This window comes from Cenococcum geophilum (genome assembly GCF_001692895.1).
Source record: "Cenococcum geophilum 1.58 unplaced genomic scaffold K441scaffold_26, whole genome shotgun sequence".
NCBI lineage: Eukaryota > Fungi > Ascomycota > Dothideomycetes > Gloniales > Gloniaceae > Cenococcum > Cenococcum geophilum.
In genome coordinates, this window is record NW_027137584.1 from 479,291 (window position 1) to 549,842 (window position 70,552).

General features: G+C 40.6%; 10 protein-coding genes across 10 annotated transcripts; 5 read left to right on the plus strand and 5 right to left on the minus strand.

Annotated features, from left to right (window-relative positions):
* Positions 1–7,485: 7,485 nt before the first annotated feature.
* K441DRAFT_612701 (TPR-like protein) lies at positions 7,486–10,668 on the minus strand. Its single transcript, XM_067645624.1, has 2 exons — positions 9,956–10,668; positions 7,486–9,884 (listed from the first exon to the last, which is right to left on the minus strand). The coding sequence occupies exons 1-2, from the start codon at positions 10,558–10,560 to the stop codon at positions 7,562–7,564; spliced, it is 2,928 nt and encodes a 975-aa protein (XP_067502962.1). The 5' UTR covers positions 10,561–10,668; the 3' UTR covers positions 7,486–7,561.
* A 675-nt stretch (positions 10,669–11,343) lies between these two features.
* On the plus strand, positions 11,344–13,164 carry K441DRAFT_697052 (uncharacterized protein; the record flags this gene model as incomplete). Its single annotated transcript, XM_067652944.1, has 3 exons — positions 11,344–11,705; positions 11,768–13,082; positions 13,120–13,164. Exons 1-3 carry the CDS (start codon positions 11,524–11,526, stop codon positions 13,162–13,164), a joined length of 1,542 nt encoding a protein of 513 aa, XP_067502963.1. The 5' UTR covers positions 11,344–11,523.
* A 15,501-nt stretch (positions 13,165–28,665) lies between these two features.
* On the minus strand, positions 28,666–30,733 carry K441DRAFT_565125 (uncharacterized protein; the record flags this gene model as incomplete). Its single annotated transcript, XM_067643682.1, has 3 exons — positions 28,666–30,192; positions 30,244–30,529; positions 30,588–30,733. The coding sequence occupies 3 exons, from the start codon at positions 30,731–30,733 to the stop codon at positions 28,666–28,668; spliced, it is 1,959 nt and encodes a 652-aa protein (XP_067502964.1).
* Positions 30,734–30,921: 188 nt separating this feature from the next.
* On the minus strand, positions 30,922–32,490 carry K441DRAFT_612710 (mitochondrial carrier; the record flags this gene model as incomplete). The annotated part of the gene is made up of 3 exons (XM_067645625.1): positions 30,922–32,268; positions 32,337–32,389; positions 32,458–32,490. 3 exons carry the CDS (start codon positions 32,488–32,490, stop codon positions 31,389–31,391), a joined length of 966 nt encoding a protein of 321 aa, XP_067502965.1. The 3' UTR covers positions 30,922–31,388.
* Positions 32,491–32,666: 176 nt separating this feature from the next.
* On the plus strand, positions 32,667–34,538 carry K441DRAFT_661328 (Clavaminate synthase-like protein). The gene is made up of 2 exons (XM_067648859.1): positions 32,667–33,532; positions 33,714–34,538. The coding sequence occupies exons 1-2, from the start codon at positions 32,697–32,699 to the stop codon at positions 34,315–34,317; spliced, it is 1,440 nt and encodes a 479-aa protein (XP_067502966.1). The 5' UTR covers positions 32,667–32,696; the 3' UTR covers positions 34,318–34,538.
* A 1,326-nt stretch (positions 34,539–35,864) lies between these two features.
* On the plus strand, positions 35,865–37,409 carry K441DRAFT_661329 (uncharacterized protein). Its single transcript, XM_067648860.1, has 3 exons — positions 35,865–35,931; positions 35,987–36,535; positions 36,605–37,409. Coding segments are annotated over exons 1-3 (984 nt in total). The 5' UTR covers positions 35,865–35,929; the 3' UTR covers positions 37,038–37,409.
* A 398-nt stretch (positions 37,410–37,807) lies between these two features.
* Positions 37,808–39,870, plus strand: K441DRAFT_565374 (TPR-like protein; the record flags this gene model as incomplete). Its single annotated transcript, XM_067643697.1, has 2 exons — positions 37,808–37,978; positions 38,098–39,870. 2 exons carry the CDS (start codon positions 37,808–37,810, stop codon positions 39,868–39,870), a joined length of 1,944 nt encoding a protein of 647 aa, XP_067502968.1.
* A 4,732-nt stretch (positions 39,871–44,602) lies between these two features.
* K441DRAFT_430397 (uncharacterized protein) lies at positions 44,603–44,923 on the plus strand (the record flags this gene model as incomplete). The annotated part of the gene is made up of 1 exon (XM_067641634.1): positions 44,603–44,923. A coding segment is annotated over one exon (321 nt), but the record flags the coding sequence as incomplete, so codon positions are not given.
* Positions 44,924–55,440: 10,517 nt separating this feature from the next.
* Positions 55,441–56,226, minus strand: K441DRAFT_137868 (uncharacterized protein). The gene is made up of 2 exons (XM_067640107.1): positions 55,777–56,226; positions 55,441–55,643 (listed from the first exon to the last, which is right to left on the minus strand). Exons 1-2 carry the CDS (start codon positions 56,048–56,050, stop codon positions 55,588–55,590), a joined length of 330 nt encoding a protein of 109 aa, XP_067502970.1. The 5' UTR covers positions 56,051–56,226; the 3' UTR covers positions 55,441–55,587.
* On the minus strand, positions 56,227–59,375 carry K441DRAFT_137860 (uncharacterized protein). Its single transcript, XM_067640106.1, has 2 exons — positions 58,953–59,375; positions 56,227–58,777 (listed from the first exon to the last, which is right to left on the minus strand). Exons 1-2 carry the CDS (start codon positions 59,006–59,008, stop codon positions 56,404–56,406), a joined length of 2,430 nt encoding a protein of 809 aa, XP_067502971.1. The 5' UTR covers positions 59,009–59,375; the 3' UTR covers positions 56,227–56,403.
* Between the last annotated feature and the right edge of the window lie 11,177 nt (positions 59,376–70,552).

Consider the following 70,552-nt stretch of genomic DNA (forward strand, 5'->3'; position numbering starts at 1 on the left):
ACTTACGCTTTGTTAATAAGATTAAGCACCCTAGTACTAATAAAGCCTTTAAGAAGTTAAGGCTCGTTATACAAGCCTATAACAACTAGGGAAAGGGCTTAGTCTTTACGTAATCGCCTATAATTTAACGAGTCAGTTAACGGATTATACTTGTACTTATACCTAGACTATAGCAAACTAAGCCCATAGCCCTCTACTTACGGGATATCTCACAAGCCTACGTACAATCTAATACCTACCTAAGTAGGGACATCTTTATACGACTACCCCTTAAGCTTAACTTATAACTAGAAATAATTTTATAGGTTATAAAACCCCTTTACGGAGTGCCAGAAGCTAGAAACCACTAGTTTAAGACGTACCACTAGCATTACGTCCGTAAACTTAAAACGGAATAGTTAACCTACGACCCCTGCCTTCTATATATACTATTAAACGGCCTTAATATTATTGGACTCTAAACGGATAATACCCTCTTTATAGCGGACTAGACTTTTATAAACGCTAAAGAGAATAAATTATAAAAGGCCAAGTTCCTAGCAAAGCCGTGAGAGTAGTTAACTAAGTAGACCCTAGTTAAGTTTAATAGAGGCTTAATTATATAAAAGGGCAACCTAATCTAGCTAACTTAGGAACGCTAAACTTAAAACCTAAGGCTTGTTATAGCAAAGCCTACGGACCTCACCAGTTCCCGTGGAGAGACCCATAAGACCGTAAATACGAAGGACTAATACGTCGCATAGCGTGCAAGAGGCGCCTATATTGCCATAGTCTGTTAACCTAAATCTGCCTATAACTTATCCTTTACGGCCCAGGTAATAGATCTGCAAGAGGAAGATATTAAGCAGCTAAATAAGTGTATTTAGTGGCAAATTAACAATACAATAAGAGGACTTACTTTTATACCACTGGACCTAAATTCCCTTAGCATAATAGTATTTACGGACGCCTCCTTTGCCAATAATAGGGACCTATTATCGCAAATCGGCTTTGTAATTGTACTTACGGACCGTAATTAGGACGTAAATATACTATATTAGTCTTTAATTAAATGTAAATAAGTAATCCGCAGCGTACTAGCTTCTAAACTATATACATTAGCCCATGGCTTTAATATAGCAGCCGCAATCAAATTAACAATCCAGAAGATCCTATAATTGGAGCAGCTACCCCTAGTTTTATGCACCGATTTAAAGTCCCTCTATAACTGCCTAGTCAAACTAGGTACAATATAGGAGAAGAGGCTTATGGTCGACCTAATGTGCTTACGTTAGGCTTATAAACGACGTGAGATTACGAAGGTTAAATGGATTAGCACCAAAGACAACCCAGTAGACGCTATAACTAAGGTAAAGCTGTGCTAAGCTCTTAAAACCCTAATTAACACAAACAAGCTTAACCTAAGGGTTATAGAATGGGTGGAACGAGACTAACGGAGCACTTACGGTTCATTTACGGCCCGTTGGAAGGCCGTACGGTCTACTTTACGGACCGCAAGTAGGACTTACAACCAGCTTAGAGCACCGTTTGGAAGGCAGCCCAGAAGGCACCTTAGGAGGGATTTCCTATGTATTTCTTTTGTATTTTACGGCTCCATTAAAGCGATTACGGAGGTTAGATATAATTAGGTCATTTCTAAGTACCGCCAGTATATGATTATAGCACGTGGTACACTAAACGCGTGGTTACGCGTTTGGTGCACCAACCACTTAGGTGCTGACTAATTAGGGGGAGGCGCGTCAGTATATAGACCACGTAGTCTACCTCAATAGAATCGACAGTCACCACCATCCTAAAGAGCATACGATACTATACGTATTTCGTGCCCCGGGATATGACTCACTTATATTATTAAGTTGATACAAACAGTAGGATATTAAAAAACATTTTAATTTATTTTTCTTTAATAGTTATCTAAATAGGTCCTATTTTAAGATTAATAATACTTCCTCTATAGGCTATTAGATCTCCTAAAACCGTAACTAATAAATAAGGGTACCTTTTCTACCTATAAGGTAATCCTATCTATTTAACTACTACTAGTAAGATATAGTTTCTCGTTACTTTACTATCTATTAATGCTTCGAATTATTAATCTTACTAATTAACTTATAAATTTAGGTATCATCTTTAAATTCTTTTAAGGGTTTAAGGCTTTACTACTAGCTTCCTTTAGTTTTATAGGCCTCCCCTTTTCCTAATTATTGGCTACTTAATTTTATTATACTTAAGTTCGCTTTTTATCCTTAATATACTATAGATATATATTCTTTAGGAATTTCTACTAAGTTACTATTATCTATTTAAGCATTCTTCTGTAAGGAATCTTTTTAGTTAGGGTATTAAGTCTCCTAACCCTTAAACTTCTACTAGATGCTATCTATATATATATTTAGTATTTCTATACTATTGCTTATTTAGTGCCTAATATATCCTTATAAAGTACTTTTAATTATTTTCTTTTAGGTTTTTGTGTATATTGCATATATTATCTATATATGCAATCTATACTAATATATAATATACTAGGTATCTTAGGTTAACTTTTAGCTTATCTTTACCTATAAGTTTAAATCTTTATTTAACTAATCTAAATACTAGTTTCTTGTTCGTAGGTACTATAATTTACCTCTCGCTTTTTTAGTCCTCTAATCTTTCTTCCAGATTTCTTAACGTTAGAATTAACGCTCCTTTAATATAACTTATACGTTTCTCCATAATCGCTTAGTCTTAAATAACTTTTTTGTCTAGCCATATATAAAAATCTTCCTACTCGTTATTATATCGCTGCCTATACCACTTTTAGTATAGCTCTATAAGCGTATACAATCTATCTATAAGGAAATATTTTATTATTACTATATTGTTGCAACCTTTAGTATACCTTTCTTTAAATCTGGTTAGAACCCCTAGGTTCTTTTCTTATTCTAGTTCTTTAAGCCATTTTACTCTTAGCGTGCCTACTTTTAGCCTATTAGTAATTTTTTATATAGGTACTCTAACCCTTAGTCTACTTAGTATTCTTAACCCTTAGTAGCTTCTTTATTCTTACCACGCTGTAATTTAATTCTTAAATTCTTTTTAGTCCTTTTTTAGTTTATATCTAGCTATAGGATCCTTTAAATCTATAAACTTTATAATTCTAATATTAATTGTTTAGCTTTAAGGCTAAATACTTTATTTACCTATTATAGGATTCTTTCCTTTTATTACAGAAGTCTTGCCTTTTTAATCTTCTACTTTAATCCATCCTTATAAACAACTAGCTTATACTCTTATCCTTTCTTTAAAGTCTTAAGCCTTAGGCCTTTTACCTTTATTAAGTGCCAAAATGGTTTACTATCCTACTTCTCTTATATCTTATAAAGCAATAGATATTATATCTAATAGAGTCTTAATCCCTATTACTAATCCGTCCTTTATAGTAGATTTAACTTCTATCTTTATTATAACTTTTCCAAGGTTTATATACTCTTAGTAAGCTGTCTTTATTACCTTATTATTGCTAAATATTTCGCCTATATTAAATTTATCGTCCTTAATATCTAATCTACGTAATAGTTCGTTAGTTCCTATAAACTTTAATAATTTTAGCTTCTATAGCTAATAGCTTGCGCTATACTTAGCGTCCTTATAAATTTAGTATATGTTATTATAACAAAACGTAAAACTTTTAATTAAATACTCTTTAGTTCCTTATAGTATACTATCGTCCCTTTATATATATATATTGTCTACTAGTCTAATTTTCTTTACTATATAGTTATTTTAACTATCTTTATAGTTTCTAGCAAAATAACCTTATTTTCTGTAATTTATATAAGCTCCTTCCTTAAACTATTTTTCTTATTATAGAGTCCGCCTAAATATCTTCTACTACTATGATCCCTAGTTTAGCCTCTGCTCTTTAGGTCTATAATTACTTAATCCTTACCCTCTAGGTTTCTATAGTCGTTTATTTTTATATTCTTTAGTATTACTTAAGTCTATTAGCTTTAGTCCACCATTCTATAGTTTTTAACTTAGTTATTATGTACTTTACGCCTTATATAACTATAAAACTCCTACTAAAGTCCTAGTAGATAGACCATAGAAAGTAAAAGGATAGAAATTAACTATAAAAAGGACAGGGACAGGCGTTAGGATTATTTATAATTTTATTCTAATTTTTTCTACTATTTTCCTATCGTTTTCTCACTACCTAATAGTTGTTAGCAACCTAGTATCTCACTAGGAAGCTGTAAATCCCTAGTTTAGGGATTTATAAACTACTAGGACATAGCTACTAGTACATGTTAAGCTGCCTAGAAAGGATTCATGTATATAGAACTATAGCGCCATAGCCTAGAGGCTGCATGCGCAGTATTGTACATAGTATAATACAACGGATATAAAAAAAATAAAAAAAAAACTATAAAACTCTATCTTAACCCTTTTTAATCTGTTCTTGTTAATAGATCCTATTATTAATCTTAATTACTTAATCTATTAGTTCCCTAAGTGTGTCCGTATCTTCTATTAGGATAATTATATTCTAAACTTTTACCTTAAGTCCCTGTTTATACTGTGCTAAAGCGCCTTATTATTCTATTTAATCTATATAGTTAGCGTTTAGAACTATATTATATACTTAATTACTAAGGTTCGTTATATTAGATTTTAAAGCTTTTATTCCGCTATAGTTATTACTTTTAGGTCTCTAAATATTTATATTAGTTGGCTTATCCCTTGGCCCGTCAATTTTCGTCCAACGGTTATCGATAAGAACTAGCCAATCAATTGTGCTGAATTTAACTCCCGCACTGAGGAATAATTTTATAGTAATTTGATATATACGCCCAATTTTGGGAGTTAAGTCGCTCGATATGAGGTTAATAGCACTTATCCTTCTTACAGAACGGTATTTTGCATTGTAGTAGGTAATTAATTGATGGAATCTATGGGTGCACGCGTTGTTTTGAAACTGGTGTTCGCGCACGGACCACTTGCTCGTTGGACGCTGACGGGTCAAGGGATAAACCCGTTCCAACTTAAAAACATATATTTAACCTCTAGGTTAGTAATTATATCCCTATACGCCTATATCTTAGTAAGTTAGGGTTTAAACTACTTAAGTGCTTTTCCTAATAAGAATAGTCCTATATAGACCACTTGGTCTATAGGTATAGCAAGCTTTACACCCTCTTATATTACCTTAAAGCGCATTTATATAAGAAACCCTTTAAGCTTTAGCTTATCTTCTAAGAATTGCTTAACCGATAGTAACTTAACCTTTACTACTCTAATTCTATTAATTTATTCTTTAAGTATTCGGTTATTATCTATTAATTAATTAACCATCTCCTATAGTTAACCTACTGTAACTAGCTATGAATCTATATCCTATATACTAGTGTCCCCACTTATTCCTAAAGTAGTTACTACCGCTAATAGCGTTATAACTAGTACTTTTAGTGGTATATTGTTTAACTTTATTAATACTATAACTGGGTAGTAAATATATAATAAAGCCTTATAGGAAATACCATAATAGACTTATTAAAGGGTTAGGTATATAGGTAAATAAGAAGTTAATAATATAATAATAACTGGTAGAGTGGTTACCTAATAGATTAACTCTAATTATATTCTAAGATTTACTATAAAAAAAAGAACTATCTAGGTAGGGACTGTAGTCCTTTAAATATATAATACTACGCTTCAGAAATGTACTAAGTACGTTAGTACGTTAGTACATTCTACGTTCCTATATTCCTACGTTCCTACGTTTTAAACTTATAACGTAACTAGCTATATAACTTAGCTACCCCTTATTCTATAGCTTAATCGGTTTTAGCGCCTTCTATACTATCTTAACTAACCCATTTATATCTCCTCTTAGTAGTCGTACTACTACTAATATAAGGTCTATAACACCTCCTCTATAGCTTAGTTAATTAAATCTATATATTTTAATATTATATTTAGATATATAGTTATTTATTTATAAAATTTTAGACTTTTAAGGTCTTAAAGTTACAATTATAAGCTATATATTTAAGCGCCTATATATTTAGCCTTTATAATAACTTTCTAAAGTTATTTGCTTAATTTCTGCCAAAGTACCTAGGTCCTTTAATTAAGTATATACTTATTATAAAGGCCTTAAGCTATTTAATATATATTATAAGGCTTCTTTAGGGTAGTTAAAATATTAAATTTATTATCATTAGCTTATTTAAAGCTTAAACTTTTTATTAAAGCCCTATTTTTAATTTAAAAAGATTTATAGCCTTTATATAGATTTTATAAATAAATATCTTTAATAGGGGTGGAGTTATAAAAGGCCAAAGTTGGTAGATTTTAGTGTGTTTTAGGGTGGCTTGACTAGGTAGCTGGCTCGACTAGGTGGCTAACACATTAGTTACCTTTATATTTTCTTTCTCTCTTCCTTATATAGGCTATAGTCTAGTAGGAAGTGTTTAGGAATTTATATAGTGTTATATTTCCTAAAGTATCTATCTTTTTTATCTTTTCCTATTGTTTTAGAGAAGGATTTAAATTAGTATTTCCTAGTTTTAGCTAGAAAAAAGCCAATTATAGCTTTTTAGGATATCTGTCCTTAGGGGCTTAAGAGAGAAAAAGTAGCTTCCTTTATAAATCCTAATATAATATTTTACTTTATTCCTATTCTATAGCTAATTATTTCTCTACTGTTCTAGAATCTTTTTTCCTATCAGTCTCCTTATAAAAGAAATATATCGTTAAGAAGTAATAAATAAATTATTATTATATACATTAATTAAGGATAGGAACTCTATCGAGTAAATCTAGCTTTAGAGGCTCTTTTTATATATAAGGTAGGTGCAGGCAACAGAAATAGGTACTAAGACATAGTATAGTAAGCAGTAGTCCTAAGGTGATAGGTATTAAAGATAGTAGTAAAATTGTGGTAAGCAAATCCGACTCAGGTCAACATTGTGGTTAGGAAAGTTGGTCAAATCTATTGGTAAATATATCTATTAGGCGAGAACAAGGTGCAGGCGCACAAACTAGAGCACAATTACCCCTGTAACGAGTATACTAGGTCTAATCCTAGTTCTATCGGCCATGAATTATAGCTACTGTGAACTTAGTGCTGATTATACCTAGCAGGAACTAAGCTAGGACAGCATCTCAATGCAAGTGTTTAAGCTAATTTTCAGTTTTGGTTTAATATATTTATATCTGGGTATATGCAGGAGATACAATATTTACAAGCATTTTCCAGTTAAGGCTCAATAATGTGTGTACTAGAGATACGAGCCATTTAATAGCGATATCTATACCAAATGCAGCTATCAGGGCTCTCAATAATATCTCCTATCGCTTACAGATATTGCCGGGACTTGCTAAGGGAAAATAGAAAGTGTTATTTTACTACTGCCCTTTAAAGATATCTTTAAGATATTTTATTAGTCTTTTTAAGTATATATATAAATATTTCTATTAAGAAATATACTGGTAATAGAAAGTCCTGGTGCTCCTTATGAATGAGTGTTCGTTTAAAATATTCATTCACTCCTGGGACCCCTGGCGTCTATCAAACATTACGTCTCCCACGGGATCGAAATAGCGAATGGTGACGTCTAGTAGCAACGCGCTCACTCTGCTTCATTTCCTGCATCATGGAAGAGTAAAACCAATCACACCAAAGGGTAGCACGGTGGCTCGGACCGATAGTCTTCTTAAATCCAGTGGAAGCTGTCTGGTATAAGTGTCCCGCATCCTCGTACTTCTTCTGCATGTGGAACAGATACGCAAGGCAATAGATGCTCATGAGCGTGTCAGGGTGCTCCTTCCCCAGGACCTTCTCCCTGCTAGCAATTACGCGCTGAGTCATCTCTTTAGCAGCGTCGATTCCCTCTTCACCTTTGTATTGAAGTACTAGGGCGTGGTTGTGGATACTCGTAAGTGTAATTGGATGCTCCTCTCCCAAAACCCTCTCCCGAATATCGATTACACGCCTGTTCACCTCCAGGGCCTCTTCATATTTGCCTTGGTGTTGAAGCACTATGGCAAGGCTGTTGAGACTCTCTAGCGTGTCCCGATGTTCACTTCCAAGTATCTTCTCCCGGATCTTAAGGACATGCCGCTCCATCTCTTCAGCTACTTGATATTTGCCCTGATATGCAAGCAACCCGGCAATTTTGCTGATGCTAAAAAGCGTAAATGGATGCTCTTTCCCCAGCACTTTCTCCCTGCTGCTAAGCGTGCGCCGAAATATGTCTTCAGCTGCTTCATATTTACCCTGTCTCTCAAGAACGCTGGCGAGGTTGCTGATGCTCATCAGTGTATCGGGATGCTCCTTCCCTAGTGCTTTCTCCCTTCTGTCAAGAGCTCGCCGATTTATCTCCTCGGCGGTCTCGTATTTGCCCTGACTGTCTAGTAATACAGCGAGATTATTGATAGTCCTGAGCGTATCAATGTGATCCTTTCCCAGCACTTTCTCGCTGCTGTCGACCGCCAAGCGACACATCTCTTCGGCTTCCGGATATTTGGCCTGATCATGCAGTGTTAAGGCGAGGTTATTAAGGCTCGTAAGAGTATCTGGATGTTCTTTTCCAAGTACTTTTTCTCTGCCATTGAGCGCTCGTCGCTCCATCTTTTCAGCGGCAGCATACTTGCCTTGTTGTTCAAATATTGCGGCAAGGTCACTGAGGCTCGTGAGCGTATCTGGATGTTCCATTCCTAGTATTCTCTCCCTTTCTTCAAATGCCTTTAAAATGTTCTTGTGTGCTGCTTCGTAGAGTCCCTGGGCGTGCTCATATCGCCCTAAGTTGTTTAGAAGCTTTGCATACTGCAGTATGCAAGATTCTAACTCAAAGGTGCAGCATAAGACGGCATGTGCGTGGGGGGATAGAATTTCACACGTTGCCCAGTTTTCAAACAATGGAAGCGGAAATCTTTCCGACATTAAGTTCAGTGCCTGCTCCTGCAGTTTGTTCAATGTACCCTGAAGGTAGAGCCAGCTCTGTGTCGCAAGCTGCACAAGACGATGCATCTCAAATACCCTCCCTCCCTTTTTAGTGGATACTAATGAGAATGACTGTAAAATTCCTAGCGCTGTAAGAAATTCCGCTTCAGGTTCCTTTGGGTTACGGAGCAAAAACGAGTGTAGTCCTTGCCGATCCAAGACAGCCATTAGAGAGAGTATATCAGCAGCGCGTGGGCTTTGTCTTCTTATCTGGTCAAATGAGAGCTTCCACGTTTGGATAACTGAATTTGCTGTCTCAAAATCTCTTCTCCAGTCATCAAACTCTTTGCTTAAGACACTTGAATCGTCAGCTTCCAGGAGATCGAGGTATTTGGAGAGCGTAATTTGAGTCTCAGTAACAAAAGCGGCGGCTTGCGTGATTGCGAGAGGTAGAAATCCGAGGCTGTGGAGGGTGCGTTCTAGATCGGACTCGCAATAGCTTTCTGATACTCTTGAACGCATCATAACTTTTGCTTCTTGCATCGTCATGTGTGAAACAGGGATCGGCTCTTCTCCATTTGCTAATTTTCTTCCTACCCGAGCGTCTCTTGTTGTGATTATAATTGAGCCATAGGAGTTATGAGGGATATGTCGGGCCATACCTGCCGGCCGGCCCGGCATCTTTGACGAAGGAAAGAACATGTCTGCATCATCCGCATTGTCTAAAACTAAAAGCCACCGGCGGTTGGTTTTATTCTTAAGATGCTCGTATACAAGCTGAAGTGTGTCTGCCTCTGGATTGTTCCAGCCAGTAATGAGAAGCTGCCTGGCGATATCTCTATAGGCTTGCCGAAATCTGGAAACCGTGCTAGCATGCACCCAAAATACCTGTGCCTCGGGATAATGTTCTTTGAATCGGTAACAGTACTCGATTGCTATCTGGGATTTCCTTTAGCTGTTCTGTTAGCGGCTATTGCCATGGTGTTTAAATGAATCAGCGAGGAGGCTGGAAGATCTCACCCCACGCCTCCAATTCCTGCAATTGCGATGCGACTTTGTTTCTTAAGGGCTTGCTCAATATCGGCGATCACATCTGCTCGACCGACAAACTTCGGATCTTTTTCGAACGGCACTATAAAGACGGGATTTTCCGAGTGTTGTATCTCATGTTCTTGCACGACTTCTTTCACTTTGGTGAAGTGAGAGATGAGCAGGGTCTTGTAATTTTCAATTTCCCCCCAGGTCTTGGACAATTCTTTCTTGTAGTAAACGCTGGAAATGGCTTTCTTTAATCGCTTTGGTTTTGTTTCTATCTCGTCTGGGATCAGCTTTTTAGTCAGAGCATCTAGACGTTGGATAAGCTCGTCGCAGCTTGCTACGGCCACAGAGAGCGAATTTTGCGAGTTGGTTAGCTCGGATCCGGTTTCTGTCTTCAATTTCAATTCTTCCATCTCATCAATAAGACCTGGCAATCGCGCGCTGATGATCTGGACGATCGCTAGGCCATCACCCATTCTATCATTATACTCCCTAATGCGCTTTAGAACACGCCATGCGACATCACTGAAGGATATGAAACTAGAGGCAACACCAAGTGTAGTGCTTGCAGCAAGAAGCCCGGCCATTCCGTCTGAACTTTTAGGCGTTTAAGGGGATAATAATGTTGTGCTGGACCGGACAAGGACTCCCAGCAAAAGTTTACAAAGGTAGCAAATGAACAGTCATAATTTGATTGTAGTGGCGATTTTGTCAGACGACGCGGATGCCTACTTGTACTAGAATATGTAGCAAGGCTGAGAGGGTTACGAAGGTGGCTGGGCTCTCGTAGTTATATTGCGGCACAGAGCAAATCAATGCGGTTGATTGGGCTTTAATTAGCGCCTAGTGGCTCAGAGTGATCATGNAACCCCTGTTCGACTATTTTAGTACAACATATCTTGCATGGATTACTGTAACTATCACATATCCGGGGGCAGACTGGTAGGGACATGGGTACTAGCTCTCTTTCATCCTGTCATCTCTCAACTCCGCCAGACCTAGTTCCAGGACCTCCAGCGGAAAACTCATCAAGAACCGATTTTCGTGCAGCAGGGCGCAAGACATTGCACACTGACTTTAGATGTGGACCTGCTCCAGTATCTGCTCACTCTGTCACCTGTTTGCTTGCGCGCACTTCTGGAGAAGTCATCCAGCTGCAGCCGCAGCATTGCACCATACTTCGGTTCACCAAAGTGACTTCTGTCGCTCAATCCAACGGCTGCGTTACTAGGTCTATTTGTCCGACGCAAGGCTTACTAGGATCGGATCGGAACTCTCTTTTGCTCTCCTATTGCCACTGGTCATAATTGTCAGCCTGATGGATAGCTGGACTGCATGCATTCAGCCCTCCCGAGATGTACCAGCGCGGGCACCGCCCCGCTCAGAGGTTCAGCCTGGTATACAAAAAGTCGACATAATAGTGGAAAAGCTTACCTTCCTGCTCCTTCTGTACTTGACTGCACAAGTTAAATAGTCTGCCTAGTGAGACTTGCCACTCTACTCCTTGAAATCCATTTCCCATCACATTCCAGGTGACAAAGCGTTTCGCAATGTCGCATCTTGCAACAGAGGACCCCATTGTGCCAACAGAAGCCGCACCACTCATTGGTCCAACAAGCGCCACTTCATCGAGACGAGGATCTGATGCTGGTTCTGCCCTCGAATTGGGGAGTCTGCATTGCTCAACGTCGTCTACATCAACAACGCCTGGCCCGCAGAATCAGCGCACAAAGTGAGTACCCTTGCGCTGTTAATGTAGAACATGAAAGCATCGAAGCTTATTGCATGGTACAGCACTCCGCAGCCAGCGTCGCCGACCTCTACTGTGGCACCGAGTGCCTCGAAGTCGACATCTCCGCCATCCAGTGCCACTCAATCTCGCAAGACCTGGCCAAGACTCATACATGCTTTTAGATGGTGGTGGTGGTGGGAAGTTGGGGCTGCTCTCCTCAGCACGACCTGCATCCTCCTCATCTTTGCGACACTCATGACAATGCATGAGCAGCCTCTGTCTGATTGGAAGCTTGCGATATCCATCAATGCAACTGTGTCTATCCTCACGACTGTTGCAAAATCTGCTTTAATGCTGCTGGTAGCAGAGTCCATCAGCCATTTGAAGTGGCTCCACTACGAATCAACACAATGCTTGAAGGATGTGCAAGCTTTTGACGAGGCAAGCAGAGGGCCGTGGGGTGCGACGATGTTTGTACTCGGTGCACGAGGCAGGTCATTACTAGCGACTATTGCATCTGTCATTGTGGTCGTGTCCCTTGGATTTGAGCCAGCTGCGCAGCAAATGCTGTCCTTTCCGTCTCGTTCCGTCGCACTTAAGAGCTCTGCAGGAGCCTATGTCTATCAGGCCTTAGCGCTTAACACCACAGATCTGGTCGAGATCCATCCCAGTACAGCGGCTGGTTATGATCCTCCAAACTCTTTACAAGTCGCGCTGATCAACAGCTTTGCAGGGATCGTGAGCGATGCACCCCACGATTGCCAAACTTCCTTGTGCCAGTTTGGTGACATTGAGACACTTGGTGTTTGCGAGCAATGCCGAGATGCGACCCACCAAGTACATCATATAAGAAACTACACAGGATCAGGAGGCGATGAGGATGCAGATGGAGAGCCCAGTTATAAAGATTATCATGATTACTTCATCGCCAATGATCCTTACTACCCCGTTGTCCAGATCAACTATACAAATCATGGCGCCATAGATGGCAATAACGGCTTCGCAATCTCTGGAAATTACACCTGGAGCATGGACGACTTAAGTAACAGGAGAGCAGGCTTCACGGCCATCAACATGTCCGATCTGAACAGCGACACTGTGGAATCGACAACGATTTGCGATTTTTCGTGGTGTGTGCGCAAATATTTTGCGGCGGAGATCACGAATGGGCAATTCCATTTTGAGAAAGAATCACGCTCATTCTTGAATATCACGAACAGTACTGGTTCGGGCGTCTATAATATGGATACGACCTTCATTCTGGGCTCGCCTCAGCCAGGATTTGGCAGACAATATAAGGTGGATCAAATGGTGGATTACGTGCTCTGGGAATACCTCACCAAAGCACTTTCCGGCGATTCTAGCTCCAATACATTGGTACAAATGATGTCACGCCAGACATTCAATTCAACAGCGGGACTTATGTCCTTGGCCATTACAAATTGGATGCGGAGCATAGGTAATAACGGTTCCGTGCTATATCAAGGCGAGGCCTTGGAGCCTGTAACCTTCGTTCACGTCAAATGGCCATGGCTCGTATGGCCTGCAATGCTGACCATAGTCGGCTCGATACTTCTACTCGTGTGTATTCTCCGTGATCGTAGGAGAACTGCTTTGTTCAAGTCCAGCGCCCTGGCCCTACTGTTCCATGGCCTCCATGGTTTTGATGAGAATGATCTGAAAATTCCTCGAACGCGCCGGGTGGAAGATAATGAGACACTGGAAGAGATAGCACGAAGGCTAAGGGTGAAGTTCGTACCAGATGAAGATGGCATCCTGAAGTTTGTAAAGCAGTGACTGCGCGAACATTGAGCATCTTACCCTACACTTTGGCACATTGCTGTGCCGATCTAGATCTGTGGTTCGGCCTTGAGTTGCGGCGATGCCACGACTCCATTGGTCAATCCTTGTTCCTTCAGCATCCTCCACGACAATCACCAATGGCCCCGCGGATTTTAGCGATCGGCTTTCTAAATAGGCGACTAATCCTTTATGTAACGAGTCCGCTTACAAGCTGCAGTGGTCTGTCACCAGTTAACGCAAGTGATTGTACCTTACCGGACTTGCTGATAAACAAACCCCGTTTGCTAGTTACCTCAAGCTCAGACCAAAAAATCGATTGTGCGGATATAGGAATATCCGCACCATCCACTAAGCTGATTTAGGACGGCAATCGTTTTCTTGGTCTGAGGGACTTTGGCGAGATTTATAGAAAACCTAAACACCGTTTATATGAGAAGACCTCATTAACTTTAACAAAATTAATCTACCCTCCCACAATACTTATTAACATAAAAATTACACCAAATTATAGAGAAAAGCCTACTNTATAAGTTATGAGATCTTTAGCTCCTTATANACGCACNATNTTAAGAGGAGTTNGTTGCCGCAGAGGCTCCAATTCCACTGCCCTACTAAGGCGCGTAGTAAACACGCTTACGCCTACGCTACCAGCCCTCTTCGCAACTAGTGGGTATTCCATCTGCTATATACCTATTTAATTTATTTACTTTACAGCCCTTTATAGGTTATGGTGTAGGCCCTAATAGAGTTATAAGCTCCGCGTCTGTGTAGAGCTGTAGAGCTTTGCGAGAGCTCTACAGAACGAAGCTTAGGGGGAGACCTGCANGGAGCTCTGCACGGAGCTCTACTAAGGCTCTGCGGAGGCTCTGCACGAAGCTCTGTACGAAGCTCTGTAAAAGCTCTGCTCAAAGCTCTGCTCGAAGCTCTGCTTGAAGCTGCTTGAAGCTCTGCTCNAGGCTCTGCTCGAAGCTCTACTNNAGGCTCTGCTCNAAGCTCTACTCGAGGCTCTGCTCGAAGCCCTATATAGAGCTCCAAAGCTCTACTAACACGCAGCACTAATATACTAGGAAGGTTCTATCCCTTAACCCGCTGAGGTGCAACGCTTGGGCCAGTTTCAGGGCCGTGCAGGAATACTGTGTGCAGTTCTCATCATGAACAATGAAACAAGAGCCTCCTATTGGCCAGGCCTTATCGATAACACTGCGCCCAAAGCAGCGGGTTAAGGGATAATCGCTCGTATGAACGCCCGTATGAACGCCCATACAATCGTCTCTACAAACGTCTCTGCAATTGATCGCCCGTACGAACGTCTACACGTCTACACATCTGCACATCTACAGGTCTGCACGCCCGTACGAACGTCTGCACGTCTGCACGTCTGCACATCTACAGGTCTGCACGCCTGCACGTGGCTCTGCACGAAGCTCTGCATTAAGCTCTGCACGAAGCTCTGCATTAAGCTCTGCACGAAGCTCTGCATTAAGCTCTGCACGAAGCTCTGCTCAAAGCTCTGCTCGGAGCTCTGCTCGAAGCTCTGCTCGAAGCTCTGCTCGAAGCTCTGCTCGAAGCTCTGCTTAAAGCTCTGCTCAAAGCTCTGCTTAAAGCTCGAAGCTCTGCCCGAAGCTCTGCCCGAAGCTCTGCCCGAAGCCCTATATAGAGCCCCAAAGCTCTACTAACACGCAGCACTAATATACTAGTATACTAGGAAGGTTCTACAATCGCCCGTACAAACGCCCGTACGAACGCCTATACAATCGTCTCTACAAACGTCTCTGCAATTGATTGCCCGTACGAGCGTCTGCACATCTGCACATCTACACGTCTGCACGCCTGCACGAAGGTCTACACGAAGGTCTGCACGAAGGTCTGCACGAAGGTCTGCACGAAGGTCTGCACGAAGGTCTGCACGAAGGTCTGCACGAAGGTCTACTAAGGCTCTGCACGAGGCTCTGCGCGAGGCTCTGCCCAAAGCTTACCCCCTAGTAGTAGCAGAGGCTCTCCGGGCTAAGGGAGGATGTTTTAAGGAAGGGCCTAACTATAACACCTATTAGGTGTTATAATAGCTTTAAGTAGTAGATATCTACATATCTATATAGTTTTATTAATATTAGCAGACTATTTAATAAGATAAATATATTCTTAGGTTTTTAATAACGCGTTTTTTAACTTTAATAAAATTGATGTCAGGACTAAGCAATAGTTGTATTATAAAATTTATACCATTTAGAAGCCCTAAGTCTTAAAAATAATATATAAACTTTTAGTAATAATAACGCGTTATATAAATAAATAAATTAGAAATCCGCAATCTCTATTTTATAGATTTTATTTAGGATTTTAACAAAACTCGCCAAACGCCCTTAGACGTGATTTTGCAATTCAGAAGACGGCATAGGTTATTCCGACGCTAGCTAAAAAATCACGTCTAAGCTCGCTGAGGTAAGTTTGCTAGTTTATTTAACGTAGTTCCCTAGTAAGCTGGCCACCCTAGCGAGCTGGCCACCTCATTATACGCGCGACGCGCTTTTAAACTACAACCTTAATGCCTACGCCACAACAACAAGAGGCCCTCTATCAAGAGGGCAGAATTGTTCTAGCTGTTTATGCGCATACGCAAGATAAATCTACAAGTTTTCGAAAGCTTACTAGCTTGTACAACGTGCCCTAGAGTACCGCCTAGGGACGCGCCAAAGGCATTAAATCAAGACGCGATTCTATCGCGAATAATCGCCGTCTTACACCAGCATAAGAAGAGAGCCTTAAGGAATGGATTCTATCAATGGATCGACGCGGTATACCACCGCGTATTGCAACCATACAGCAGATAGTAAGTTTACTAGTAACGCAGCATCCTAAATCGCGACTAGTTGGTAAGAATTGGACCCAGGGCTTCCTTAAGCGCTATAACGACCTATAATCTAAATAGAATCGCAAGTATAACTACCAGCGTGCTCTTTATAAGGATCCTATATTTATTTACGGCTGGTTTAAACGTGTTAAGGATATAAAGATATAATACAGGATCTTAGATAATAATATCTAAATTTTTAATAAAACTGGCTACTAGATAGGCGTTATTGTAATAGCATAAGTTGTTATAGGAACTAACTGGGCTGGACGGCCTAGAATAGTACAGCCAGACAATAGGGAGTGGGTAATAATTATTAAGGCTATTAGTGCTCGAGGGATCGCGATTCCACCGCTTATTATCTTTAAGGCCGTAATATACTAAGCAGCTTAGTATAAGGACAATATTATACCCCACGACTGGTTAATTGGCGTAAGCGAGAATGGCTAGATAATAAATAAGATTGGCCTTATCTGGCTTAAGGAGGTGTTCTATAAGTATATAAAGGATCGCATAATTAGCACGCATTGGCTATTTATACTAGATGGCTACGGCAGCCACGTATTACCAGAATTTGATTAATTCTACCTAGACTATTAGATTGTCGTCCTTTATATACCCGCGCATTCATTGTATTTACTACAGCCGCTAAATGTAGGCTGTTTTTTGGTACTTAAGCAATTGTATAGACGCCTTATAGAACAGCTTATAGGTAGTAGTATTAACTATATTAATAAGCGCGATTTCCTACCGCTATATAGGCAGGCCAGGCAGGCAGCGCTGCATCGCGATAATATATAGGTAGGATTTACAGCTACTAGCCTTATACTATACAGCCCTAATTGCGTGCTAGCACAGCTACACGCCAAATATCAGACACTATTACCCCAACGTTATCCGCTATTAAATGCGTCCTAGGTAGCTAAAACGCTATATAACGTTACTAAGCTATAGAAGCAGACAGCCCTAATAAAACGCTATCTTAAATAGCGCATAAATAGCCCACCAAGCCCTACAGAATAGGCCCTCAGCCAGCTTGTTAAGGGCTGCGAAATGGCAATGTTAAGCGCTATACTGCTTGCTAGCGAAAATGAGAAGCTACGGATAGAAAACCAGCGTTAAAAAAGGAAGAAGGCACAGCGGCGCACGTATATAGCTAAGGGAGGAGTGCTATCAGGCGCTGAGGGGGCCTCTCGGGCATCTGCTGCTGAGGAAGGGACAGCTGCAGCGGCTGCAGCAGCTGCAGCAGCTGAGCGACCGCAGCGCGCACCACGCAAATGCAGCATGNGCACTTCAACAGAGCACACGGCACGTACGTGCCCTAGGCGGCAGCCAACTAGCTAGAAATTGTAACTATTTGTTGTTGTGGCGTAGGCATTGAGGTTGTAGTTCAAAAGCGCGTCGCGCGTATGATGAGGTAGCCAGCTCGCTAGGGTAGTCAGCTCACTAGGGAACTTTACCTCAGCGAGCTTAGACCAAGAAATTGATTGTGCGGATATAGGAATATCCGCACTATCCGCTAAGCTAATTTAGGACGGCAATCGTTTTCTTAGTCTAAGAGACTTTAGCGAGATTTATTACAAAACCTAAACATAGTTTATATAAGAAGACCTTATTAACTTTAACAAAATTAATCTACCCTCCTATAATACCTATCGATATAAAAATTACACCAAATTATAGAGAAAAGCCTACTCTATAAGTTATAAGATCTTTAGTTCCTTATATATACGCGATATTAAGAGGAGTTTGTTACTATAGAGGCTCTAATTCTACTACCCTATTAAGGGGCATAGTAAACACGCTTACGCCTACGCCACTAGCCCTCTTTATAACCAATAGGTATTCCATTTACTATATACCTATTTAATTTATTTACTTTATAGCCCTTTATAGGTTATAGTATAGGCCCTAATAAAGTTATAAGCTTCGCGTCTGTATAGAGCTATAGAGCTTTGCAAGAGCTCTATAAAATGAAGCTTATAGGGAGACCTGCACGAAGCTCTGTATAGAGCTCTACTAAGGCTCTACGGAGGCTCTACACGAAGCTCCGTACAAAGCCCTATAAAAGCTCTACTTAAAGCTCTGCTTAAAGCTCTACTTAAAGCTCTGCTTAAGGCTCTGCTCAAGGCTCTACTTAAAGCTCTACTTAAAGCTCTACTTAAAGCTCTACTTAAGGCTCTGCTTAAAGCCCTATATAGAGCTCCAAAGCTCTACTAACACGCAGCACTAATATACTAGGAAGGTTCTACAAACGCCCATATAAACGCCTATATAATCGTCTCTACAAACATCTCTATAATTAATCGCCTGTACAACCGTCTGCATATCTATATATCTACACGTCTGTATGCCTGCACGAAGGTCTACATAAAGGTCTGTATAAAGGTCTACTAAGGCTTTACACGAGGCTCTGCGCGAGGCTCTACGCGAGACTCTGCCCAAATCTTACCCCCTAGTAATAGCAGAGGCTCTCTAGGCTAAGGGAGGATATTTTTAAGGAAGGACCCAACTATAGCACCTACTAGGTGTTATAATAGCTTTATATAGTAGATGTCTATATATCTATATAGTTTTATTAATATTAGTAGACTATTTAATAAGATATAATACGTGCTTAGGCTTTTAATAACGCATTTTTTAACTTTAACGAAATTAATATTAGGACTAAGCAATAGTGTTACGAACGCCTTAAGTACGATGTTACGACTACTTAGAGAGGAGTTGGAAGAAGCTAGTTGGTTGATATAAGCACGGTCTAGGATGGAACCCGTGGAACTATATAACGAGGAATGGTAAGCAGAGTTACGTGATATAATCTATATAATCTGTATAATCTGCGAGATCTATAACAGAGCGAATAGAGTAGATAGAGTAATAGAGCAACGACTTTCGTAGGAGTACGGTTGTGTATTTAAGGACCCTCGGTCCCTACCTAGATAGTTCCTTCCTTATAGTAATTCTTAGAATATAATTAGAGTTAATCTATTAGGCAACCACTCTACTAGTTGTTATTACGTTGTTAACTTACTTACAATACCTATATACCTAGCCTATTAACGAGTTTACCATAGTTCCCGCTATAAGGCTCTGTTATACAATTACTACCACGGTTATAGTTTCAATAAGTTGAATAATATGCTACTAAAAGCAGCCACTATAACGCTATTAACGGCGGCAACTACTTCGAGATTAGGTAACGACACTAGTATAGTAGACACTAACTTACAATAACCTATAACAGTAGGGCAGTTATAAGAGATAGTTGACCAACTAACGGAAAATAATGCGATACTTAAAAATAAGATTAACGGGATAGGAGTAGTAAAGATTAAGCTACTATTAATTAAAAGATTTTTAGGAGAGAGATTAAAGTTTAAAGGATTCCTTACATAGATATACTTTAAGGTTTCACAAAAGGGAGCTAAGCTACTAATACCTATGGATCAAGTAGCGTATACAGGATTATTCTTATTAGGAAGGGCACTTAAATAGTTTAAGCCTTACCTTATAGAGATATAAGTAAATGGAATAACAACTACAAACTAAGAGGTACGGTTTATATTCTTAAGCTAGGGCGGATTCGCGAAGCGACTTACGTAAATATTTAGAGACCTAGAGGCAATAACTATAGCGGAAAGAAAACTCTAAGATATTACGCAACGAACATTAGCAATTAAGTATACAACGTAGTTCTAAACGCTAGTAATATAAGTTAAGTAGAATAATAAGGCGCTTATAGCATAGTATAAACAGGGACTTAAAGCTAAAGTCTAGAACGTAATTATCCTAATAGAAGATGCGGATACCCTAAGGGAACTAATAGATTAAGCAATAAAGATCGATAATAGGATTTACTAAAGGGAATAGGCTAAAAAGGGCTAGGATAGAGTTCTATAGTCATATAAGACGTAAAGTACGTAACGACCTAAGCCGAATTAGAAACTATAGTATGGCGTAAAGCTAATAGACCTAAGTAGTACTAAAGAAACCCATAAGAGATAGAGTAAAAAACTATAAAAATCTAGAGGTTAAGGATCAAGTAATTATAAGGCTAGGGAGTATAGGCTAAACTAAGGATCTTAGCAGTAGAAGACGTTTAAGCGGACTCTATAATAAAAGCAATGGTTTAAAAACGGAGCTTACATAAATTGCGGAAAATAGGGTTATTTTACTAGAGACTATAGAAGTGGTTAGAGTTACTACGCAGTAAAGGGAACTAGACTAGTAGTATATAACATATACGTATAGAGGGACAATAGTATGCTATAAGGAATAAAAGAGTATTTAATTAGAAGTTTTGCGTTTTGTTATAACAACGCATGCCGAATTTATAAAGACGCTAAGTACGGTGTAAGCTATTAGCTACAAGAGCTAAAGTTAAGAGGACTTAAAGGAACTAAAGAGTTAGATAAAGAATAAGATCGACTTTATAAGCTAGATTAAGATATTACAGTAATATACGGATAAAGATTAGCAATAATAATAATAGAGTTAAAGTACTTATTAATTAACAGCAACGAGGACAGTAAAGAAACTAACTAGGGGTATCTAAACCTTAATAACGTAATAAAAGCAGAGACTGAAACCGCTATAGAGCAAGGTTTAGTAACAGGCGTTATAACACCGTTAGATACGGTATCTATTGCTTTATAAGACGGAAAAAGTAATATCTAGAGACAATTAAGCAAGCAGACAACTGCTAGTGCTAGCTTACCACTTAATAAAGGTAAAAGGCCAGAGGCTTAAGATTCTTAAGACGAGATAAAAGATAACTAAGATTCTTAAGATAAGATGAGGCATGCTTAAGAACCTATAATGGATGAGAACCAATAGGATAGAGTAATAGCTTAGTTCAGCAATATACGAATAAGCTTAGGACGAAGTTTCCTAAAGGCACAAGACTCTTAAGACGAGATAAGTAAGATTTAGGACTCTTAAGACGAGATAAGTAAGATTTAGGACTCTTAAGACGAGATAAGGACACTAGTAAAGCCTAGTTGGACTAAGGCTAGAGCGTAGCTTAAGAAAGAAGTAAGCTTAGGATTAAAGAATCTAAAGGGTTAAGAATTTGGAGTACGAATAAAGACACCCGTAAGAAAGAAGTAAGGGACTTTACTATAGATTAGGTAAATCTACAATACAAACAGTAGTTAGATTGGGAGATAGATATATAGACCTAGAAGACTTACTAGGGGAATAAAGTGTTCAGCCTAAAGATCGAAAAGTCAATATAGTAATTAAGAAGCGAGAAGACTTTAAGGATTCAATTACAAGACGTAAATAACAAGAAACTATAGATAAGTTTAGAGCAAGAATCCTCATATAGTAAGAAAGGAAACTAGACATAAGATCTAGCATACTAGGTCATATAAGGGACAGAGCACCCGTATAAAGAATTACTAATAGGCTAAGAGCAGGTATACTAAGAGCTAAGTGGCTTACTAAACTAGAAAACGAAGAGGATCTAGGGATTCTAACTAGGTTTAAAGAATAACATATAAAGGGCTGTTATAACGTAGCAATAAGAAGATACTTCCTTACGGATAAGCTATATACACTCCAGTAGCTATACCAAAGGTGGTATAGATAAAGGCATAATAATAAGTGAGAAGATTTCTATATATAGTTAGACGAGAAAGTTATTTAAGACTACCTAATTATAAAAAAGGCAATAAATCATATCAAGGGAGCCTTAATTATAATATTAAAGGATCTAAAAAAACGATTAAAGGACTAGAGAAGCAAAAGGCATATCTTAGTACCTACAAATAAAGTTATAACGTTTAGATTAACACAATAGAGGTTCGAACTCAAAGATAAAAATAAGCTAAGAGTTAACCCAAAGTACTTAGCACACCACACGCTATTATAGATTGTATGCGTAGACAATATATATAAGATATACAAAAATCCAAAAGAAAAGAACCGGAAATACCTTATAAGGATATATTAGGCGCCAAATAAGCGATAATATAGGAATGCTAAGTATATGCATAGCTAGCATCTAGTAGAAGTTTAGAAGTTAGGGGACTTAATACTTTAGCTAGGAAGATTCCTTACGGAAGAATGCCTAGATAGATAACAATAGTGGGAATATCTAGAGAATACGTGTCTATAGTATATCGAGGATAAAAAGCGGACTAAGTATTAGCTAAAGAATAAGTTAAATGCATAAGGATTAAACGGCTAATAGTTAGGAAAAGTAGAGGCCTACGGGACCAGAGGGAGCTAATAGTAGAGCCTTAGACCCTTAAAGGAATTTAAGGGCGACACCTAAATTTAAGAGTTAATTAGTAAGATTAATAGTTTAAAGCATTAGTAGATAGTAAAGCAATACAAAACCACATCTTATTAGCAGTAGTTAAAAGGATAGGGCTACCACACAGGCAGAAGAAGCACCCTTATCTATTAGTTACAATTTTAGGAGATCTAATAGCCTATAGAGGAGGCATTATTAATCTTAAAATAGGACCTATTTAAATAACCATTAAAGGAAGACAAATTAAGATGTCTTTTAATATATTACTATTAGGGAATAATAAGGCAGTATTAGGAATACCTTAGTTATAGGAATATAATCTAAAGATCAATTAGGTTATAGGTTAGGTCGATATTAAAGATACTTAACGCCGTAAGATGCGATAATAAGCTAAAATAGTATAGTACTAAGTCGGAGCGACATATAAGGAGACTAGTTAAGGATTAAGTTATATATTAAAGAGATACTATAAGTATAGTAAGAAATTATGGTTACTAGAAAGTGAAAAGCTGTTAGAATATATAGTATAGGACTATAAGATAGAATTAGAACCAGGAATAAGTTTAAGGTTCTTTCTAATCTATAAGCTTACTAAAAAGAAAGGAAGAGCACTAAAGGAGTTTATCTAGGAGAACTTATAAAAGGGATATATTAGACTATCGCAGTCATCGGTAGGTTATCTAGTATTATTTATACTAAAGAAGAACAGGAAATTTAGGCTATGTATTAACTATAGACAGTTAAATAGCATCACTAGAAAGGATAGGTATCCTTTACCCTTAATTAGCGAAATCTAAGACAGGATCGGTAACGCGTAAATCTTTACAAAGATAGATCTAAGATAGGCGTACCACCAGATTAGAATTAAGGAAGGTAACAAATAGAAAGCAGCCTTTAGGTTAAAGGAAGAACTATATAAACCACTAGTAATGCAATTCGGGCTTATAAACGTACTAGCAACGTTTTAGAAGCATATTAATAATATATTAAGAGAGCACTTAGATAAATTTGTTATAGTATACCTTAACAACATTATTATCTACTTAAAGAGTAAGGAAGAGTACGGAGAATACGTTAAATAGGTCTTAAAGAGACTACAAGAGGAACAGATACTAATAGCAATTAAGAAATGCGAGTTCTTTACTAGGAAGATAGATTTTGTTGGATTTATTATTAAACTAGGCTAACTTAGTATAGATCTAAAGAAGATTAAGGCTATAGTAAATTAGCAAGAACTAGAAAACGTAACGCAGTTAAGGTTATTTTTAGGGTTTTACAATTACTGCAGAAGGTTTATAGCTTAATAGTTAAAGGATATCGAGCTATTTATAAGATTAATAAAAAAGGAAGAACTATAGGCATAGGGAAAGGAATAAAAGAAACTATTTAAGAAAATTAAACAGTTATTCACCTAGGAGCCAGTTCTTAAAATCTATTAGCTATAGTTAGAGATAGTAGTTAAAACGGATGTATTAGACTATGCACTAGGAGCGTACTTTCTATAGAAATATAAAGATGGATAGCACCTAGTAGCATATTATAGTTAAAAGATAACACTATTAGAACTAAACTATGACATCTATAACAAGGAGTTATTAGGTATAGTTATAGCACTAAGGGAATAGAGATCATTTTTACAAGGCATAGAGAAACTATTTATAATTAAAACGGATTATAAGAACCTAACGGGGTTCCTAACAATAAAAGAACTCAATTATAGATAGGTCAGATGGGCGGAAATGCTTACGGAATACTATTTTAAGATCTAGTATACTAAGGGTACAGAGAATACACGAGCAGATGCTCTAAGTAAAAAAGCTAAACTATAGAACAATAAAAGACCATTAGGGGCTTTATTGCGGAGGGATATAGATAGATTAATTAGGTACAATTATCTGAAGATCGCAGCAATATATAAAAAAAAGACCTACAAATTACTAGAGAGTAATTAGATATAAAAGATCCAAGAAGTATAAATAGAGGATCCAGACTTAGAGCAGTACAAAAACTAAGAAGTAATATACGTACCAAGATCTATTGCAAAAGAGTTTATTAAGTCATTTTATAGAGGACCAACTTAAGGATATAATGGAGCTATAGGCTTAGTGTTAAGACTTTAGGAAGAGTATATTATTAATAGAATCTAGGGACTAGCTAGGTAAGTTATAAAAGAATATTTAGATTGCTAAAGGAATAAACTAACGAGGTATAAGCTATATAGAGAGCTACAACCTATTAAAATACTAGAGAGACTATAGGAGGTCATATTATAGAACTTTATTATTAAGTTACTAAGGTTAAGAGACCCTATTACCAAACGAGATTACAACGCGATTTTAGTAATAGTAGACAAGCTTACAAAGTAGGGATACTTTATAGCATATTCAAAAGAAATATTAGCGGAAGATATTACTAAAATCTATATTAAAGAAGTGTTTATAAGATATAGAGTACTAAGTAAGATTATATTAGATAAAGATTTAAGATTTATAGCAGCATTCTAGGAAGTATTCTTGGCAAAGCAAGAAGTTTAAGCAGCAACTTTTACCGCATATTATCTATAGACAGACGGTTAAACGGAAAGATTAAATTAGATACTAGAGCAGTATCTAAAACACTATTTAATTATATACAAAACAATTAGGTATTATTGTTACTAGTTATATAGTTTACATACAATGCAATACCTTAAGAAGAAATGGGAACATTACTATTTAAGGCGAATTATGGATATAAGCCAAGGACCTTATTATCGCCACATTAAGTAAAAAAGACGAGTAGCACAGCTAAGTAAAGAATGGAGATATTAATAAATCTTTATATAGACCTTATAGAAACAGCTAAGGTAGTATAGTAAAGAATAAAAAAGTATTACAATGCTAAGAGATCTAAGGGACTAGATCTTAAGGAGGGAGACAAAGTGTAGCTACTACATAAAATTTTTAAGAATTAACGACTAAGCAAGAAGTTGGACCACGTTAGACTAGGACCTTTCAAAATTATATAAAGAATTTCATCGGTTACATTTAAGTTAAACCTACTAGCTAAAATGAAGATCTACCCTATATAGTATATCGCAATGCTAGAACTAGTATACGGAAATGTTAAGCTACTAGTCTATAAGGCAGACATATATAGAGGATAAGAGGAAGATAAATAGTAAGTTTTAAAGATTATTAGTTATAAGGATATAGATAATAAAATATAGTATAAGGTAAAGTAGATAGGCTATAACGAGACTACCTAGGAGCTATTAGATAATTTAAAGAACGCTATAGGAAAGGTATAGGAGTATTAGAAGAGAAAAGGTTAGGCAATATTAATAAAGAAGAATCGCTAAAGAATAAGTTACCTAAGGGGGACCTAGGAAGAGCAACTGCCGAACTACTTAGAGTTATTTCTTTCGCTATTAGAAGAGAATCTATTCTTTTATCGCTAAGTTCCTACAGACCTTATTCTATAAGTTTCTACTCCTTAGAGCAAACCTTCTTATAAACTTTCTTAAGATAAATTAACTAAGCGGACGTAGTAAGGCAAGAGTTAAGAGCCCATTATTAAGTATTAGCGGCCTCCTTCTTAGCGTTACACAAATAACGAAGTTCCGCTAAGGCAACAGATAGTTTATTATTAAGCTTTATAGCAGTAAATTAAACATAAAACCCTATAATAAATTACTTAGAGAACTTAAAGACTATTAAGAGTTATAGAACGCGTATACTTAGCGTTAGAAATTAAGCGAACATCGCAAAACAATTAAATGTTTGCTTTAGTACACTCTAAATAAAAAAAGGGTTATTAAGATAAAGGATTCGCCAACGTAATATAAACTAACCCCTCTTTCGCGTAATAAGAACACGGAGATAATATTACTTTACTAAGTAATAGTATAGAAGAGACTATACGCGTACAATAAAGGGTTAAAGAAGAAAAAGAGACTTTAGGTATTATAAGTAACGATATTAACTAAATTAATTAGACGGATATTACGCCTCTAGTAAACAACTTAGAGATACTAGGTATCTTTAAGGACGAAAATAGAGAGGAGGGAGATAGTGTTATAAACGCCTTAAGTACAATATTACGACTACTTGGAGAGGAGTTGGAAGAAGCTAGTTAGTTAATATAAGCATAGTCTAGGATGGAACCCGTAGAACTATATAACGAGGAATAGTAAGCAGAGTCACGTAATGTAATCTATATAATCTATATAATCTACGAGATCTATAATAGAGTGAATAGAGCAGACAGAGCAAACAAAGCAACGACTTTCATAAGAGTACGGTTGTATATTTAAGGACCCTCGGTCCCTACCTAGATAGTTCCTTCCTCGTAATAATTCTTAGAATACAATTAGAGTTAATCTATTAGGCAACCACTCCACTAGTTGTTATTACGTTGTTGACTTACTTGTAATACCTATATACCTAGCCTATTAATAAGTCCACCGTAGTTCCTGCTATAAGGCTCCGTTACAAATAGCCATATTATAAAATTTATACTATTTAGAAGCCCTAAGTCTTAAAAATAATATATAAACTTTTGGTAATAATAACGCGTTATATAAATAAATAAATTAGATATCCGCAATCTCCGTTTTATGGATTTTACTTAGGATTTTAACAAATCTCGCCAAACCCTCTCAGACGTAATTTTGCAATTCGGAAGACGGCGTAGGTTATTCCGACGCTAGCTAAAAAATCACGTCTGAGCTCGCTGAGGTAACTAGGGAACTACGTTACTTATTTGCTTTGTAATCAAACAACCAATCAAACCTAGAGGCCTAATTTTAGCAGTCGATTAAGCCCTACATCGTTCCGTTTGATATATAAGATATAGGTACTGCTTTTCGTAGTAAATATAGGGGTTCTTGGTGGTTGCGTTTTAGATAATATACCACGATTGTAATATAATATACGCGGCGAAAATAAATATTTGAACGCGTCTTTCTAACTTAACCCTCTAAAATCTCCTCCTTTACCCACTAATTCCTATCGCTATCCTACCTATATTACGTCTTCCTATCTTACTAAAGCTGGCCCTATTAATTTAGCAGAAAATACGCCTGTAATTGCGCCTAGCGAAGCCTATAAAAGTTCTAATACCTTATTAGTGTAGAAGTGTAACGGCTTTATTAAACGTAGAAAATAACTTTGCCTAATAAGGAAATTATATATTATTTTGGACTTAACCGGAGGTCGCGCTATTTAATTTAGTTTACTACCTTTTAAAAGAGCGACGAGCCCTATCTAAAAAATTAATTTTAGCTTCCAATTTTAGTACTACTAAAAGGCGCAATCTCCTACTTTAGGAGCTATTATATATATATAATAATGTATAGGGGAGCTCCACGAAACCGGCCTCTGTACCTCCACGTGGTGAAGCCCGGGAACCTAGCAGCTACTATTGGTGTTCCGTTGGGATCGTGCTAATAGACTGTTAGAGCAAACGCAGAGACGTTACATACGGCAGCGCATCGCGGGCGCTGCAACGTAGTGGCGACGGGAAAAATTTTCTTGCCGGGAGGGTGAGCCCCAGCGGAGACTTAGGAACACAACTACCACGTCTTGAAGTACGTATTCGAGCCATCGAACCACGGCAATCTCTACCTCCGGCGACCCCTTCCTCCTATACGGTATAACTACGTTATACGCGCAATCGAGCCATATACACCTCGCAGGTGGGAGGCCTGCAATGGGCCTCTCATTCCCCATCCTACCCGACGGTCTACACTTACCCGCATGGATTTCGTCCTTTATATCTTTGGCTGGGGATGTGCATAGGGGACCTAGGTTGGGGCCCTAGGATAAGACACCTAGCTCTATACTACATTCGTCCCGCTGTTCCTTTGGGGTGGAAATCACGCTACAAGCAGGAGGACCGCAGGCGACGGAAAAGTCCGCCAATAACCTAGATAGGCCTGAAATTTTTTAGCATGCCCGGTGTATAAGCGCGTCTAAAGTGTCTTGCATTACCGCCTTCCAAATTCATGAAAGCATGTTTCGAAAGAGATCTTCCAAAAATACGAACCTCATCCAAACAATCATTTCTTAGCGTATCTCAGAGTCATACTCTTCATCATCTTCCTCGTCCCCTTCCTCCTCCTCCTCTTCTTCTTCACCACCACCTTCCTCATCATCACCCTCCTCCCCGAACTCAACCTCAAACTCCACACAAACATCCCACCGATCCCCCCTCGCCGCACGACTCACATACTTCACGAACCGCAGCACTCCCCTATCCCTCAACACAACACTCAAACTGTTCCAACCCGCCGGCATCGTGAACAATACCCCATCATCCTCATCCTCCGCGCTGCTCTTATAAACCGCCGGATCCGCCTTCGTCTTCCGCCGCTGCCCCGCCCCCGTATGCGTCGCCGCAGCCTCCGGCGCAGCCCCCGCATCGTGCTCGTCCTCGTCCTCGCCCTCGTCCGCCGCCATGTACATCTCGTAGCCACCGACCGAGTCATCCGAGTGCGGGTCCGGCTTCGGCGCCTGCGCCTCTTCCACTCCCGCATCCTCGCCCCATCCGCTTGACGGCGTGACCCCGAGACAGATCTCCAGCTGCGGCGCGGCGTTCTCGTAGGCCGTCGCGAGGGAGTAGTCCATGCCGCGGCGGAACCTGCGCGCGAGGATGTTGGTCCGCGTCAGCGAGAGGCCCGTGGAGAGGGCGAGCCATTTGCGGAACGCGGGGTGCGGGAACAAGACGTCGACGAGCTCGTCGTAAGGCGTGGTTGCTGTGCCTGCGGCCGGCAGAGCAGGCGCGGAGGTGAGGGTCTGGCGGAAGAGGAAGCGGTGCTTGTGCGGGGGGCGGGCGACGCCCGTTGTTTGAGTTTTGGCGGCCGGGTGGGCGGGGATGGTGGGGGTGGGTTCTTGGTCTTTGGATTCGAGGTAGATTCGGAGGCGGGCGGAGAATTCGGTGGAGAGGAAGGAGGAGAGTTGCAGGGAAGACTCGTCGAAGAAGAGGGCGGAGAGCTCTTCGACCGTGTCCGGGGTGAGGTAGTTGGGGTTTAGGTATTTTAACAAAAAGTCAATGTCGGCGGTGGTTAGTTCGTCTTCTTCGTCGGGTTCTTTGCCCGAGGACTGCGAATGCTCCATCCATTGCGGCTGCGGGAGGTCAAATGCATCTGCTTTCCCGCCCTGTAATTGCGCAAGAGAGCTGCGCTCTGCGAACTTGGCTTCCAGGCCTTCTTCGTAACCCTCCTCACCTTCTTGCGGTATATGGAACCAGCCACTAATAGCCATGCGGACACGGCCTCCATCCTCCACTTCCATCCCATCCACATGTCGTTTGTACACTTCCTCAACATCGTGGAAACTTTCGCCAGGCTGGACGGTGAAGAAAGAGAGCTGGTTCCAGGCCGGTGGGATGGAGACGAAGAAGTCTGGCTTGGGGACCTTGACTTCATTACAGTCATTCTTTGTGAGTATTTCTGTAGGATAAAGGCGCAATGCCCCGCCCCATTCGGGCTTCCACGGGATGTCTGGGTCTAGCAGGTAGAGGATCCAGCTTACTCGACGACTGCCGATTACATCGTCGTGGCAGAGCAAGTGACAGCCTGGTGTATACACATTCTATCCCATATGTTAATTACGATTCTCCTATTAGGATTTGGATGTACGCACTACTGCCATATCCGTCTTTACACCGCTCAATGGTCCCGCACCAGCGATCGTGGAGACGTACTTGCGGAAGGCGGAGGAGTATAGTGCATCGCGGAGGGTAAGCAGGGACGGGAGACGGCGCAATGAGGAGTCGTCGAGGCCATCGAGATTAGCAAGGTCACCGGACTGGTGTATCTTATATATATCGGTCTCTTTTGGCGTGAAGGAGATATTCTCGCGGATCTCGTTGCGCACACTGCGGAGGAGAGTGTCGTCGACGAGGTTCTGGATTACGGCATGTTTATAGCTTGGAAACGGTCAGAAATATCCAATTCAAGCGCACGGAAGAATGACCGCAGGCATACGGTTCTGATTTTGCGTATTGCTGGGAATAATCCTTTAAGACTTTGGGGTCGAAGAGACCTTCGCAGAAATTCCTTTGCGCTTCATCGTCGGAAATGGCGCGCTTCTTGGATTTACCATTGGCAGGAGCATCGTTCTTACGCTTCATATTTCGCCTTACTTGGATATTGAAATCGCAATTGAGGTTGGTAGAGGTGAGCTTGGAAATTCTTCAAAGCTCGAAATTTTTTGTCGAGGTTTGGTGATCTCACTCCCGCGTCACCACCGCGGGCTTCTAAGCCGATTTTAATATATATCAGCCCTCCACCACTCTTATACAAACGTAAATTTAATGGTGTTCAAAGATTAACATGCGTCTATTCCTCGACCCTGATATCTATAATTCTAATACAAGGGTATCCTCTCGGATAATCCCGCCCGTCTAGTATCCTATCAACGCCTCGAAATCCTACGAACTACTAATTGTTAAAAATGACCCAGGGCGTGTTCGGTTGCAATATAGAGTTTTTCCAATCTGACGATCCGTACTTTCGTCCGGCAGAAAAGGACGCGTTTGTCCGAATTCGTACACGTGTTCGTGGCTTATGCGTAGGGCCTGGATCTGAAATCTAGAGCCCGAACCTCCATATTAAACTGACGCCAAGACCTTCAGTTCAGAAGCTTCATACGTTCTTTTAGCGTGCAATTCTGGCGTTCTTCGAGCGGTGAGAACGTCAAATTTTTGAGGCTGTGCAGGCAAAATAACTCCGAATCAACGGATTCTTGAACTATTGCAACCGAACGCACCCTAGTTGCCTTCACCGTTATTCGTCCAATTTGTCCTCCATTTTCATTAGGACCCCCATCGTCCGCCCATATGTCCACATAGTCACAGCGCTAGCTGGAGCGGCCTTCAATAGACTCACAGTAAGGCCTCTATACATACCTCTCATACCTTCATTCTTCCAAATATGCCTGATGGTCCTGAGAACTCCGTGGTAAACCGGTATATTCCGGTGCACATAGCGAGACCTAGTTGGGCCTTGCACCTGTAACCGTTTCCGGGTCGTATCGAGTGGGTAGACCGCGGTCTTTGCCAAAACGCTAGCTATCACACCAGTCGCAGCATCGGAAGTCCCAAATGGTAATGGGATAGCTAGGTTGGCGAGTACTGGTCTCAAACTCTCGTATCCTGCGAAGAAGAGGCCCATGTACGGGACGATCTGGCTTACTCCTGCCCCAAGCCCACGAAAGAAACCCCGTGGTCCTTCTGTAGTCGCGATCTCACGTATAGAAGCAATTATAGAGGAATAGACGCGGTCACGACCTTGGGCAGCGAAGCGTGTACGAAGGAGGTCCAGCGGGTAGGTGCCGGTTGTTGCACAAGCACCCGCTAGAGCCCCGCTAATGAAAGAATTGGCTGGATCTGGGAGTCTGTATGCTGCAGGTATGCTGCAGAGAATGCCTGAGGTGTATTTGTACGCGGAGAATTGGATCGATCCATAGGTCAGGTACATGGCCTCTGCCGGGATATTTCCCTTCCATAGCCCAGTAAGACCCTCCTCGCGGAGGATATGCTTGAGGGTTCCCAAGGTACCTTTGTAAACAGGTCCATTAATATTGCGGGTGCTGAGAGGGTCGGAGAGGGAGTGGATTTGGAGTTGTAGACGGATCTTGACGACGTCAAGAGGTGCTATAACAAACCTATGAAGGGACAATTAGCACATGAAGACCCGCCATACAGCGATGGGGGTATAATGGGGGCTCATTACCGAGAGACCAGGCCTGCGATGGCCCCTGCGATGAGCACCTGCTTCTGCGAGCCCTGGAGGAAACAAAGGGAATCAGCTGCAGCTCAGGCGGATATTCTGCGGCGGCCCCGCTATTCGTTACCTCATCTCTGAGCTGGGCGACGCCTCCAGACATGCACTACAGCTCCTCGTTGAGGGAAAGCGACGCGTGTTACAAGGCCAGAGGTGATCGCGTGAGGTGGTGTATGCTTTGGGCCGAGGGTGTTTGATGTCGGGTTTGCGGCTTTTCGGCGAAAGACCTCGGGCTCTTTCATCCCCATCAAGTCAGCCACCCTCCCCCGCAAGTGGAATGATCGCCGCCCCTCCAGAGTCCCCGAAGTCATGTCTAGATCCCTCACCACCACCAAAGCTGTCTTGAACCCATTGTTCGTCTTTGCGCGCGCCCGTCCGCGTAAATCCAGGCCACGAATATCTCCAAAGCACGATGTGAAGGTTCGCCAGTTCTGGGGGAATGCCTTTCATCCACAGCAGCAAGCAGCGGCGCAGGAACAGAAACAGGAACACATCGTCCACAATGCCTCAAATGAAGGACAGCTGGATGGCAAGCCTGCAAAGAGCATAGCAGTCACTATTGATGGAGAGTTTAAGATATTCGACAGTCTCTTCCTCCGCGACAGCTGCACCTGTCCACAGTGCGTGGACACGTCGACCAAGCAGAAGTTATTCCAGACGTCCGATATTCCGGAGAGCCTAGAAGGTGTTGCTCGAACTGTCGTGGATAAAGAAAGGGGCTGGGTGGTCGAGATCGTCTGGACGAACGATATTCCAGGATACCCATCTGAGCACCGCACAAGGCACTCGTTTGAATGGCTTCAGCGGGCTCTCAATGTGGAGTCGGAGCTTCGAGGCGGGGTGCGGAGTGACGAACGGGTGCTCTGGGACCGGGACATAATCACAAAAAACAATAAGTGGATTGAATATGAAGACTACATGGCCAATGACGAGACCTTATTCAGCGCTCTTACGCACTTGAATAAATTTGGCCTGCTTTTCCTCAAAGGCGTGCCTGATTCGGAGAAGTCAGTCGAAGATATCGCGGGCCGAATTGGCAATCTGAAAGATACCCTATATGGACGAACTTGGGATGTCAAGTCAAAACCAAATGCGAAGAATATTGCCTATACCCACCAGTTCCTAGGCCTCCATATGGACTTACTGTAGGTTGCATCTCTCATGCTTAAAACTCAATTGAGCATTTTCTGTTGGATAGTTGATTCTCTATTTTCCCAACCTCTCTTTTCTACATATCTCTCTTTTGCTGTGTTTTATCTTGAAACCAGAAGAACAAAAGGCCACACGAACCATCCGCTCCCCCACCATCCCACTAACCCTTCTCAGCTACACCACGAACCCGCCGCACCTCCAGCTCCTGCACTCCCTACGCGCCCGCTCCCCCGGCGGCTCATCTTTCTTCAGTGACGCCTTCCACGCCGCCACAACCCTACACACACGCTCGGCCTTCCACTTCCGCACCCTGTGCACCTTCCCCGTCACCTACCACTACCACAACGGTGCGCAGCACTACCACTGCTCGCGCCTGACCCTCGAACTCTTCCCCTACCCCAAATACTCCGAGCCCACCAACCTCGCCCTCCGCCGCGTCAACTGGTCCCCGCCCTTCCAAGCCCCCTTCGAGGCTCGCATCGGCGGTGCATATTCAGACGCTCTGGCGAATTACCGTGCTGCGGCCGCCGCGTTCGAGGCGTTGGTGAGTGCGCAGGAGAATGTGTTCGAGTACAGGCTTGAGGAAGGCGAGTGCGTCGTTTTTGATAATCGACGCGTGCTGCATGCGCGGCGGGCGTTCGATGCTAGCCAGGGGGAGCGCTGGCTCAAGGGCACGTACGTGGATGACGATGTGTTTTTTAGCCGGCTGCGGGTGCTGCAGGAGCGGTTTGAGGGGCGGTGGATCGCGGATGGGGTGGTGAGGCATGTGGTTAAGTAAAAAAGAAAGGGAGGGGGATATTTTTTCCCTGTTTGAGGCATTTGAGCGAGCGTGGCGGAGGCACTTTTGGGCGGGAAACTGGCCTGGTGTCGGTTGAGGGTTTTGTTTTGTGACTGCCTTGTCTATATACCTACTTCGTTATTCATAGAGATTCGATGCTTGATCAATTGTCTTATTTCCACTAAATGCGAGGCCAGAGGAACATTCTGCTTTGTAGAGCCTTCTATCGGAATTCGGTCTTTGAGTAATGTGACTGCACCAATATCTCGGGCTAGCATCCCTCTATCAATTACTGATAGCATATTCCTGTTTCGAAGAGATTAAAGGAAGGTAATATATTGTGGAGATAGAAATCATGGGGTACAACGCGTCATTCTTTTGTTATGACAGCGTATATATAGTAAAGGGTTACATATAACCTCCGCCCCGTCACGTAATTTCCAGAGCGATAGGCTTAGCGATGGGAGAAGTGGTGAAAGGGAAGCGCTCGATTTAAAGTTCTATCAACCCTGAGTGTCATATCCTATTAATAAAGCTAAGTTTGTTCTACGCATGGATCCATTTGCTTGCTCATAGCCGGAGTCCATTGCTTGTAATCTAGATAGGTCAACGTACCTATCTTCGAATATTTACAATGTCGCCGATTTGACTAAGAAATAGGACTTATCAATTCAGGTCTAAGTCCGTGAACCCGACGGCAAGGAATGCCTTTCGTAGTTAATTGTCCCTGATTGAACCTGGCACTTCGACCACTTCCAAATTTGTGAGCTTGGACGAGAGAATCCTTGCTAGTTCAGCCAGCTTTTCCCTAACCCCAATCATGTAGTGCGTTATGTGGAGAGACCGGAGGGAGGTTGGAAGAATGTCGCCAAGCTCAGGACCCTTCGAAATTCCGCGGCTCAGCAGAACGGACGCAGGAATATTGATTGCGCAAAGCTTTAAGAATCCGCGAAGACTGTCAATTGGCTCTAAGTTTACTTTAAGGTTCAAGATATCGTTTAATTAACAGCAATCGATAGTTAAGTTCTAAGGAACACCGCTGGCTTTGGAGCGGCTTCCCAACGCCGCTAAACGCGCCTACTTCGATAGAAAATTGATTCTCACCGAACCAGGACTGTGCCTCGTACGAGATATAGAAGTTACGAAGAGCTTTGAACGATAGGAGAATGGATTCTATATTAGCTTGTTTCAAATGAAGGCGTGTAAAAGTGACATTCTCAACCAGTGGTTGTCCAATAAACCACTCTAGCTTCAAAGTAAAATGCTGACCTAAAGGTCCATTATGGCAGAAGGTACGAAGAGATTAGTCTCAAGAAGAGGGAAGCAAGTTCTACACCATGAAGATGCGGGGTCTGCGGTCCGGCTGCTGAATATGTACATCTCGAAGCGCTGGAAACCGCGGGGCCCCTCCTGGGATAGAACTACCTGAAAAGCCGAACCGGGAATATACCTGGGACCCCTTGTCCCCTCGTGACTTCGCCAAGGCCCTAGCGCAAACGGGGAAGAGCCCTTCCAGAATTTCTCTTCCGGGGTTTTGAGACCTTCATCCCAAGTGATAATACCAACTTCCCTCCTACTCCCTACACCTGCAATCGCTTCTCCATAACTTAACATGTACGATTCCCTTTCATTAAGTTCACATTGCTCTGTTCTAACTTAGCGCTTACAGGTATCTCCTCCGCCGTACTGCACTTCGTGCTCTGTCCATCCCTTCAACATCTTTCATCGCAAAGCCTCGGTCAATTGCCACCTACACTCCCGCTTCATTCAAACAGAGACAGCAACAATGGATTGTGTCTTCGTTCCAACGGCGATTTGCCAGCGATGAGGCTACAAAGACTGAAGAACAAGTGGCCAACGCGGTATCCGAGTCTACACAAGCTGAATCCTCCAGCATACCGGCGTCGGCAGATGCAGAGGAGCAGTCAACAATTGCTCCCGCAATATCTTCTGCAGCCGAAACGGTTGAAAAGAGAGCTGCTGATACTTTCGACACAGCAACTCAGACCACAGAAGCTGCCGATGGTGCAGCTAATAGCACTTTCGCCTTCGAACGTCACTCTAAAACATTCGATTCTGCGAACGCGCCAAACACAACTCTTTACATTGGAAACTTATTTTTCGAGGTTACAGACGACCAGCTGAAGAAGGTGTTTTCGCGATTTGGTGCCGTTACAAAATCCTCAATTGTCTATGACAACAGAGGTCTTAGCAGAGGGCATGTACTCTACCCGCTGCAGCTTGACCGTGAAAGCAATCAATTGTACTAACCTATAATCCATTCCAGTTTTGGCTATGTCACGTTTGAAAACCAAGAAGACGCTACTGCCGCTGTGGAGAATCTCAACCAGCAAGTTTTCGAGGGTCGCCGCATGAATGTTCAATATCACAAGCCCCGGACGCTCGTTAGGACGCCACGAGCTCCAAATCAATCAAACCAACCGTCCAAAACTCTATTCATTGGAAACATGTCATTTGAGATGTCTGACAAAGATCTGAACGATCTATTCCGTGACATTCGCAATGTCTTGGATGTCCGCGTTGCCATCGACAGGAGGACTGGCCAACCGAGAGGCTTTGCACACGCAGACTTCATTGATATTACCAGCGCGGAGAGGGCGAAAGGAGTATTAGAGCAAAAGGAGATCTACGGAAGGAAACTGCGTGTGGACTTCAGCGGCCACTCATCTGCCACCAGAAATGCCTCAGAGCAGGCTTGAGTCTCACTGCGAAAAGCAGTGGTTGACGCGGAAATGAAGCGGGAGGCGTAAGAAGAATTTCACGAAAGGGTGATTATTTGGATCAGGTCTTCAGTTATGCTACCACGCATTGGTCTTCTACTGGAGAGTTAAGTTTTTGTGCACATTTCAGTCTTCTTTTCGTGTCATTTCCTATCTTGTTTTAGTAATTTGGCTGTAAAATAGTAGAGGGGCATCCATGACTGATTCGCAATCACCACTCAGANCATGTACACGGTTAATGTGGCGTTCGTGGGATATGTGATAGCCGCCAAAAATGCACTTTGATCCCAGAACAAATAGATATTAGACTTGCAATGCAGGGCTTTCATTGAAATATGCTACAAGCTACGGAGGCATCTACTTGATTTTGATGGCCTGAGTGTGCCCTCGTAAAAGGTTTCAGATGCTTCACCGGGATCTGAGGCCTCCTTGTATATTTAGCTATGAAAATACTTGAGATATTCATAATTCACATGGCGTGGCGTGGCGAGAACTCGACTCAGCAGGAACAGGGACCATCTTGTGAAATTCGATTTGGATGAACCTAGGCGAGATTGGTCAAGATCATCCTAACCCCACGTTTGCGCGTCTGTATTTCAAACCATTAGAACAATAACAAACCTTGACACCAGACCACTGTTTCTTTTTCACTGCTTGTAATATATCCTCTAGTCTATATCAATCTATTATCACCCTGTCGCGTCTCCAGCTCCGTTCATACCGCCAACTCGCTGCTTCAGAACTCCACCATGTCCTTCTTAGGTGGCGCGGAGTGTTCTACCGCTGGCAATCCTCTCAGCCAGTTCACAAAACACGTTCAAGATGATAAATCGTTACAGAGAGACCGCCTGGTCGGTCGAGGCCCAGGCGGTCTTCAAGAGGGCATGAGGAGTCAAGTAATGGGTGGAGGTCAGGACAATGTGAGTTTGTATACAGTTTGTATAATAGGGACCCCGAGATCATCGTTGCCAGATTTTGACACATTTTGTTCACGTGGGAACTTCAAAGGAGCTAGAGAAGCTAATCTGGATATCGCTAGATGATGGATGAATTCCTCCACCAGCCAAACCAGCTTCCCCAGGGCCCCGCCCCCGCATCGCCTTTCGCGATGGAGCAAATGCGACGAGAGTTAGAACGGGCCTCACAACGGAGCGGATCCCCTGCATGGGCTGCGGAGTTTGGCCCCGGTGTTGAGGGACCAGCAGCAATGGATCCTGGTTTACAGGGACCTAGAGCAGCGGGATTCAATCCCGCTGAATTCGCGAAATATCAGCATATGAACGCCACCGCCCGAGCAGCCAGTCCGACAGTCAGCTCACAGCCATCCATGATGGGCTATCAGAGGCCTATGGGCTATGGGATGGGTATGGGCGGAATTGACATGGGAATGGGAATGGGCATGGGCATGATGCACCAACCATATGCTGCCACGAACCTCCAGCAACCCGTGGGGGCTGAAGGAAAAGGCAAGGGTCGCATGGTAGAGCTGGACGACAGAGATTGGGAAGCACAATTTGCACAGATGGAAAAGTCAGATCAAAAAGATCCGGACGCGCTAGATACTGAGGCAAACGCAGCGATGGAGGCCGAGCTGAATGACATGGACAGGTCAGTTCTTTCTGAAACCGACGAGTTTGGAGATTTCGAGAGCATTTGGCGGGGAATTCAAGCTGAGACGGCTCATGCTAGGCAACTTGCCAACGAAGAGAATTTCGTCGATGGGATGCACGTGGGCGACCTCGACCAGTGGGAAGGTTTCGATGGACTCAATACACACAGCAGCTTTCGTGATCTGCAGCTGGGTGACTACCTGTTCGAGGAAGATAACTTGTTCAAGGACCTGTCGAATCCGTTCCAAGAGGGCGTCCGAATAATGGAAGAGGGCGGTAACCTCTCGCTCGCGGCTCTCGCCTTCGAGGCTGCCGTGCAGAAAGATCCCCAACACGTTGAAGCATGGACAAAGCTCGGAGCAGCCCAGGCTCAGAACGAGAAAGAATCTCCCGCGATACGGGCGCTCGAACAGGCCCTGAAACTGGATCCTTCAAACCTCGAAGGCCTTATGGGCCTCGCAGTCTCTTACACCAACGAAGGCTATGACAGCACGGCTTACCGGACCCTAGAGCGCTGGCTCGCCACCAGGTACCCTTCTCTAATCAAAGAACCTCTGTCCAACGACGCCGAGATGGGCTTCACCGACCGCCACGTCCTACACGAAAAGGTAACAAATCTCTTTATCGAAGCCGCACAACTATCTCCTTCCGGCGAGCAAATGGATCCAGATGTCCAAGTTGGCCTCGGTGTGCTCTTCTACGGCGCCGAAGAACACGACAAAGCCGTCGACTGCTTCGGAGCCGCTCTCGCCTCCACAGAATCCGGAACCACCAACCAATCCAGCCAAATCCACCTCCTCTGGAACCGTCTTGGCGCTACCCTCGCCAATTCCGGCCGCTCAGAAGAGGCTATCGATGCCTACGAGCGTGCGCTCGCGCTCCGTCCTAACTTCGTCCGTGCGCGGTACAACCTTGGAGTTTCGTGCATCAACATCGGATGCTTTGAGGAAGCTGCACAGCATCTGCTTGGCGCGCTAGCAATGCACAAGGTCGTAGAGCGAGAGGGCAAGCAGCGTGCGCGCGAAGTCGTTGGGGACGCATTGAACGAGAAAGAGCTGGATAGGGTGATCCACCAGAACCAGAGCACGAACCTGTTTGACACGCTCAAAAGGGTGTTCGGTCACATGGGGAGGAGGGATCTGGTGGATATGGTCGGACCCGGGATGGATGTTGAGAGGTTTCGCGGCGAGTTTGAGTTTTGAGCGGAATGATCTAGAAACGCTTGGTGATTCTTGCCTATGGGGCACGAGGAGCGTCGAGGTGGCACAGGATTGTGTGTAGCAGCTTCATGGTGGAGGGATTGGAAACGGATGGCGTTAGCATTTAAAGGCGTTTTGGGTGGAAAGGGGTAGACCTTTTGAAGACTAAGATATCATGAGATATGTGAGGATAAGTTATTCCTTTCATCGCTTCGACCCCTGATTGTCGTGCATATACACACCATACGAGGCAGAGGACTCTCTTATAAGTGATTCGCTGTTCTTTCATGGTACACAAAAAAATGCATAACAATTCAGCCTTCCTGCTCTGCGGCCTACTAAACATGGAGTGCTATTGCTTTTTATCGACCCCAGCGCACTACGGCTACACCCAGCTTTTAGTACCATTTGTCGACCCCAACTGGGCACCAAAAGAACTGGCCCTACTGGCAGCGCCAATTAGGACAATATATGCAGCCTTATATTCCAGCTAACACCATCTGATGAAGTGGCGACGCTGTCTTCACTTCACTGTTCTCTGTTAGAAAGGGCTGAAGAAAGCCAGTTCTATATAACCCATTAACATGCCGTAAGTTATGTCCTTCCAGATTCATACTCTTCTTCGCGCTATAATTGCCTTAATTAATATTAAACTTAGGGCTTCATGAAATTCGGCCTCTGCACCTCCACGCGGTGGAGCCCGGGAACTGGTATGCAGCTATCAGCGTTCCATTAGGATCGTGCCAATAGACTACCAGAGCAAACGCAGAGACGTGTATGCTCCTATATTACTAATGTTAAAGTATAGAGTAGAACTTTTTTAAGACGGCCTTTTAGGTAAAAAGAGGCTCTAGCTTAAAGACTAGGTGTTTTACTTATAATTAACGGCAATAATTATATTAATAGCCGTTTAAAATTAAAGTATAACCTTATTATTAACCCTAAAAGTTATAGTAGTTATAAACGCTAACCGTTCTAAGTAGCTAGCTATATTTAAGCCTATATTAATTAAATAATTCTATAAGATATTACCTTCCGTTTAGCTATCCCTTAACCCGCCGGCGTCTTACCAGAAGCTAGTCCGTGCTTGAACACCAGAATGAAAATAACATGTATAGCTAATTACTATTAGCGATGCCTTCCCATCGTACTTCCAATGATATTGACTTTGTTCAACCGACTCAATATAACGTTCAGCCGAGTTGATGTGCTAAAAAGCCACCACCGAAGCCATGGCCGCTGCTAGATTTTACTCCTATGACGATTCGATTTGGTTGATCTGATTGGCTAGTTCTTATCGATAACGGTAGGACGCATTCCGGCGGGTTAAGGGATAAGTCCTTTTATATACTATAAGGGGACTTTATAAATAGGGGGCTATAAGGCATAATTATAGAAACAGGATAGATTATAAAGGAGATAAATTTTTAAGGAGGTAAGGCCTCTAGGATTATCGTGACGGTGCTAGGGCGTGTCACCTGCCAAATTCTGCCATGCTTTTGCCATATTCTATTAACCCTAACTTCTGCTAACCAATTAGGATTTTCCATCCCTGGGATAGAAAATCGCTATTAGCCCGCTTACTACTAGCGCCTTAGCGACCCCTTTGTATTTTGCGTTAACCCCTAAGGGCCTTCTTCTTCTGTTTGGCTTAGTATCTTTATACGAGAAATAAGCAAATTTTTCAAGGAAAATTTCAAAATTGCTGACTTACAGCCAGCAATTTTGGTCCTTGGAGAAATGTACTTATTTCTCGCGCCTGCGGCGGGCTTTTGTCCTTCTAAACTTAGTCTGCCCTACTGCGCTAGGGTGACCGCTTGAGGGACGCGAGGGTTGCCAAGGCGCTAGTAGTAAGCGAGCTAATAGTAATTTTCCATGCCGGGCATGGAAAATCCTAATCGGTTACACTACTGCTGTCACTACCCAGCTGCGTTACTGCCCTACTACTACCCTACTACTACCCTACTACCCTACTACTGCCCTGCCGCTGCTACTGCCACTACTGCTATACTATCCCTGCTAGAGTTTAGCAACACCTCCGGATATATAATATTAGTAGTAGCACTATTGCCTCCTTGCGGCAGTAATAGCGAAAGCCTACGTATATCTGTTACTCTTAATAGTGCAATATATAGCTGCCTATGCGTAAAAACTAGTATACGCAAATTAACCCTAACAAAGTTAAAAGACTACTCCTACGACTTGTTTATAGTTATAGTAAAGTATAGCTAAATTAGAAACTGCTTTTTACTAATAATAAATAGCAGTTCTCCTTATAGAGGTAAGCTTAATATAAGGGATTAGCCGTAGCTAGCTATAAAAACTACCGCTAAGTATCTGGGCTTTAATATAGCGCCGGCCTAGGCGCGTAATAACTATGTAGGTGCCATTATAGAGCCCTTTCTTAGGGTAGAGGTTCCGTAAAAGGATTATAGGCGCGCCTACCTTTAGGGAAAGCTTTAATGGAGGTAGGCTACTGGGGTTAAATATCTGCAGGAGCTCTATTAGCGGTAGTTCTATATAATTCTCTTCTTTATTTTACTCTATAGAGTCTATCCCTTGCATCGATAAACGCGTCCTTAGAGCTGTGCTCCGTGCGCGCCAATCAAGAAGCTGCATATGTAGGCGGTCAATCGTTCTGCCAGATAACCAAGGCCCGTAGATAAGGCCATAAATATGTCAAATTTCGTACGTATATTATATATAGAGCTTCATTCTTCGATATTAAGTTAATCTACATGCTCTTGCTAACACGGCCCCGTCTTGCAGAGGGGTATGCGACATAATCTACACCAAATTTAGTTCGCGGAAGCCTATTGACGTAAGGAAGTTGATGTTCTTCGATCGCGTGCACGGGCCACGTCTCTAAGTACACTATCGATGCAAGGGATAGAATAAAAGGTACTTAGGAAGCCGTAAAGCCGCGTAAGGATGGCCTTGTTAATCTTAGCCACAGTATTATTGTAAATAGTTAGGATAGCGCGATCGCGGAAGGTATTAGGAGTAGTATATACCTATATAAGTAGTTATAGAGGGTATATATAGCCGTAAAAGGGTTCCTAGGACTAGAACAGGGCTATACTAGGCGGGATAGTAATACTGCTAGCTAGGGCTAGATTATAGAATAAGGCTTATACCTAAGCTATAAACCGCTAATTTATCTCGCCCTAGCGGATACGTATATTTAACTATAGGGATAGTATATAGAAGGTAGGCTAGAGGAACAACTGCTATAGGTAGGCACCTATAATAGCTACGCGGTTCCCCTGCGGGATAATAGGCAGTATTTAAGTAAAGTTGCCGCCTAAGATAGTAAGGAGTTTGCTAAAGGTAAAGTTATTAAAACGGATGTCCGTAAGTATATAATATACGGCTTTAAAGTAGTAGTGGTGCTATATTGGCACCTTGTCCTAGGTAGGTAGAGAGGTACAGCGTAAAAGCTTAGCTAGATTTAACCTTTTAGAGATATTATAAATAGAGTCTTTATATAGATCGATAGGTATCTAAAAATAGAAGTGGGTAGTATGGCCGCTAGGTAGTAAGAAGGCTATAATACTAGAAGAAGTTATATAAAAAAATTATTATCGCGTAAGCGGTAGTAGTAATGGAGGCAGTAATAGAAAAACGTTTTACTGGTACTTATAGGGCCCTAGAAAAAGAAGGGGGCCGTTTATAGATCCGTATCTATAGTGGTAATAATAGTGTGGTGGTGTACGATGACCCTCTCAGATAGGAAGTCACAATGCTGTTAGTCTGTCGGTTGGCCGGTCGTCAGTCGTAATCAATTAGTAGGAAAGCAGTTAGTAAGAAGAAAGGAAAGAATGTATTCTGGTAGGTTGTGATGTCTAAGAAGGAGGGAAGCCGAAGGCTCTATAAATATAGGAAAATGCCAAGGTACTAGGCGTGAGCCATTTTACCCCACTATAATAGTATTAAAGCACGCTGCCTAATCCGCATTTAGCTGCTAGTATAGGTTAGTAAACTAGCATTCTTCCTCTATACGGTTATATTATAGTAGCTCCGCTATAAAAAGCGGGTTACTTCCCTCTATAATAACGCCCTACTAATAGTGGAACTAGGGTAGGTTATAGTCCGTAAGTATTTTTTACTAATCCGTAAGTATTTAATAGATAAGGTATAGGCCGTAATTAAGATAGGCGTTATTATTGTCGCTAACTATAGAAGGAGTATTAGGTTAGCGGGCTAGAAAGCAAGGCAGATTATTATAAATAGATTATTTAAAACGGTCCTATAAAGTAACTAGCTCCGTAATAGGGCCGTAAAGTAAAGTAGTTATAAATAAGGAGCGTAGCTAGGCGCTAATAGTAAAAATAGTGGCCTCTATTAAGTAATTAATCTACTTATAATTATTCTCTAGTAGCCTTAAGGCCACGCAGGCGGCCTAAAAGATTAGATAGATTATACTAGCAATAGTACGGAGGTTCTTAAAGGAGGTAGGGCTAGGAATGGATATTAGTAATAGCCGTAAGTAGAACCTCTTACCTATAATAGGGCTGCAGTAATATATACGGTCTATCGCGGTACTTTGCTAGTAAGGATACTACTCCTTCTACTTTATATAAAAGATATAACGCTTAGGGAAGTCTTAATATAAGTAGTTACGGCCATCCTTATACTCTGCGTTATACTTAAAAAAGGCTATTAAGGTAGAGTAGAAAAGCTTAAGGCGCTATTAGATCTCCTCTATAGACACAATCTACAGACCAGATTTGGCTCTATAGTTTTTACTATAGAGAACGAAGAAAAAAGACAAGAAATCCTTAAGCAAAAAGAGATATCAATTGCAGGTACAGCTACTAAGGTAGTAAAATACCTCGAAGTCTCTCCTACTACGCAGTGTACTAGCTGCCAAAAATTTGGCCATATAGGAGATAGATGCTCTACTAGAGCCTGTAGATTTTGTGCAGCTGTATATTTATCTAAAGACCACTCCTGTTCTACCTGTATAATAATAGGCAAGCCCTACAAGCATACTACCCCTCTTTACATCAACTGTAAAGAAAACCACTTTGCTAATAGTAAAGACTGCGAGGTCCTTAAAGTAGCTAGGCTAGTAAGTAATACTAATTTAGAAGGTTCTATAGAAGAATAAAACAAAATAAATAGGATTCTAGAAGGAGGTAACTTCTACTAAGCTCTTAAAAAAAGATATTAGGGAGCAAAAGGATAGAAATAAATTGCAAAAAGGACAGGGATAGGTGTTAGGATTTTATAGTTTTTCCTACCGCTTTCTTATTCCCTAGTAGTTGTAGTAACTTAGTTTACTAAGGAACTATAAACTACTAGGACATAGCTACTAGTATATATTAAGCTGCCTAGAAAGGATTCATATATATAGAACTATAGCGCCATAGCCTAGAGGCTGCATGCGCAGTATTGTACGTAGTATAATACAACGGACCTAAAAATAGAAAAAAAGGTAGGACAATATCGCCTTACTTACAGCAGCTCTTAAAGTGAGGCTATTTAGCCTATATAGAACTAATCCGTTTATCTATCTAGTATAAAGCTTCGCAGTAATTATAAACTGTCTTTATAGGTCCGATATCTAACTGGTCTATAATAGGGCGGACGGTAGTAATAGCGGTTATACTTATAGGCCCAATATCTAACTGGTCCGTAATAGGGCGGGCTATAGTAGGTCGCGGCTAGATTAATATAGGCGGTATAAGGAGGCGGGAAGTAGAGGGAGAAGTAGTGGCGGTCGTAGCAGTAGTCACAGCGGCAGTTATAATTTGGTTTATAGCCTACAGAAGGTCCGCTAAAGATTATTAGTACTATAGATTTCTTCTCTCCTATATATAGAGTTAAAAAAGGTATTAACTTAAAAAAGAGTAAAAAAAAAAGATTAACCTTATGTAAGAGGCCAGCCTGACCGGAACGTATGATTATCTAATCGACAGTGTCACCGGTAAGTAGAAGGTAAGTCAAAGGTAGAATGAGTTTCACGTATTGAAGGACAAATGCTTCTGACCACTTCTATTTAGAGACTAATCGCTGGTTCTTCTCTAGAGGAGAACCAGCTCCCTATATGATCCTTCTGAGACGCTAGTAAAACCCTTTGCCCCTTATCTGTCTGACCGTGTCTTCTGGGACGTAGATGGAACATAGATGAGACCTCCTTCTGTCTCATCTGATATGTACCTTCTAGGGAATTCCGTTACACCTTATAAGATTTATAGGTTTTATACAGAGCTCTAAGATAATTCGTTTTAAACTTAGCGGAAGAGTAATAGTGCTTATAGGTAGTATAAAATATACGATCGGAAGACATATAATTAGAAGGCATTTAGGCGGTAGGTAGGCGGTAGGTAGAAAGTAGTATATAGGGCGGTAAATATAGAAAGTAGAGAGTGGTAAGGGGGTAGGGAAGAGTAGAATTTGATGGGGTAGCACGTGAGGAAATTAGGTAATCTAACAATTTTTTTAACCAATTAAAAACCGCTAAGGCCCTTCGAACAGTATATTATAGATTAACCCTACTCGTCACGCGGATATAGTCCGTCTACTTAAATTAGGCTAGTGACTAGATGTTATCGCAGAATAGCTATACGTTAGTTAAGCTATTATATATAACACTAAACGTAACCTTATATAATATAGCTAGCCTATTAGGCCTTATATATAGAAGACTAGCCGGCTAGTAGCGTTAATAAAAGCTAATAGAGAGGCTCTTTTTAAACTCCTACTTTATAACAGTTGGAAATATCTAGACAAAATTTAGTACTAGCTCTATTATAAACGTGGTTTTAATATTACTAGTACTATAATCTACCGTATCTTAAAGAAGGAAGGGTAGTTAAGGAAGGCAATTAGGTATATAGTGTAGGGCTATAACTTATAGCTAAGGGAGATCTATTATAATAATATAAGGCGGTTTCCGGCAGATATTATAGTATTCTTTAATAAGGCTATTTTTAATAAGAAGACTGGCTAGCGGATAAGAGGGCGAGCTCTAATTAGTAAGGAGGCGTGTTATAAGGGCGATCTTTAAAGAGGTAATACTTGGAGTATTTACGCGGCTATAATAATTAATGGCTAGGTTTGCTATTAAGCCTATAAAGGCTACTTCAAGATTAATAACTTTGTTAGGTGGCTATACAGCTACCTATTTCCTATGCTTTATAAGCGATATCTAAATTAGACTATAGTAATTATAATAAATAACCTTCCGGTTTACGTTAACGCGCAAATTCCAGCTGCTATTAAAGAAGAGGGCCATATTATTCGCTATCTGCCGCTATACTTACTAGACTTTAATCTAATTAAGCTTATATAGGCCGTCTTAAAGGCATAGATCCGTCGCCAGCACCTATACACTTAAGAACTCTACCATAATCTATTATTCACACGCTTGCGGAGAAGAGGATTAATTAATCTGATTAGTGGGTACGGGCTTAAAGGCATTAATTGAGAATGGGTATATTCGCAAGGCCATTTATAGGGGATTGCCCTGCCTTAACTAAACGTAATGCCCATAGACCCGTACGCAAGCATATCGCTACAGTATCTATTTATAAAGCCCAAAATATACAACTAAAGAAAAAGGTATAGGTAGGAGGGAAAGTAAGCAAGCAAGGCTTAATTTTATAAATATTAATAATATTAGTGTTGCTAAGATGTAGGGGTGCTACTGTAGTGCTTACTTAGCCACATAGACATATCTATCTATTATTTATACACTTATAGAGAAAAGGATTAATTAATCTAATTAATAGGTATGGGCTTAAAGGTATTAATTAAAAATGGGTATATTCATAAGGCCATTTATAGGGGATTACCCTGCCTTAATTAAACGTAATGCCCATAGACCTAAAAGCGCAGCGCCCGTACCACACAAGGTAAAGTAGGGGGAAGAAAAAATAAAAAATAAAAAAGGGGGGGAAAGGAGAGATTTAAGTTAATATATTAGAGTGCCAAAATAGGCACTTCTACACGCCGTTATGCCTAAATACCTTTGTCTATTATATCTAGGGCAAGTAATAATAAGAACGGTATTAGCGTTCTATATTAGATATTTACACTTAGCCGGAATAGGTCTTTTAGGGATAATAAATAATAAAGCTAGAACGCTTATAAGGACCACTAGCCTAGTTACTATATTTAGCCGTCTATAAAACCATTATCTTAAGCGTATTAAATAGCACCTTTTTAAAACGAGTGTCTATTATAGAGCTTAGAGTAGAGGCTAAGAGCGGCGACTTTATACTTTAGTTTATTCCTAACCGCGTAGCTTATAAAGGCCGATCTCTTAAAGTAAAAGAGAGGGGCGTTTTTAGGTTAGGGGTTATTTTTAAATAGGTATTTTATAGCTTAAACTACGTATTTAGGTTACCCTAAAGCGGCAATTATAATTAAAACTCCTTAGTAATTAACGTCCGTTTTACTACACTTTAGATATAATATTATATAGTCCTCTGCCAGCGTTATATCGTTTTTAGTATATTTTATAGTAGAGAAGGCATAGCCATCTTTTTAAGCCTTAGTGTAGGTAATCTCGCCTAGATAAAGGAATCCCGTAAAGGCCGTAGTAACGGCAGCGTTAAAGTTAAGATCCTTAATAGATTAGGCATTTGGGGTAACCAATTAGGTAAGGATATCTTTAGTAATTAGCAATCTTTTAGCCGTAGTAAAGGGATTTATAGATATTGCACTATCTAGGATCCTCTTAATAATAGGATTATTAAAAACGGAGGTATTATAATTAGCGTTAATATAATAGGATTAAATTGCGGAGACGTAGGCTCTAACTATAGTAGGCTTAATACGGCTTATTCCTAAACTAGCATTGCTAAAGATTTATTAGGTAATCTATTCTCCTAGGTAGTAGAGGGGCGCTAGGTACTTTACCACTCCGTAAAGGTCGCAGTAGCCCTTCTAACTCTTAATTACGGGATAGTATAAATTTCTCGTTCTATTGGAGAGGCTGTACTATAATAGTTGGCCGAAGTATTCTAAGGGGGCTTTTACCTTAATCTAGAAATTAGGTAGGGGGTTTTTAAGAGAAACTAGGTCTCTTATTTTGGCGTTAAATTAAATATAATAAAGAAGCGTATAATAACGGTAAATTAGAAGTATCCTAATACGGGTATAGTAATAATACCCTATTGCAATTAAAACGAGATAGAGTATTAGCTAGCCCGTTTTTTATAGAGGAAACCCACTCTATATAGAGCGTAATATTATAAACTGTGGCTAGTTAAAGGATCTTACGGAGCAGGTAATTACCTAGTTCTTTTACTACTATATTTTAGAATCCTAAGAGTGCTACTATATCATCTATATAGATATAGACTAAGCTATACTCCTACTGCGTTACCTAGAGCTAGAATAAGGTTGTAATTGCTTAGACCTCCCGCTTATTAATTAGGGCAAGGCAGTATTCTGCATTAGGGTAGTAGCTTAAAAAATCGTCTTAGGGTAGAGATACTAAATAGGGCGGCTATATTATCCCTTAAGAATCCTTAAGAAAGAAGAAGGCCCTATAACTAAAAATCCTAAATACGTCTAAGAAGAGATGGAATTATTTTTAATCCGTATTATTAAAGAAGAGGATACTATTTAAAAGGGTAAGAGCATCCCTCTACTATAATAAGTCTTGGCGAAGTTTAGCTATTAGCCGTTAGTAAGGATAACTACCTACCTTTATAAAAGTAGAGATAAACTCTTAGATAGAGCGGTTATATAAACGCCTAAGCCTAATTACCTAGGCGCTTTAAGTAAGTCTACTAGCTAGTTTTTAACTCTNAACNAGNNTNAGGGATCTACNACTTAANNCTTTATTAATCTCCTTAATTATAGTNGCCTNTTTTAAAGNAGAAAGANNCAGNTTANACTTTAGAGTATNTATAATATAACCTAGGACTTTAGCCGTAGTGCCTTTAATATTCTTTAATTCGTTTTATAAGATGCCTAATTTATTACTTAATTAGTTATATATACTAAGTAATTAAGGGAGAATAGAAGCGTTAGAGAGTATAAAGATAAAGTTATCTAAATAGTGCTCTAAGGCGGCGTTTAGGATATATTAGATAAGTATCTAGTAGAATCCCTCTATAAAAAGATTAAATAAAAAGGGTGCAGTTTAAAGGCCGAATAAGAGGCAACGTTTAAAATACACTATACCCTTTTAGGAGAACCCTATAAGGCGTTAAGCTTTAATAGAAAGTAGGATATTCCGAAAGGCGTCCTTAATATCCCTCTTAATAATTATATAACTATAGCCTATATATATAACGTATTAAAGAACCTAATTAACTATTAAATATTATAGTATAGCAAATGCTATAAAGATTAAGTTATTAATAAATCGGCTAGATAGTAAGGATAAGTTATAAATATAGCGCCATCCCCTATCTACTTTAGGTACTAAACCTAGCGGCAAGGATATAATGGGAGACGTTACTATTACAATCCTACCTATATCTAGATTGGCGCTAATCTTCTCTAAGATTAGGACCGTATTTATAGCTATTAAGGCTTAGTTCTTTTAAGAGAGAAGCTTAATTTCTAGGTCTACCCTAATCTAGTATCTAAACTTTAAGATACTAATAATATTATATTAGAGGTTGTTAGGGTATAGGGATAGATAACACCCCCACGCTTAAATAATTAAGGGGGAGGGAGAGTCCTATAGAGGAGAGAAGGGTAGGAAGACTAGAAATAATAGTATAGTATTTGGCCTACCTATACTATAAGGGTAGAGCACAGTTTTAGCGGAGTATAGGTATAGCTTAATAAAATCCTCTTCCTCCTCTTCCTTTTTCTTATTAATACTTTNCTNTAGTAATTACTACTTNNAATTNCTTNNAGNATNNAGGCNACCGCACTTACTNTAGGTATNCGGGAACTTNNAATNCTTNCCTAGGTTATACTTCCCTCTATTAAAGCTATAATAGGTCCTTAAGATATTAATATTTACTTACATATGTTTTAAGATAGATGCGGATTTATAAGTACTAGGATTATAATAGATATCTAAAAAGTTACTAAAGATCTTCTAGTTGGCTAGCTCTAACTAGTTCTTTTAAATAACTATAGAGTGGTGCTCTAAGGCCATAGTTATTAAGGGAGTAATTTAGTAGGTAGTAGATAGCTAAATAACTTAATTATAGAAGGTAAGCATTTAGGGAATAAGATCTACCGAAAGATTCTTATATATAATAATTAAAATCATTATATAGTTAAGGAAGCCCTTTACCCACACTTTAACGGATAGGTAGTCCTTTATTATCCCTTCTTTTAGTCTTATAAAAAGGACGCTATTAATAATAAGGATATTATTCTAAGGCTTAGACTAGAGCTAGTGTATCTAAAGGTAAGAGAGGTTATTAGGCAAGAAAGTACCCTAAAATACTTTAAGTATCTCTTTATTTAGGACGCTAGGGAGGAGGATATTTAGGATATTAGCTATAGATGGGAGCAACTTACCTAGTTTATTAATTAGGGTTAAGAATAATACTACTATAGCTAATCTTACTGTTACCGTAGCGAGGCTTAATATATAGAGTTTAGTTGCCTAATCTTCCTATTATTTTTAGACGTGTAGTATTTTAATACAGTCCTCCTATTCCTAAAGGAGTCTTATTTTCCGGTTAATTGCCTAGTTCTTAACCTCCTTTACCTAAGCTCTTCTAATCCTTAGGTCCTCCTTATATAGTTACTAAAGCCGTTCTTTGGCTTTTTTAGCGGCTAAAGTCTTGCGTTAAGCTATGGAGAGAGGCGCCATTATAGAGGATAGAGACTGTAACGCTAGCATATCGCCTAAAGGTGTAGGGGAAGGTAAGGGAGACTGGTAGGTAACCTCTAAGGAGTTTAGCTCGTTAAGTATATTGTTATTAGTTAAGTTTTTAAGGTTTTTATAGATAATTCGCGAAGGTTTAGATAAGCGTATAGGTCGTTAAGTCATTAACAACAACAATCAATTATTAGAAATTAAGTAAATAAGGTATTGGCTCTTAAATGAGACTAATATAGAAAGCAAGCAAGCAAGGCTTAATTTTGTGAATGTTAATAATATTAGTGTTACTACAGTGATGTGCACGACCAGCTTCCACCCCCCCTCTGAAAAAAAATATTATTTCGCTTTGGTACGCGGGCTCGCTAGCAATCGTAGCGAACGCCCATGCTTGGCTACAAGAACTTTACTTCTAGCAGACTTCGCGATTGGCCTTCCTCCGCAGTGTCGTGATCTTTGTTAAATATCGTGAGGTTTCCACCAGTACGATATTACCAAATTTCATCGGCAACTGTAGGAATAGCTTTGTATTCGCGTTTTGGCGGCCACAGCGGGGGGGGCGTAGTTAAGGGGGAGGGGAGGGCGCGTGCGTCCTTAGCTTGGTTCTCCTGGCCAACTAAGGCGATTCTCTAGGGCAACCAAAAAGGTCCTTGCGTGCAGGCACATGCGTTCGCTACAATTACTATATACAGTTGGTGGCGATTTAGCGAGCCCGCGTACTGAAGCGAAAAAATATTTTTTCACATCACTGTAAGATACAGGGGTGCTGCTGCAGTGCTCGCTTAGCCACATAGACATGTCCATTATAGTAAGTTTCTTAAGCGAGCTATCCGCGAGAGTAGGTGCGATTTCTTCGCCTAGTATATCACGGAACGAGGTCAGGAGGCTCTGTAAACGTCGTAGCATTGACTATAGTACACGATAGGATATTGCACAAAGGTGCAAAGAGGTGTAAAGGGACCAGCACTCTATATACTGTGGGGTGCCAAGGCTCGCTAAGGGCCGCCAGGCCGGAATCCGTGACATAGTAGCAGTTTTAACATGCCGTAGGAGGAATATATATAGAACAGGATAAGCTAGAGCATTTACGGCGTCAATTGGAGCAATTTAAGCGTGGTGTTAAGGTTTAAGGGCTAGAGGAGTTAACTACGGCTTTTAATATTGCTACGGGCACTTGCTAGGAAATCGTTTGATATTAAATTACTATAAAACGCCTCTTTCTACCTAGTTTATATATCTTTTATATATGCGTAAAGCCTTTTAGCAGGGAGTTATGTTAACAGTAAGGCGTGTTTAATGTAGAAATAGGCTATCTCACGGTTTTACACGTAAAGTTGGGTGCAAAAATTGGGGATCTGCGTGCCAAGGATTCTAATGCGTTTCGTAAACGATAAATAGTTACCGCGCGACGTTACCTTACTAAAAACCAATACTACGCCTTCCGCCCCCGGAAGAAGCTATATCTAAGGCCTTACCACCAAAACCTAGAGGTCCCGATGGGCCTGAATATATAAGGATTTAGAGTTAAGCAATTGAGCTCTCGTCGGCTTTTCTAACGAATTAACGTTTAAGGTTAGAATTAATATAAAGCCTACCTTTAAATCAGGACGAAGCTCTGTACGTATTTAGGGTGAGGTCTCTCTTAAATTTAAGGAAGGATTTGTAGTATTAAAGAAAGGAGTATGTATGAACTCTTATTAATATATTAATAAGATTCTTACACCCTACGCGGCTCCCTTTTACGTTAAGAGAACTCTCTACTGTAGTGACGCTGTTTTTATGCAGGACAGAGCTAGGTATTATACGTTAAGAGCTACAATATAATACCTCAAAGATCTTGGATTTTAGGTGCTTCCTTGGCCTACCTAGTCGCCTGATTTAAATCTAATTAAGAACCTTTGGAGGATTATAAAGCTTCGGATATCCAATAGGCGCCACTTAATTCGCGATCTATGAGAGATAGAAGCTGTTCTACAAGAGGAATGGGATAATTTAACACCTGCCGATTGGAGACGTTGTATTAAGAGCATGAGGAAGCGTTGCGAATTGGTGATTAAAGCTAAGGGCGGCTCGATTAAATACTAAAACCCTGCTACACCAAAATATTCTCTAGATACGAATCTATTATACTTTTGAATTGCTTCACGATTGCTTGCTAATTGAGTAGCCAATCCTCTGCCGGAATAGGTGGGGGAGGCCTTATCGATTGGCGTTTTGAGCTTTGACCATTGACTTTTTGTAGCTGATTGTACTTACTAATATGCCGTTTAACTACCGCAATATATTCTTGTTTGCTTTACGCCAGTGTTTATTTACTATAGGTATCTTGTAGTTATATAGGTGTATATATATGCTTATATGCACCCCATATTTAGTGTATATGGTTTGTGTAGTCGCTAAAAGTAAATTGTGGCTAATGATGCGCGTTCTGTATAGGTAAAAGTATGGTACCGCTGACCTTTTTCCGGCGCTCCATCAGTAACCACGCTCAGCTTTCGCCGACCCCCATCGGTAACCACGTTCAACTTTTCCGTAACCACGCCAAGCTGCGCGCCGCGCCTGCAGGTAGTGACGGCCGTTGAACCTTGAATGACATTATGCCTTCTCTTACATATAAACTTACAGTTACTGTTGCGAATATAGGGAGCGATCTAGCTGGGCGATGTTGAGGTCGAAGGGGCTCGGTCATTCCTTGCGAGGTTTCCCTCGTGTTGGTGAGGGCATATTGTGGATGGAATGAACTCTCCTTGAGGAGCGGTGTGTGATTCTGGGTCGCAAATTCGGCCGAAGAGGAGTCGTCGGGGACGAGTTGATGAGGGAAAGAGGACTGTTGGTGTAGCGCTGAGGTCAGTAAACACTGCAAGGATAAGCCACCAGTAAAAGACTTCTTCGCGTATCAATTCTCTAGACAATAGTTAATTATCACTATCGGATATCGAATGACAAGCGTAACGCCTGTACGCAATCACGTGAGCGGTGGAGGTGTGATGAAGTTCCACGGGCCCCGGGGGTTCACTCCCAGCCAATCGCTTCCTTCCTGTAGGTGCAAGCCGCCGCCAAGACCAATCGCAGCGTCTCTAGACTACGATTGGTTGGCATTGATTCTAGAGAATTGAGAGACCTAGGGAAATTACAGGAGCAGAATCGATATTTAATCCAGGCTATCGGACCCGCAAAAGACGAAAGATTTCGTAGCGCTCACGTTCGCGAGGATTGTGGAGTTCAACTGTCGAATCATCCATTATTGCGTGAATTCAGCCCTCCAGAAAGCCCAATCTGGGGCTCCGTGTTCCAGCATCGCTTGTCCGTAAGTTTCACTCAACCCAATCCGTACCTCAACATTTATGCCGCTCTTCCACGTCTCCAATGATTACACGACGTTAGACTTCCGATTGAGACGACCCATAGCGCACATCATTCGAGGCTTGCAGGGCGTAGGCTAGTGCGGGAGCAGACGCCGGTGGATGAAGGTGGAGACCGTCTGGTATGTTTCGTAGCATCGCACAAAGTCGTTCGCTGGTAAGGATAAAGGGATCGTCTGCCCCTGCCATTCATGCCTGGGTCACCTGCGGTGCTAGCAGACATCCCACCCCAAGATCTAAACCTTCACACTCTCTTCCAAGGCTGTGCCTGAACCAAGTTCTTGTCTCTTTCATCTATTTCTTTTGAGATATCCCAACCACTCTTACATCTTCCAAGGCTGTGCCTGAACCAAGTTCTTGTCTCTTTCATCTGTTTCTTTTGGGATACCCCAACCACTCTTACATCTTCCATAATCAATCGCCGATATGGTTGGACGTATCATCCTTGTCGTGGCCTACATGGTCATTTCTATTGTAGCTGCTCCTGTACTCATCGATGGAGTCCCGGGGCCGGCAGTCGTTGCCAGACAACCCTTGGTAGGTTCCCACCTCGTTCGTTCCACCAGAGACGTTTGTGCTGACAAGTGTGCAGGTCGACTCTCAGCTTGACATCAAGCGGATCGTCTCCCCCGAAGCAGACAAGCGTGGCATCACTCCTCAGGGAGACAAGCGCGGCATCACTCCTCAGGGAGATAAGCGCGGCATCACTCCTCAGGGAGANAAGCGCGGCATCACTCCTCAGGGAGATAAGCGCGGCATCACTCCNCAGGGAGATAAGCGCGGCATCACTCCTCAGGGAGATAAGCGCGGCATCACTCCTCAGGGAGATAAGCGCGGCATCACTCCGCAGGGAGACAAGCGCGGCATCACTCCGCAAGGGGATAAGCGCGGCATCACCCCTCAGGGAGACAAGCGTGGCATCACCCCTCAGGGAGACAAGCGGGGCGTCACTCCCGAAGGAGAGTAAGTGACGAGACATCACAACGACGACGATATCGAGGCGGAAAATGGAAGACTCGCACGAAATTGATATTTGCCTCCTGATCATCCTGTCGATTCCCATTACCTATTACTGACTAAGTGGCAATGTCGACCGGGTGGCAATAGAGTGACAATTACAAATTGTCCTCAGCATCATCGTCAGCCTTTTACCACCCACCTCATGTATATATAGTCTCTTTTTTCTTCATAGGTCAATCTACACACGAGTTCTCCATTTCGACACATCCAGTTGCGGAACGCCGCTCCTATGACATCGAAGGCTTTCAGGCATTCGAGAAACCGTCATTCCTAAGAGCTTGGATCGCTAGGAATTCCCTTCTTCGTTAGGACAATAGCTTCTGAAAATAATGCTGACCTTGTCCGGTATATATTTTCCTTGAACTTTGAAGTTTCCCTTTTCGGTTCGATGGATTCTCAAACCCAACCGGGCGGGGCCTGGTTCTGGTTTACCTTGGGCATCATCGGGGAGAACAAATTTCCCGATGCTCTCCAACCTCTCGTAGGAAGTAATCTCACTTTCAATTGCTTGGCCTTGGCTCGCGGTGTTCCGGCTTTGGGGTCTTTATCCGCGGAAGAGGTGATCTTCTCTTGCATATCGTCCGGCAGACCGTAAAGGAGCGTCGCGATCGCGGATGTTTTCCAGACCCCCACTTGAGCGGCGCCTCTTCCCGTCTTGATAATTGTGGACACCAGAAACACTAAGCTCAAGAAGAGGAGACTAACCGGCAGGATCAGCCATACCCACCGCACCAAGACGTAGGCTTGTGTGCAATACGCCTTTCCCAGAACTGGCTCACTGCTGTTTGAGGATCGAATGGTGTTTGTCAAAGCTGTTGCCAGTCTTTCCATGTGACTTGTGACATTATTTGGTGCCAACCATGGATTGAAAATGGGTTTTATCCAGTTCGGGGATTTATTCAGCGCAAATTTAAACCTCATGATAGAATCCGCGGAAGCATTCGCCACCGTCGTCCAGGACGGCAGAAAGTCATCGAAGATTTGAATAGTGTACATCGCCGTCTTGTTGGAAACCCTGACTATTGAGGCGTTGTGGCCAGGTGGGTCGATCGTGACGTTTTGCTGGTAATAGGCCTCGGTCCCGTTCAATTTAGCACTCTGGAACTGTTTCGAGAACCATGGATAGGGGCCAGCCGTGTCGTTGATGAATTCGTGCTTCACTTCTTCATTATAGGTAGCAAAGCTGTATGACGAATTGATGGTTTTTACACACCATGTCAGCATACACTCGTGAGCGACAGGTACCTGATGTCGAAGCACGCTATCGCTGCCGTTGGCTGCGCTGACGACAAAGAAATCGACGATTGGGTTCCGAACATGCTTGAATTTGTACGAACCGCTGTAGAATGCCTCTCGGCGGGGATTAGAGATTAGTGGAAAAGCACGCATCAAGAGGATTTCTCCCGTAGCCTCAGAGGAATTAGCAGAATCCGCCAAATACCCCGACATAAGAATCGGCGTGTCACTCGTTGCATTGAGAAAATATCCGCACATCCTCGCGTTGGGGTAGGTGTACTCCAGGTACGCCCCACTCGAATTAGCCGCCCAATCCACGGTGGTATTGAGGCAAGCAAACGTGAGGAGTTCGGACACGTCGGTACAGGCACTGCAGACGCCTAGTGTATCATAGAGCGGCCAAGTACAATTACTTGTAGGGCAGGAAAGAGGTATATCTGGTCGAGTGCCATTGCCGAATTGCAAAGGTTGAGTCCCGTTGTCGTAGAGAAACTTCTGTGCAATCGCGGCGATATCTTGATCTTGCTGATTAAGTTCATTTCCGGCCAAAAATTCTATGCCGAAGCGAGGCTTGTAGACAACCACGTTTGGAATCGAGCTGTTCCCGAGCAAAGCCAACTGTTCCGGAAAATCAACCACTTGCTGGAAGAAGGGATCGAGAGCCATGGAGAAAAGCGTAATAAGAGCGCCAAGCGCAGCTAAAGCTTTGCCCTTTGTACGAATAAGAAGCAGAATAGAGCCCCAAGGTCCCCTCGAAGCATTGTCGAAGATCTCGAAATCCCACATCTTCTTGGAATCGCCTTGGAACCAACTCCACTTGAGCTGCCCCAACGCTTCTGAAACAGGCAGGATGAGTGCTGCGCCGGAAATTTTGGAAAGTATGGCAATTAATGCGTTCAAAGTCAGAACACCTGGCCAGTCAGGGATCTTTCCATTCCGATAGTGGGTCAGAACGCCGATAATCGTAGCCATGCAGATGGCGCTTATCCACCAGCTGATGATCTCAAGTAGCCACCGTTTGACGACGTTCCTAGACGTAGTATACTGCCAGAGTCGCTGTTCGATGCGTTGCGCGATATTTGGTTGTGATTCGCCAGCCTCATTGATTTGCGACATCGCGAGGCTAGATGGTCTATTCAGAATGCCAAGACCGTTGAGGTCAGCTTTACTTCGCGAATCCCGAACCGGTTGCTGTTTCTCCTTGTGGAGACCGTTATCCAGCTGGATACGAGGTCTCCCTGAAGGGAAGAATCGAAGTGCAGGTCGCTGCGGAGGTGGCTCCGGTATTGGCCAGGTGGGTGAGAGATTTGTGAATTGGGTTGCAGGAGAAACCGGGGAGATATTCATCGAAAGGTTCGTAAATTGAGTCGATGCGGCTGCAAGAGCATGGACGGCTCGTCCCTGTGAACGGGTCTCTGGAGCACGTGGCATTGGCGAGATCGGCGAGATCGTATTGTAAGATCTCGTCGTTCCGCTGCCATCGGTCGTTTCGAGATATATAGGAATATGTGGATACGGTGGCCATTGCTGCGGCCTAGTTGGGTTCGTCATTTTCGCTCGAGAATTTGAAGATATGGAAAAGTTGCTGCCGAAGGACCAGTAGCTGCTGGCACTGCCTGCTTCAGCAGCAATGGCAGAGAAAGTAAATCTTATTGAAGAGTTGGAACGAGAAGAGCGGAAACCAGGCTGAGAGATGAGAACTTTCCTACCTTCGACATGCTATTATCGACGCATGCCTTGGGCTAGCGTATAAGGCGCAGTCCATGATCGGAAGCTGTATAAAACATCAAACACTGTTGATACCGGGGCAGTGCGTAGCTGCATTCTGGAAAAGAGGCTTGACCGATCGAACTGTAGCCCTACAGAGGCAGGATATAAGCGCTAGTCACCGGACCATCCAGTGCGGCGTAGTTTGTAGCCGCCGGAGGGGAAAGTGTTCAGACGTCGTTATGTATATAATTAGTCTTTCGCCCCATCGTTGCATCGGAAGGATGATGACGCTGCGACACAGTAATATAGGCGACTACTGTGGAAGATGCAAAGCAAATAGGACAATGACATTGTGAGAAATCGAAATTTAAAGGTGTTGGTTACTTTTCGGGCGAATGAGAGTGATTGTCTTTTATTTCAAGTGCCCAAGTAGGCTAACCGCAGAACCTGTGTGAGATGCAGGTTTTGGGCCTAGAAGACGGACTAAGATCCCTTCCACAGTTTCAAACCAAGGATAGGTTTATCTCATAAATCAGACCCCCGGGGAGAAATTGCGCCACGGCGTGGCGCTAAGGGCTAGCGTCACGCTTGTGAAGTCCTGCGAACTCCTGAGCCAACCAGATCACTTTACCCTAGTCCTGTGGACTCCTGTGAACTCCTAAACCAATTAGATTATATAAACAGGAATTTCTCCCTAAGGGTTTAAGAGCTTATGGGCGCCCTTTATATATAAAATTAATATTTCTTATTAGGTGATAACTCTTCTATTATTGTTAGCGACTCAGTCAATCAAGGCACGAGCATGGCAAGAGGGTCGCGCAAGCCTGTACGATTGGTAGTCTATAAACGAAGATCCAAAGCTAGAGAAAGGAAAGGAGACGGAGGGCGGCGCCGCTCGACGTTACATACAATCCTCTGGTCACGTGACGGTAATTATCTAAAACTGTGCGAAACTGTTTGCGACTGTCTACGACTGTTTGCGACTATCCGCTATAATCCACCGATATCCATCAGCTACAATCTACCAGTTTCCACCAGCGCCGTAACATTACCCCCCCTCCGAAAAAGCCTGCCCTTAGGCTTTATACGTCCGTATTATATCCATAGGGTATTCTTATCTTTATACTTAATAGGCAGCTTATTATCTTTACTATTCTGGCACTCTATTTACTTATTAAGGTACTTTAGGAGTCTAGGTTTATTAGGGTAATAACTATAAAACTGTCGGTATAACTCTCTTTATTAACGTACACGAATATCACTTATAGTGGTACGTATGCGGTGTTAAAGTTGGTAGTTAATTGTTGTCTAGAAGAAAGGGGTTGCTCTAAGGTTAGACAGTTAGTCTCGCTTTGTAGTCCTATAACTACGTTACGTAATTAATGTTCCAATACTAGAGTAACTCTAAAAAGAAGGCTAATCTATACTCTAAAGTTAAGTCTTCTAGACTACTCGTAACGTATACGCAATAGCGACTTTCTGCTAAATTCTGCCATATTACCAAATTCTGCTAAATTCTGCCGAACCTAACTTCTGCCAACTAATTAGGATTTTCTATCCCCGGGATAGAAAATCGCTATTAGCTCGCTTAGTACTAGCGCCAACGCTAAACTAAAGTCAAATCCGTTCGCTTAACCTACCCTACAGCCTATAATTTAACTTAATTTATGTTAATAAGCTATAATAGTGCTGTATAGGGCTTACCCTTTATTATAGCGTCCGTAGGGTTAGTATCTCTATTAATCTACTTAACTTTAGTAATCTGTCTTCGTTTATAAGCTTGGCGAAGGCATATTATATTAATTATTAAGTGTTTCTCTTACGTAGTTCCTAGTCGGACAAGACAGTTATATAAAGACTTTAAATTAGTATAGAAAATAAGTGGTAAGTGTTGGTCACACAGGGTAACTCACCAATAACGACTACTCGAGTAGGGTTACAGTGATATTAGTTAATAAAGCTTTTTTTTGATTGGAATAAGGAAGGGCGAGGAACGTAAGGCTCCTCGCCACGCTAGTGCCGCGGCGACACGTGATGGCAACTTGCCATTACGTGACGGCAACTTGCCTTATTCCCGACACTAGCAACTCTTCTTTTGTGGTTGCCATCTATAAATAAATACTGCTTAACTATTATAATAAATATAAATCCTCTTTACTTACTATTGCTATTATAATATAAGTCTCGCTATCCCAAAATTTGCCTCTTAGTACGTAGCTATCTTGCTTAGGAGTTATAGGTAGGCATCTTGTTTAGAGGGCCGCTAAGGCGCTAGTAGTAAGCGAGCCAATAGCGATTTTCTATCCCGGGAATAGAAAATCCTAATTAGCTAGGTTAAGTTAGGGTCTACAAAATCCCCCCTTCTAAAAAGTCTTGGCAAGAGAATCTAACTAATTAAATAACTTTAACCGCCGGTTAAAGTTCCTAGATATCTTAAGACCTTATATAACTAAGAAATTTCTAAGGACTCCCTTTTAACCTAACCTTTAACTTATATATATAGAGTATTTATATTAATAAACATCTCTAGTGCCTTATTTAGGTTCGCCTTTATTATCGCATCTACTAGGTTATCTTAGCTATTAATTTATTAAATCTTAAAGAGTTTTTAACACTTATAGGATTGCTAAAGTACTAAAATATTAATTATAAGGCGCTTCTCCTTTATAGTACTAAGCTTAACTAAACACTTATAGAGGGAATATAAGTCGGTGTATATAATTATAGAAATAATAGGAAGTTTAAGTCGATTTATAATTATCTTTAGGGTAGTTCCAATTGCAATTGCTATATTAACTCCGCTAACTATTTTATATATCTCTAACGCTAAAACACTTCGGGTAACGCGCTTGCTTTTAGTTAAGCTCTAATAGATAAGATTACTATAGATTATAAAGTTATTCTCTTTTATAAATTTGTTTATAATAATAATCCTATATCCTAACTAGGAGCTAAAATCTTTATTATTTATAAACGATCTATTAATAAATATAAAGAGCTTAGCGATAGGAAGATTAATAGGTATATAGAGTAGTCCCAAATTAAGATAGTTTATTTACTAGGAAAGACGTTTATTTAGGGCAAGAATATTATCCTTAGTTAGTTCCTAGTATTAAGCGGTAATAAAGAGATTAAATAAAGCCTTAGGTTAATAGATAGAAGCAATATAAGCTCTATAAGCGCGTTACTCTATATATCCTTACTTTAGGGAATTAATATTAATAACGTTAATTTTCTTACCTTAACCCTTCTAGCGCAAAGCAATAGAATCCTCATTTAGGGAAAGAATGCATCCATTAAAAAGTAATAGTGTTATTAAATTAAGCTTTTCCTTTAGCTTTGCTATAAGATCTACCTTTACTAGCTTATCCTCTTTAAGAGCTAAGAATTAGTCGTCTCCTAAGATAATTATATTATTAGTTTATATACTAATAATTCTAAATAAGGTTCCCGTGGTTATAATAAGGAAGTAGGGATTAAATATAGAAGTAGTTATTAAAAGCTTCTCTTTATAGTGCTTACTATAGGTAGCCCACTAGTAAATTCCTACCTCTGCGATTCTATATAATGGCTTAAGCATAACTATAATCGTATCTTTAGGATACTGGTGGCGAATTTACTCTAGAAGGTATACTAATATTAAGCGCTAAAGGTGCGTCTCTAATTAGGTATAGGCTTAAGTAATATCTTATAAATAAACCGCCATTCTATTCTTTATTAAGGAGGGAGCTAATATAATAATAACTNGCTAACTAGCTCGTTNAATNNTNNNANATTNTATAAGAATTATCTCTTTGCTATTATTNTTATAACCTTAAATAACAAGCCTTAATTTCTTAAATAGGGCGTTAGTAGCTTTACCCTTAATCTCATTAACTATCCTTAACTTAAAGATGCGAACTTTATTAAACTTAGTAGGGTTATACTTCTCAAATTTAAAGACTCCTCTTATAATAAGACCATCAATCTCCTGCTTATTAGATACTTAAAAAGGAGCTCCTAAAGTTATAATACGATCTTCCTTTTAGAGCTATTTTACGAGTTTAAAGTTAGCCTTTTCCTTAGCTGTTATAAAGGCCATTAATAGCTTAACTCTATTCTTAATGGCGGCAACGAATTGCTCTTTAAAATTAATAAGATATTAGTAATTTCGTAATTCCTTTAGGCGACCTCTACCACGTCATAGTTACAGCACATCTACTACAATTATATTAGAATTATAGTCGCCTTTTAGAGCACGTTAATTGTAGTTCTCCTCTAAGGCCTCTTTTAGGGTATCCTACAAAGGCTTAGAACTATTATCTTTATAGTAAGGCTTAATAACAGTTAAACGGAATTAAGTAGGTCCGTAAGGTATCTAAATAATATAAGTTTAACCATTAATTATAATAAGTTAATATAGGCTTAACTACCCTCCCTTTTTACGCCATACGCGTACCTTAGACTAGAGTGGCAGATTAAGTGTAATTAAGGTATTTGGGCCATTTCTTATTCCTAGTACGTTATTAACCTAGCGTATAGCATAGAGACGTCGCATCTCCTTTGTTACCTTATAAATAGCCTCAGCTTATTATATAATAGAGGGAGATAGTAAAGAATTATTAGTTATTTAAGGGTAGGCGCTAAAGATTAGTAATATAGGTACAAGTTTATCCGGGCTAGCGGAATTATTAATAGCTTTAATAGCCATTTGTAAGGTAAGTTCTTTACTAATATTCTCTAGTTCTAAAGAGATAATCTTATATACGCAGCGTAATAGCGCGTAATATCGCTCTACTTTTTTAATACTATTATATACCTTAATAGGGACTTCCTTAACCTTAATTACTATTACCTTTATCTATTATTAAAACTCTATAGATAAGAAGTTCTTTCTTATATTATAGACGATTTAATTAGGGGGTCCTAGGTAGACATCGATCTAGTATAATTAAAGGGTATCCTATGCGTTCTTAGCTAATATATCCTTTAAAAATCGTGCGGCTTAGAAGGAGGTTAAGAAGTTAATAACTTAAAGTACTAGCTTGCCGCTAAGATATATAACGTTAACAATAATACAGAAGTTAAAGTTATAGTTATCTTTAAGGGTGAACTTAAATTGGCTAGGGGACTTTTAGTTTATTTAGTAGTAATAGCAGTACTTTATAAGATGCTTAATTGCCTTAACCTTAACTTTATAGCCTACTTACTAAAGAACCCTAAGTAATTAATAAACGGATAGGTAGCTAAAATAACGGTGTAGTTAATATAACTCTAACTTAGTTAGGTGGCTCTAAGTAATACTCTTTTCTAGTTAATAAAGGAGCAACTAAGGGTAACCCTACTTATGTACAACGGGCACCCGATTATCTCCCTAAATAAGTATATCCTTAAGGTTATTAAGCTTAACGCCTAATTTGTCTATATCTTTAATATAAAATAGAAATAGGGTGTTTATAGGAACGACGTAAAAGGTAATATACCCTAAGGGGGTTTGGACCCTAATTGTGCTAAAAGAGATTGTAGTACCCTTGCTAAAACAAATCGTATATTAGCCTGCCATTAAATAGTTAATCTAAATAGAGCTATTAAGCTACTAAAGGGCTTAAACTTAAGGTTCTCCCGCTATAGATACTCCTGCGGCTTTAGTATCTAGTATAATACTATAGAAGACGTTCGCCGAGTATCTATTATTAAAGGAGAATGCGGAACTCTCCCTTAGCTTATTAAAGATATCTAACTTTGTAGTAAAATAGAGCGTAGATTGGTTATTAAGAATAGTAACGGTTTATATACTATCTACCTTACTATACTTAGTAAAGTATTAGTTAGGTAAGTACTCCTTAATTTCTATATCTATAAGGAGCTGTTCGGCCTTATTAACCTCACCCTTAAGATCTTTTACGCCTTTATATTAAACTAGGAAGCTTTAGAAGTAGGCTATAGTAACCTTATAATTTCTAACGTTTTTTGCACTCTAGTGAAACTTATTATATACCTCCTTTCGCTTATTAAAAGAATGCCTAGTTAACTAGTAATTCGGTTTCTTATAAATATAGCACTTCTTCTAGCAATTACTTTAAAATGAACCTCTACGAGAACCTCCACCTTTGCCTCGTAGTCATTAATTATACCCTCTGCCGTATTACCTACCCCGGCCACTATATATTCGATTAGTCCAGTTATAATTATATTAGTTAGGCAGGTTAATTAAAGTAGGTTAAAGTTAGGCGTTAAATTACTATACTTCTTAAGAGCGTAGAGCGGTGCTAATAGAAGATCTTAATTAAGTATATACTCCTTTATAAGTATTTATAGGATTAAAGAGAGCAAGGTTATATTCTTTAATACCTTAGTATACGCTAATAACTTAATNANNTANGCTNAAGTCCTNTTAATATAATTNGGATAANCNACGCTAAATTATCTAAAGTTAATTAAAGAGCTTTTAAAGATAATTAAGCCGAGGGACACCTGGGTTTATAGTAATAATCCTTAAAAAGGTAGTCTCTCTCTATTCTAATATATACTGCTACTTATTCTCTTTTATTTTAAAGTGGTATCTTAACTTATATATTATACGGTTAAAATTATATCCTTTTCCTGCTAAACGATTATAATAGAAGGTACTAGCTCGGCCCTTAAGCATAACGGAATAGGCGTTATAGTATTAATTAGACTCTATTCCTACCTTTTAGCAATAGTTATAGAAGATACGTAGTTTCGAATTAAGAACATTATATAATTCCCCGCTAAACTTCTTCTCCTAATCTAAATAGAGCTTCGTAAGCTCTATAAGCAATTTTAAACTGCCTCCGATTTAAGATTAAGATGGAGGAGGTAGGGGTTACATTATAGGCTACAGTAGGGACGTAGGTCTAGTTGGTAGAGTCTAAAGGTCATTAAATCGCGAAGTAATAGGATCCTATACCTGCTCTCGTTAGGGTATAGTATCTGACGTTAAGGTTATAGGTTAAATTAGATATAAAGGAGTTAAAGGTAAAGGTAGGTTCGTCTTTAGAGGTATATTACTTAGGTTTTATTATAAGTTAAGCTTCCTTATAGTGCGTAGTTAGTGCTTAATCTCTTATAGAGTCCATTTATGCTCTTCTTTTGCGTTAATAACCTACTCCTAAATATTGTCTCTAATAGTACCCCCGTCCTTAGGGACAAATACTCTATTCTCCTAAAGGAAGTTATAGAAGTCCTATATAATATCCTTGTTTATAGGGGCCTATGTTTTCTTTATCCATCTAACAAAGTTCTCCTTTATATATTCCTATAGCGCGGTATTATTATATTTACTATCCTTATAATATGCTATACGGTATAATAAAAATCCATTTAAGTCTTATTTATTAGCGTTTGCAAGGTTAATTATAGCTTTATTCTATATCTTTAGGTTAATATCTTCCTTATACTTCTTTAGGTAGGTTAACGCTATAGTAGGTATAAAATTAACGGGGTGTTATATGTCAAAGGTAGGTAGGATTTTCGGTTTTATAGGATCTTATAGGTTTGCTATTAAGAGGTAGGCAATTTAAGATATTATTTAACGCGTTTTAGACGTTAACTTAGGACCCTAGTTTTAGTGACACTTTTAACCTAAAGTACTTAACCAAATCTTCGTAAACGCGGTTATTCTATATAATAGACGCAACTTAGTATCTCCTAGTACTTAATAACACTTCTATTACTAGTTTTTCGCAAGTCTAAGGTAGCATAGTATCGCCGGGATCTATTCCATATAAGCGCATATAGCACCCCTACATGAGACTATCTCTTCTATTTAAAAACCTAGCTGCTCTGTAGTTGACTATGTATTTAACTACTAATCAGTATTAGTTATATAGGGTGACTCACCAATAATAACTACTCGAGTAGGGTTATAGTGATGTTAGTTAATAAAGCTTTTTTTAATTGGAATGAGGAAGGGCGAGGAACGTAAGGCTCCTCGCCACGCTAGTGCCGCGGCGACACGTGATAGCAACTTGCTATTATGTGACGGCAACTTACCTTATTCCCGACAGTAAGTTAACCTATAAGACCTTATCTAGCGTGGATTTAATTATAGCGCCTATATCGAAACTATGCGCTATATTATATAACTCTAAGGCTAATATACTTCTAGTAACTCTTTTATACTTAATTAAGGACTAGTAGATAATATTTGCCTTATTTAAGGCGTTTGCTAGTATAAGTATATAGTTAATTTGCGAAGATAAGTCCTTATTGTTGGCGAAGGAAGTGTCTATAAATACTAGGAGTTATAAGGTATTAATGTCTAGCTTAACGAACTTTAGGCCTCTATTTACGTTCTTAATTTACTAGCTTAATTACTTATTAAGACTCTTTATATTGTCTTTAACTAGGTTAATTACTTAGGTAGTAAAGAATAGGTTAAATAAGGCCTTTAGCTAACAGACTAAGGCGATATAGGCTCCTCTAGCGCGTTAAGTGATATACTAGTCCTTTAGCGTAAGTAGGCTACGCGTAACTCCTCTAGAGCTAGTGCTGTTTATTAGCGTAGTGTTAACTATACTAAGGTTCTTACACTAGCGCTTTTATATTAGCGTAATACTCCTATCTTATATTAATTAAATAAGTCCTCCGTTAAACTTAATTAGTATATTAGCGGTTAATTACTCTTGCTCCTTAGCTATAAATTTAGCCTTATATAGTTCGCTTTATTTAGCCTCTATAAAGGTATTATCTGCGAGGAATAGTATATTGTTAGTCTATAGGCCGATAATTCTAAAAGGCTTATTGCTATAGAGTAAGTAAGGGTTATATATAGACTGGTCCATTCGCAGCTAATTAACGTAGTATAAATAGTAGGTCTTAAACCAGTGGTTTCTAACTTTAGGTACTCCGTAAAGTGGCTTTATAACCTTTAAAACAGAGTCCGTATTAATTCCTAATTGTTTATTTAACTTATATAGTGGTTATATATAGAACTTACGGTTTAGGTTTATAGTGGACTAGATATAGGCTTATAAGATATCTTAGAGGTAAAGTTGTGTCTACAGTAGCATAGCAGCGATATAGAGAATTAGCCGCTGGCTAACCTGTTAAATTATTAGTAACTAAGTAAGGACTAGCTCTTTCTCTAAATTATTATAGGCCTATATAATAAGTTATAATTTCTTAAAGGCTCTATCGGTTCCCTTATTCTTAATCTTATTAATAAACTATAAGTTAAAGAGTCTAACCCCCTTTAGTATATCGTGTAGCTTAATAATCTTAAAGACGCCTTTCTTAAGTAGGCCTGTGACCTCCTTTTGTTATAAAGCGCTAAATTAGGTGTTATTATTGTTCTATAAGTAGATAGTAATATTAGCGATATCTGTAATATCACCCATAAAAGCACCTATATCTATTATAGCGTCTATAGTAGCCGTGTCTGCGACGGCTATAAGTAATAGGTATTTCTAGGGGCGACCTCTGCCTTGCTTTAGCGGTAGCTATAGTTCGGCTTTAGGTAATAATTAAGGTTTAGCTAGTAAAGGTACTGGTTTAGCTAATTTAATAGGCTCTTATAGTTTAACTGGGTCTTATAGGTCTAGTAGGTAAGGTTTTATAACCATAGAGTAAAAGGTTATAGGCCTATTTAGTAGCTTTACGGTATAGGTCTTACCATTAACGGTAAGTAGCATATATGGCCCATCCTAATAACCACTCTAGCTAGTATTGCCTTCTCTCCAGACTAAAATAGGCGAACTAGGTAGGAGGCCGTAAATAGCGTTAGTTTATAGTCCATTTTATATATTAAGAGCGTTAGCAATCTATTGTTTAGCTTATAGCTTCTAGATTTCCACTATTACTTTCTTAATGGCCGCAGCTTACTATATAACTAAAGGTAATAGCGCGTCCAATTTAACTATTTAGGGGTAGGCTCTAAAGACTAGGAGTGTAGGGATTAGGCCTTCTAGGCCAGCTGTATTATTAATAGCTTTAAAGGCCATTTATAGGGCCATCTCCTTGCTAATTTTAGGGATTTCAGTTGTAATAATTTGGTAGGCTTATCGTAGCGGACTGTAGTAGCGCTCTACCATTCTAATAGAATTGTGTAATTCGACTAGAACTGACTTTATGGTTACTCCTATAGTGGCAGTATAGTGCTTAAACTCCTTACTAATAAAGTTCTTTCTAGTGTCTGTAGTAATTAGGTCTAATAGTCCTAAGTAGCTATTAATCTAGTATATCCGTAGAATGTCCTAAGTGTGCTTAGCGCTAATATCTCGTAGCTATCTACCAGCTTAAAATCGAGTTGCTTTGTCGACTACGTATAGTAGGGGGGAGCCGCTGATATATATAATGTCGACGATAATATTATAATTGAAATTAATATCGTCTTATAGGGTGAAGCAAAATCTACCTAGAGATCTGCTATACTTTTAGCAATAGTAGCAAAGTCTGGTTAGCTCTTTAATAGCGGATCTATTAGTATTATAGCTATGGCCAGCCTTATTAAGAAGCTTTTGTAGTTTATTAACTAATAGGTAACCAAATTAATAGTATAGATATCGTAGTTCTACGTCAGTTAAGTAGCAAGGGTTTATATTAAAAGACTTAACTAAATAGAACTGTAAGGAGAAGCTTTATAAGAGAAATGGGTAGCCAAATTATCTAACTACTGGCACCCTTTTAGTGCGAGTAATAATGACGTCCTTTAGGTTATCGTATTTAATATAAAGTCTATCCATATCTGCTAAGTAAAGTAGGAAAGGGGTATCTGCTTTAATGATATAGAATTATACCTTGCCTATAGGGCTGTTGACGTCTATAGTTCTAATAGATGTAGATGCTCTAATTCCAAATTAGACAGTTACTTAACCCTTAGTTGACGTGTTAAGACTTATAGACTTATCTACGGCCTATAAAGCTTAGAATTGGCTATAGCCAGCCGTAGACTTACGCAAAGCACCCGTATCAATTATAATTTCCATAAAGACCGTTAAGGTGTATCGTAACGCTGTAGTTATAGCCGTACTGTAGGCAAATAGGTCGGTCTCCGTGTGAGGTTCCGTAGTAGACTCCGTAGTAAGTTCTAAAGCCGTAAGCAAGTATATATAAGCCTTATTGGCTAGCTCTACGTTTGTAGAGGTTGCTTCCTCTATAGTAAGTGTTCTAAAGGTGGTAATATAGGCAGAACTATTATTAGGTTCTCCGGCATCGTTCCCAGAGTCGTCAGCGTCTTTAGCGTCTTATATGTAGGCTTTAAAGTCTAAATTATCGTCTTTATCTTTTTCGCAAGTAGCGACGTATTGCTTAAAGTAGTTGTTAAAGTTACCCTTATTACGGCCCTTAATATTAGTAAAGCGTCTCTTATAATCATCTCTGGACCAATTACGCTCCTCCTCTATATATTTCTATAAACGGTAGTCCTCCTTCTTACAGACGTAGCACTTGGCCTTTAGTCTGCCATTAGTTCTATAGGGGCGATTACTGCCATAGCGGTTGGTATTTCGGTCTCGATTCTAGTCATTTCAGTAGTAGCGTCGATCCGTAAAAAAAGCTTAGTAAGACGATCTTATTAAGGCCTATAGGGGGTATTCTTTTTTCTACGTAACAATAGAGGATTATAGTTTACTAATTAACTAAGAGAGGTCTTCTAAAG

What these genes read in the sequence shown, in the direction of transcription:
- K441DRAFT_661329 (XM_067648860.1), top strand. An exon ending in AACAGAGGTCTTAGCAGAGG is followed by an intron (nt 36,536 to 36,604) that starts GCATGTACTCTA and finishes AATCCATTCCAG; the next exon opens with TTTTGGCTATGTCACGTTTG.
- K441DRAFT_661328 (XM_067648859.1), top strand. Translation starts at nt 32,697, where the DNA reads ATGTCTAGATCCCTCACCACCACCAAAGCTGTCTTGAACCCATTGTTC. An exon ending in GGCCTCCATATGGACTTACT is followed by an intron (nt 33,533 to 33,713) that starts GTAGGTTGCATC and finishes AACCCTTCTCAG; the next exon opens with CTACACCACGAACCCGCCGC.
- K441DRAFT_612701 (XM_067645624.1), bottom strand. Translation starts at nt 10,560, where the DNA reads ATGGCCGGGCTTCTTGCTGCAAGCACTACACTTGGTGTTGCCTCTAGT. An exon ending in GCAGGAATTGGAGGCGTGGG is followed by an intron (nt 9,885 to 9,955) that starts GTGAGATCTTCC and finishes GAACAGCTAAAG; the next exon opens with GAAATCCCAGATAGCAATCG.
- K441DRAFT_137860 (XM_067640106.1), bottom strand. Translation starts at nt 59,008, where the DNA reads ATGGACTGCGCCTTATACGCTAGCCCAAGGCATGCGTCGATAATAGCA. An exon ending in TCGATAATAGCATGTCGAAG is followed by an intron (nt 58,778 to 58,952) that starts GTAGGAAAGTTC and finishes GAACCCAACTAG; the next exon opens with GCCGCAGCAATGGCCACCGT.
- K441DRAFT_137868 (XM_067640107.1), bottom strand. Translation starts at nt 56,050, where the DNA reads ATGGGAATCGACAGGATGATCAGGAGGCAAATATCAATTTCGTGCGAG. An exon ending in CGCGCTTATCTCCCTGAGGA is followed by an intron (nt 55,644 to 55,776) that starts GTGATGCCGCGC and finishes TGTCTCCCTGAG; the next exon opens with GAGTGATGCCACGCTTGTCT.